Genomic DNA, 72089 nt, shown 5'->3' with positions numbered 1-72089 from the left:
GCCTTTTTATGTGTTCTGTAATTGTCATCAAACATTCAGATGATACTTGATACAGGAGCCATTAGCTTTGTCTACATAAGGCAGGTTACATTACTTAAGATAAAAGCATAATGGAACATGTTTTTAAATTACTGAAAATAAAATTGTTGGTTAATATCAGATTGTGATATGGATTTCTGTAACACAATAAATTACTTTTTTATATGGTCAGAGTATATCAATGGTGTAATTTAAACTTGATTGCTCACCATTGAGTTTACTGTTGTAGTAAGTTGCGTTGGGTTCTAGAAAATATAGCTTTTAAAGTGCAAATATGATCTTTTAACTGGAATTTTTTAAGAAGTTTAATAATATATAATTTTTTGAATAGGACGAGTTCAATTCATTTTTCTAAACGAAAAATGTAAATATAATTTCAACGAAGATTAAAATTTCTGGTAAAGAAAAACCTCGTGGCATTGTTAATATTTGTAAAGATATATGAAGTAGATATCAGTCAGAAACATATTTTACTGCCAAACAGCGAAAACACTCACACCCCATCAACATCTTGACGTTCTCCACATAAGCGGCCTTAATGTGTTTCCGAACCTTAACTTTATATGGATAGAGATGAAGATATAGATGAAACATCTTTATTATTTGGAAATTTGAAATTGCACAAATTTAAAGTGAAAAACACATCTTTCATTTTCTTTGAATCTGCCCACTTCTTGCTGTGACCTATAGGTTCAACATAAAAAAATAACCAAAACCTAACCATATATTTCGCTATGCTCACACTTTCAGTGAGTCATAAATTTGGTTTATTAGCCTAAACTTTCTATTATTCTCCCCTGTATGAAATGTTAAGGGGGGGGGAGCTCGTGTTATGTCTGCTTGTAATAATGGTACTCTGGCCTTTAGTGATAAATCACTTGACACCAAAGACACTAAACAACACATCCTACCCTGAGAACGGGCAAACCAGCCGTCCTATTCGTTTATACTGAGCGTTAAGCAATAGAAGAAACTACCAATTTTAAAGATTGTGGTGTGTCCTTGCCAGGGGACGGAACCTATAGACTACTGCCTTTTTCACAGTAGTCAAAAGGAGACATCAGAAGGAATAATATCCTTAATCTAGTTGCCTTTTACGATCATGCAATGAGGACAAAAGTTACAATTCTAATACCCTTAATGCAGGGCTCGGTAAGTCATAAGCTTGATTCCCGAGGTGATAAGTACCATCGCCCTATGTGATAAAAGTACATAAAACACACGTTCGTAGATTGCCGTCAATATCATTAATTTCACAAATATCATACTATCTTCTCTATGAAATATTTTTATGTTAACATAAGCCATTAGAAGATGATCATGGTATTCATTTTGTATGCGAAACAATTGCAATGTGTGTAATTTTCCTTATTTGATTCATAAACACAGCCACTTGGTACTTTGAATAATTGAAAAATGAACTGCACTCCACAGAGAAGTTAAACGATTGAACCATTCCGGCGCCCATAAACAAACAATAATCATCTACTCGGAAACCTTCGGAAATGAAGGGAGAGCGTTCTGCTAGGGATTAAGCACTTTAAACACTGGCGGTGTTATTTATATTCATTAGAAATGGAGCGTTTCTCTTGGAACAGTGCTTATTGTGAGAGAAATAATTATAATAATTCATTACGCAATTAAAGATTCTTCCATCAATTACATTGCCTGTTTGGCTTCACGTACTATTTTTCAGGAGCTGTCGGAATAGCTAGAATCATCATTCAGATGTTCAGAGCATTCTCAAAGCATCCATTATCGATATTTTCATTTACAATTTAAATATTTATTTGAAACTTGAGCTTAAATCAGTGAAATGAGGTTCATGGGTTCAGAACATCTTGCAGAAATTCGAGATTGACTGAATAATTAATCTTATGCTATTTCACATTGTTTTCAAACTTTAAAAGCGTTTTCATTCGATATACTTAAGCTATCTCAGACAGAATGCTAATACAAAAATCCTTGTATTCTATAAAACTAAGATTAAAAATTTGAAGATATTTTTTACTGTCGTATAATTTCGAATGCTGATATAACTATTGGTGATCTTTTCTGACCATTTTTATTAAAACAATTTAAGTTATGTGTTCATTAGCACTGGCGTACATGTTTGTTGAGTGCTTGTCCTTGTGAGGCTGTGACTACTGATCACTAACTAGTAGCACACTACTTTACAATGATAGTTACCGCCTTCACAACATTTGATGGTATGTATTGTTTCTTATACATCGTTGTTTTGTTGGGTACCCGACAAGTAGCGGTAGTAATCCTTCCAACAATTCGATCGTAAAATCATTGTTATGTTCATCTGTGTCTGGTCTGGCGGTTTCAGGTCACCTTGCATCAGTATCAGTTTCTGTATAATCTGGAAGTCTATGGTAAGTAATACACCAATAAAACCCAATTTATAAATAGAGCTTCCCCAACAAGTGACTGTTGTTTACCATGTTTATCAAACTCGAGTTGGTAAATTTTCAAATTTTGAAAATCCCATCTAAAAATAGTTAAGATTAACATGATTAAGTGATGCGTTAGGGAATTTTTTCCTCATAACTTTAACTCTACTTATACCATAATGACCATTTCTCGTCTTCATTCAGGGAAACGTATCACCATACAATGCGTAAAGATATTCTTTTCAATATAAAATATATTACCCTTAAAATTTGAAAATAAGACGCGGCTTGTTTTCTTTGATACTATATGCAATATATTACAATATATTATTGCATTATTCCAAATTATATAGAAATGTATTGCCATAAGAAAATGTTATTGACTTTTCAGTATCATTACCCATCTCTTCATTGACGTATAGCTGTTGGCAGATTGTCTGACAATTTACATTTCATTTTTGTTGTTGTGGCAAGCTTTTGCTAATTATTAGCTGTGCATCGAAGGATAATTCGCAGTTCAAAAGATTCTATAAAAACAATCCACTATGGAACGCCATAGCTGTCTCGTATGATTCAAATATACTATATGAATTTGTGTTTTCGTTGTATTATATGGTTTTATCATTCATGTTTTCACTATTGTTTTAATTTCATTTGACATGGTATTATTTTCTTTTATCATTATATCAATCGATGTTATCACTATTTGATTTGGTGACACATACATTTGATTTACATCTACCATTGTTTTATTTGGTGTTATTATTGTATTATTTTCATTTATCGTTATATTATTTGATTTTATCTTTATTTGATTTGATCTCATCTTTATTTGATTTGATTTTACCATTGTATGATTCTACTTTACATTATTCCCAAACATCATTATTTTATTCCATAGATACTTTATATGGTTATACTTTTCCATTATATGGTTATACTTTTCCATTATATGGTTGTACTATTCCATTTTATGGTTAAACTTTTCCATTGTATGGTGATACTTTTCCATTATATGGTTATACTTTTCCATTATATGGTTATACTTCAAATAAAGATGAAATCAAAGATGAAATTAAATCAAATAAAGATGAATCAAATAATATAACGATAAGTGAAAATAATACAATAATAACACCAAATAAAACAATGGTAGATGTAAATCAAATATATATATGAGTCACCAAATCAAATAGTGATAACATCGATTGATATAATGATAAAAGACAATAATACCATGACAAATGAAAATAAAATAGTGATAGAAGCAAATGATATATTGGTCAAATCAAATCAAATATAGATAAAATGATACCATATATTGATAAGATCAAATCATATAATGATAAAACCATACAATATAATGAGAACACAAATTCATATAGTATATTTGAATCATATGAGACAGCTATGGCGTTCCATAATACCCAGATATATGTATATGTTTATTATGGTTGGTTGGTTTGAATAGTGTTATTACAAAAAGCTAAGGTAAAGATATCACCATAGGCAACATGTCGCATGTGTGTTTTTGGAGACTGCGGTATGTTTAGGATACTGTGGTATGTTTGGGAGACTATGGTATGTTTAGGAAACTGTTGAATGTTGTGGAGGCTGTGGTATGTTTTGGAGGCTGTGGTAGCTTTAGGAGACTGTGGTATGTTTAGGAAGCTGTTGTATGTTTGGGATACTGTGGCATTTTTAGGAGGCTGTTGTATGTTTGGAGGCTGTGGTATGTTTAGGAGATTGTTGAATGTTTTGGAGGCTGTGGTATGTTTTGGAGGCTGTGGTAGCTTTAGGAGACTGTGGTGTGTTTAGAAGGTTGTTGAATGTTTTGGATGATTTGGTATGTTTAGGAGACTGCGGTATGTTTAGAAGACTGTGGTATGTTTCTTATCGTGAGCGCTTGTGAATTTTGGGAGGCTATGGTATGCTCATATTGTGCCTCCTTGTATCAGTAGAACTCTGAGTTTGCAGAGCTAACGCAGTTAGCATACCGTCAAGAACCCGGTTACATTATACTGATAACAGACAACCCCAGATATACAATTGTACCACTCTTTGTACGTAGTATGTTGACGCTTTTGATAAACGTCGGCATATTTCCTCCAGCGTCTTCCTTAAAAATGGCGAATGGTCAACTCAAGCCGATTTTAGATGATGTCTAGGAATAAAAAAAAGTTAGCTAGGGAAAAAAAGAGAAACGAAACGATCCCAAATCGAATTGCCTTTTACGATATTCTGTAATCGGGGAAGTGCCACATTTAACGCCCTATATGTTTATACTCAACACGTACATTGTGAAATGATTTTGAAACTGGATTGAGAAGCAGTCAATGCTATCGGAGATAAGTGATGATAATTCCTACAGCCACTCGATATTTTACATAAGAGAAGCCACGTTAATAAAAATTCGCAGCAATCGATCATTCCAATGTTGTTGATAGGGAATTTTCCTAAGGAGCTGGCTGTTCGCCTCGGAAAACTTGCACAAGCGCATCCCCATGTCCTCGTAAAGAAATTGTATCCGATAATTATTTTGATATGCAAAGAAAATTTGATAACAATAAATAGGTATACGATCGGAATACCGCACTTCATAGTTAGGATCTTACATCGACGCCTTTCTGTTGGTGTAACTATAGGTTAATCTGGTTTGAATTAAAATAAACTCATTATTCTTATGTAAAGTTATAAACAGACAGAATTTCTAATTCTGTAAAATGCGCGATTATTTTATTAAATTGTTTATTGCTTGTGCTGCATATTTATTTTTTAGAACTTAATATGTCAATGAATTCTAATCTTTGTTAATGACAATGGTGTTTTACTCTGTCAGGTTATTTTACTACTAAAGTGTCTGTAGACGCTTGACTTAAGTCATGCCCTTGTTACTGAGCTCGCTCCTGAATCAAACAATGGCTCGCATAGACTAATATTCGAACAAGGTTGTCATGTACCTTCGTTATAGAGGATTTTATCCGGATGAAGAAATGTAACCATGGCACGGAGCTCGCGTTACGTCAATTACGCACACGTCATCGATTCCTGAAGTTCCGTATGGAATCGGCTCCGATTTTACAATCTCCTTCCAAGGTTACAACAACGATATTATAGACCCCCGTCTATGGCTTGTTATGGTTTTCTCGTGTAAAATATATTTCTCTCAGATCGAGAACAATCCATGAAATCAATACTTATAAATTGGGAAAACGCACTGACTCAGCGCTTTGTTACTTTATACCACTATAAAGTATGTTTAAACTAAACTATGAATCAAAAGCAGCCTGATCGATCCGATTCTGAATGTCAAGATTTCATGAAACAACGAACGCAATGGAAATCGTAGTAATTTTCTGCAATTTATTTTCCGCATTTATTTCATTTTTTTTTTTTTTTAAATCCGTTTTCCTTAAAACGATCTGTAACTGACATTTCTATGAATTATCTGAGTTATTAATTTTATTTTACGGCAAAAACCTAAATCAATCCCGTTTCCTGTTTTGACATTGATGGATAACATTTGTTAAACAAATCGTATGAGATATGGTGATATATGAAGATAAATCACAGAAAATCAGTCTAAAAATCACGAATCCCACGGAATTAGATATATTGATGAATTCTCTGCAGTTGTTTGAAAACAGCCATCCCGTCTAGTTTCGGCGTCGAGCCAACATAACTCGGTATAATATACGAGATCCAGCGAAAGAACTCACTGGAATTGGACTCGATGGAAGACAATTAAAGAGTCCGAGGAATCTATTATATGCTTGCATTGTCGTTCTTAGAGCCATAAAGGCCGACGATCGATCTGAGAAAGTTACAACAGCAGCTAGAACGCTTGACCTTGCGCCACTGAGCGCACGTGATGTGTGATATCGCTGACCAGTTAACGTCTCAAAGAACGGCATGCCAATGTATTTGTTTACACTTCGGTCAAAAAGTCGTTATAGTAACCGACAGCCATGTTTAGACAGCCTGCAACTTTAATCAACTGGAGTCTTTTTGTTTGCACTTGCGATGGTATTGAATTGTTTTGTTTGTTAGTTTGTTTGTTTTTCTTCTCCAGTATGCTAATGCTTATATTAAGTGGCCAAAGTTACTAACAATCCACAGAAATCAATAGATACTAAATAAAAAAAGAATAAAAGAAATCTGCAGCGAAAATAAACAATGCATTACAAACGGCAGTTGGTAATGTCGAATTATGTCATATCCATAGGTATGTGTCTCAAATCCATGATATTTCATGTTTAACGTATTGGACGGAATACTCCGTAAGATATAGCATACACCCTTAACTTGAAATATTTGTTTTGTAGTAGACGTGGCGTATAATTTCTGATATTGAGCTTATCCTTAAGACCAGCCGTGCGGACACTGGGCACTTATCCAAATGAGAGCGGCGATGGTGTTAGCGTGGTCAATGGTCTAGTGTACATAAAGACTATACCCCTGATAGTCCCAGCTATAAACCATCTATAACCCCGTGACAGATGAAATACGGAAACTATCAGCGAGAAAAAACTAATTTTGTCAGACGTCTGGGCGCAAATCTTAGAAGCGCCTATCTTCTGACCAAGAAACGCCATTACATACTAGCGGTGTAGGGAGGAAGGATGCTATATTCTACAATCCAGGGATTACTTTGAAATACAACTACGAATATTTCACATTATTATCACAGAATTATCAATTTGTTGATGTTTACTATCTCAGAATTGTGTAAACAATTCACCTTAACTGAAGCGTTGACACAACTTTAACAATTCGAGGGTATAACCAAATCCCAAAACGCCGGGTACAGGTCTAGACTAAATACCAACAATCCAGAGGCTATAGACTTATATTCAGGACTACAACATACCACCAACAACTTAATCTCAACGTGCTATTACATCAGCAGGGGGTTGTACTCTTGAATAATCGCACTCGCATGAAATGGGTCGGATCATTTGATTATTGCCCATGAAATGAACACTTTCGCTGTAATAAAACAAAAGCCCATTTGCTGTTTCATTTGTTTTGGAAATCGAAAGAAGACATTTCCTCTTCTGACATCCGAAAACATGATGGAATGCTGCTATTAATTCCGTGGTTTGGATTGTTTTGAACACGCGCGTCATGACCAAATTATGTACAACAACAGTACACTTCTTTGTGGTCACTAAATCACCCCGTCATCGACGGAGCTAACCGAACATCAACGGTAGATCCATATGGCCTCAGGCAGGTTATAAACAGCTGACAAGAAAGAACAAAGAACTCTATTATTTTTTGTAACCAAATGTATTTTGAATTCCACGCACGTGCACGAAAATGCAGTTATAACCAGCCAGCTGACACTTCCCCTCGTGTACGATGATCGATATAGCCATTTCTAATTAATTGTGAAGTATCCGAGCAAATCAAACTTGACAGTTAGCATGCGTCTATGGAGTACAAATAAATGCTTTTTAAATCACTGGAGAAATACTGTTTTGTGAATAAGAAATCCTCACATTGCAGTTAAAGAGAGTTATTTGGAAGTCTTTGTCCTTGAGAAAATTATCAGGAGTTTTATTCTTCCAGAAATGACAGATAAAAACTCTAAATTCTAAACTCTCTGAATACCTACTCTCAGAGGAATTCTGCTGAAATGTTGCGTAACTTCCTTGCTTCAAGCGACAATATTTTTAAAGGCAATTTCTGTTTGTTTTGAAGACGTTTAAAGCATCACTTTCGGCAAGAATTATTGATTGAAGAATTTTCCGAACAATTTACACAAATTATTATACATCTAGTCACCCTTTTCGGAACACTTAAAATTGACATTATGAAACGGCTTTGCTTGAAAGCAGGAACAAGCACACAGCTCACTATAATCTAACTAGTGTTCAATTTTTTTAAAAATAACACATGTTTCATAATGTTTAATACACGAATCAAACCCAAATTTAAGTTTTCTTCAAATGTTTCCTTTTCCATTTCACTGAATATTACCTATAGTATTATATTATATGATTAACAAGCTTTGCATGTATTTGTTCTGTTTAAAAATAAATTGTAAATCAAATCAAACCAAATGAACAGTACTCGCATGAAGGTGGCTGAAGAAAAGCAAACCAAACTTACGATATTCACAAATTATAGTGGGTTTGGTAATCGTTTTTGACTGCTTTAAAATAATAATAAAAAGGAATTACAGCAAATCTGAATGGTTGCAATTTAAATAAGGATCAGACGACATTATTAAGTACGCCGACGTAGTGTGATTTCGTTGGGGTAATTATATTGAAAATTCATGTTTCTTTCACTTCCATCAAATGAGCACAAAAAAGTTCTATCCAACAAGAACGAATTAAAAGCATCTCATTTCCATCTTGCAAGTCTACATTTTAGAATAATCAACTAAATTGCATTTATCAAGATAGTTAGCATTATTGGAACGCTTTAAAATGTCATTTATGTAAATTTAATTATGCATTAGCGATTCCCAAACAGGAACGAGTAGACTATAGGTTCTTAAGATATTGAATGAAAATCTGGTTAACTCTTGGCGCGATGTGCGAAGATCGAACCTTTCTGTACATGATTTTCAGGAGACAAATCATTATTGGTCAAGGATACTCTGGCAAGCTACCGCTTGTCTTCATAGGAAGGAGTGAAATGAAGGTAAGCCAATAATTGTAAAAAATAAGAATGGGAAAACAATGGAGTCCAATCCGATTTTGTCATGTTCCCTAGAAAAAATAATGTATCATTTCATCAATTTTATCGATTCATTGAATATGGGTACAATATGATGAGTGCAAGCCAGTGTAAACTAAAACAAAACTGCAATATCTCTTCTTTAGAAACATTTGAAGGTCACAAGAAAAATTTAATTACCAATCGTTCAAGTTAAAATCACCTGAGGGAAAATAAATTTTCTAAACAGCTTCAATTACGGAAACAATGTGATTCATCTAATCAAACGAGGTTTCTACTTCGAACATTCTTTTGTCCCCTTGCTACCCACATCTGACGCTTCGTAGGCACAGGAAGCCGATCAGGTAATTGAAGGTAAACCTGATTCGTAGTATCCAAAGAATCAAAATGTTTATACTTGATCGCTATTGTTGGAGTCTGCTTTAATCTTTACATTCGGGGAAAGGATGCAATTGGTCTAAACAACAGCCATTATACGGGCTGTTTTACCTTGATATGTACATGGTCTGTTGGACTTCACGAAATATCCAGGAAAACAATTCGATTTTGGTGTATATATAAGGCTTAAAGGTGATAAAAACAGATTTTAAATATGCTATTTTTGTGTTGATATTTGTTTATTGTGGTGCACTTTATGATTTCCAACAAAAAATACAGGTTGTATTTGACGTAATTTCCATAAAATGTGCTTGAAACGAAGTCCACAACGACCCTTGTCTAGAACAATCGCATCGCTTATCGCCCCTGATATCACCAGGTGGCCGTAGATTCGTGACGTCATCTGAGACCAACAGCTGTGACAAGAGCCGGGGAACTCAATGGGGCAGTGTTGCGGTATTGGCGAGTATAGATATTTAAAACAGTCGCGCTACGTGTAGTTGCTATATTTTCTTTTGTATACCATAACCGGTTACAATAAAAAGTACACTAACAAATATATTTCTTGTCAAAGCTTTTAAAGGCCATATATTTGTCTGTTGGGTTTAAGAAAAAAAATCATGTAATAAGTACCCCGAAAAAATTAAATGTGTTGTGCTTTTTGAAGGTGAATTAATATGGTACACACTCGGAGATTTCTCTCGCTTTATCAGATGCTATTTGTGTACAGTATGGTTAATTATATATAATCTTACTCTATCTAGACCTTTATGGCTTTAGGCTTTTATGAAATAAGACTACAGACTTTCTAGAGCATGTATTTTGACTTCTACTAAAAGCTGGATGGCTTTAAGTAGAAGTCCAAATACATGTCTGTGGTCTTAGTTCATTTATTTTTGTAATATTTATAACTACAGGGATTCATATTTTCTGGTTAAAAACTTACAGATGGTAACTAACTAAACATAATAGCAATAGTGTATCTTTGTAATGTGTTTATATATGTAGCTGCGGCATTTCCATTTGAAAGGCTGACATCGTGTTTTCTGCAAGGTAAGAAAAGTAACAAGAGGCCCATGGGCTCTAGCGGTCGCCTGAGTTCGGATTCAGAAGACATATAAACACTATTTTGCCTATCAGGCCCTTGAAGTCAGTCAGTGATTTTATAGATTTGACTTTGTAATCTATGAAGAGTATTTGGTTCCATCAAATCTGCAGTTTCAGCAAAAAAAATATTTTTAAAATGTTAGTCATCTTTACACCTCCCTGGGGGTCGGCCAGGACTTATTTTAAAATACTATCTCAGGCTAATAAGTTTGACTCATACTCATAAATGTGTTTGTTCTTATATAAACTATAGTAAACTTGACCCCCTCCCAAGGGGGAAACCAGAGTCAATCGTGGAAGAAAAAATGTTAATAGGATTCAATGGCCATACTGATAATGTTGACAACATTTGACTTATTTCCTAATACAAATGACCAAATAATGCTCAAAAATGTGTTTTCCCTATATAACTATAGTAAACTTGACCTCCTCCCAAGGGTGAAACGTGAGACCTCAGGGCCATATAATTCACAATTTTTTTGAAAAAAGGAGGACCTTAAGACCCTTCCATCTATGAAGAGTATTTGATTCTACCATTTCCAGAATTTGAGAAGACGATTTTTTGGCTAAGACCATATAATTCACAATTTTGGTTGAACTTTGCATTGGCCATGGAAGGTTTCTTCAATATTTCAACAAATTTGGTTCAGCAGTTTTGAAGAAGAAGTCAAAAGTATAAATTGCGTATCACTATACGACGCACGACGCACGATGGACAAAAGGCAATTAGAATAGGTTACTTGAGACTTCGTCTTAGGCGACCTAAAATTAAAAATGAACGTACTTACTACCGATGAATGATATGCAGTGATTACAATATATTACAGAGTATAAGTAGTCATATATCTATATAATATCGTCACGACTGTCGTCGTCTCACAGCCAGAGTCTCCATATGACTTAAAGCGAGACATAACGAGATTTGGTAGAAACCCCGGATGTTGCTTGTTAGAGCCAGACGTTCAATTTCCGGACCAAAACTGTGTGCGAGTCGGTGTTTATATACAATTTTGATTACCGCGAATGTCAGTCTAGATTTGCAATTTGTCAAAAACCAATAACACGTGATGTCCAGCTTTCCATTAAAACCCTAACGGGACATGACAACATGCTACGTCTGGCTCTCATCTAGTATAGTTCTGTGGTCGGAACCGCAGCAGGAACTACCTTTGTCTGTTTCAATTGACCGGATAAAATAGCTTTGAGATGCTTGCAAAAATGACGGTAGTCCCACAAGGCCTTTTTAATGAGGATTTATGCAGAAATAGAAAATGGCTTTCATTTCTAGAATAGTTGTTCTGTGACTAATATCACCAGTTCCTCTATATCAGACAGTTTGTAACAAATAAACAAGGTCTACCATATTATTTACCATATCAATACTAAATAAATGTCTTAGACACTCTTCTTTGTTAATTTTGTCCCTACAGGTAGGGCTATAAAATTGTACCTGTTCCCTCATTGCGCGATCGTAAATGGTGACTAATTTAGGGATCTTATCAAATGTCTAATCAATGTCTCCCTTGATACCGCCTCATTGTTTGGCCTTGAAATGAACGTTCAGTCCCCAGGCCGAGACACGCTATATTATGTAAAAGTGATAGTTTCTGATCCTGCTTAACATCCATCATCAGGGGCGCAGGCAACTGGTTCGCCACCTATTGTCAGTGTAATGTGACCGGGTGGAGTGTTCAGTGAGATCGCACTTTAATATGGACAAAACAATTCATTTGTGCAGCCTCCTAAAACATACAGACATTCACACACACTGAATTATTAGGATTAAAATCCGGTACGATGTAAGTTATACTGACACCATAACAAAATGTTAATCCCGGCCAAAGATCGATTACGCAAGACAAAATATAGATAAGTGTCATCGACGTCATCTTGCATTAAACTTCCGATTCATATTTATCTGTACCACATATGACTGAATACAAAACACTGTATAGTCCACAACAGATAGGCACGATTCCCATCTTCTTATCGTTACTCTATGTTACAGTCACCACTTACTTTTTGTATTCAGGTCCGAGGAATGCTTGAATTGTCTTTGGACTTCCGTGACCACATCCTGTCATGGAACAGTTTTCGAAAACTGACACGATCGCCCCCATGAAGTAAACGCAGTGGTAAAACATTGCATGTAAACATCTCGCCAGACTTGCTTACATCACCACAAACCTCTTTACAATACTTCATCTGAATTCCTAAACCGACTTTAAATAGATATAAATGTACTGTTGGGATACACGGAATAGACACATATGTATACATGTGTATATTTGCAATGACTATTGACCTTATTTAAGACATTCTGCAGGTCTTTCCGTGAAAAATAATATCTATAAAGATAAAAAAGTTAATTCATCTTTGCCACTCAGTGATAAACAAATGAGGGGTACAGCCACTCAGTGATAAACAAAGGAGGGGTACAGCCACTCAGTGATAAACAAAGGAGGGGTACAGCCACTCAGTGATAAACAAAGGAGGGGTACAGCCACTCAGTGATAAACAAAGGAGGGGCACAGCCACTCAGTGATAAACAAAGGAGGGGTACAGCCACTCAGTGATAACAAAGGAGGGGTACAGTCACTCAGTGATAAACAAAGGAGGGGCACAGCCACTCAGTGATAACAAAGGAGGGGCACAGTCACTCAGTGATAACAAAGGAGGGGCACAGCCACTCAGTGATAAACAAAGGAGGGGCACAGCCACTCAGTGATAAACAAAGGAGGGGTACAGCCACTCAGTGATAACAAAGGAGGGGCACAGCCACTCAGTGATAACAAAGGAGGGGCACAGCCACTCAGTGATAAACAAAGGAGGGGCACAGCCACTCAGTGATAACAAAGGAGGGGCACAGTCACTGATAACAAAGGAGGGGCACAGCCACTCAGTGATAACAAAGGAGGGGCACAGCCACTCAGTGATAAACAAAGGAGGGGCACAGCCACTCAGTGATAACAAAGGAGGGGCACAGCCACTCAGTGATAACAAAGGAGGGGCACAGTCACTCAGTGATAAACAAAGGAGGGGTACAGCCACTCAGTGATAAACAAAGGAGGGTACAGCCACTCAGTGATAAACAAAGGAGGGGTACAGTCACTCAGTGATAAACAAAGGAGGGGCACAGCCACTCAGTGATAAACAAAGGAGGGGTACAGCCACTCAGTGATAACAAAGGAGGGGCACAGCCACTCAGTGATAAACAAAGGAGGGGCACAGCCACACAGCCACTGAGTGATAACAAAGGAGGGGTACAGTCACTCAGTGATAACAATGGAGGGGCACAGCCACACACCCACTCAGTGATAAACAAAGGAGGGGTACAGCCACTCAGTGATAAACAAAGGAGGGGCACAGCCACTCAGTGATAAACAAAGGAGGGGTACAGCCACTCAGTGATAACAAAGGAGGGGTACAGCCACTCAGTGATAACAAAGGAGGGGTACAGCCACTCAGTGATAAACAAAGGAGGGGTACAGCCACTCAGTGATAAACAAAGGAGGGGTACAGCCACTCAGTGATAACAAAAGGAGGGGCACAGCCACTCAGTGATAAACAAAGGAGGGGTACAGCCACTCAGTGATAACAAAGGAGGGGACACAGCCACTCAGTGATAAACAAAGGAGGGGGTACAGCCACTCAGTGATAACAAAGGAGGGGTACAGCCACTCAGTGAATAAACAAAGGAGGGGCACAGCCACTCAGTGATAAACAAAGGAGGGGTACAGCCACTCAGTGATAACAAAGGAGGGGTACAGCCACTCAGTGATAAACAAAGGAGGGGCACAGCCACTCAGTGATAACAAAGGAGGGGTACAGCCACTCAGTGATAAACAAAGGAGGGGTACAGCCACTCAGTGATAAACAAAGGAGGGGTACAGCCACTCAGTGATAACAAAGGAGGGGCACAGCCACTCAGTGATAACAAAGGAGGGGCACAGCCACTCAGTGATAAACAGGAGGGGTACAGCCACTCAGTGATAAACAAAGGAGGGGCACAGCCACTCAGTGATAAACAAAGGAGGGGCACAGCCACTCAGTGATAAACAAAGGAGGGGCACAGCCACTCAGTGATAAACAAAGGAGGGGCACAGCCACTCAGTGATAACAAAGGAGGGGCACAGCCACTCAGTGATAAACAAAGGAGGGGCACAGCCACTCAGTGATAACAAAGGAGGGGTACAGTCACTCAGTGATAACAAAGGAGGGGCACAGCCACTCAGTGATAAACAAAGGAGGGGTACAGCCACTCAGTGATAAACAAAGGAGGGGCACAGCCACTCAGTGATAAACAAAGGAGGGGTACAGCCACACAGCCACTCAGTGATAACAAAGGAGGGGTACAGCCACACACTCAGTGATAACAAAGGAGGGGTACAGCCACTCAGTGATAAACAAAGGAGGGGCACAGCCACTCAGTGATAACAAAGGAGGGGCACAGCCACTCAGTGATAAACAAAGGAGGGGCACAGCCACTCAGTGATAACAAAGGAGGGGCACAGCCACTCAGTGATAACAAAGGAGGGGCACAGCCACTCAGTGATAAACAAAGGAGGGGCACAGCCACTCAGTGATAAACAAAGGAGGGGTACAGCCACTCGGTGATAAACAAAGGAGGGACACAGCCACTCAGTGATAACAAAGGAGGGGCACAGCCACTCAGTGATAAACAAAGGAGGGGCACAGCCACTCAGTGATAAACAAAGGAGGGGTACAGCCACTCGGTGATAAACAAAGGAGGGGTACAGCCACTCAGTGATAAACAAAGGAGGGGCACAGCCACTCAGTGATAAACAAAGGAGGGGCACAGCCACTCAGTGATAAACAAAGGAGGGGCACAGCCACTCAGTGATAAACAAAGGAGGGGCACAGCCACTCAGTGATAAACAAAGGAGGGGCACAGCCACTCAGTGATAACAAAGGAGGGGCACAGCCACTCAGTGATAAACAAAGGAGGGGTACAGCCACTCAGTGATAAACAAAGGAGGGGTACAGCCACTCAGTGATAACAAAGGAGGGGCACAGCCACTCAGTGATAACAAAGGAGGGGCACAGCCACTCAGTGATAAACAAAGGAGGGGTACAGCCACTCAGTGATAACAAAGGAGGGGTACAGCCACTCAGTGATAACAAAGGAGGGGCACAGCCACTCAGTGATAACAAAGGAGGGGGGTACAGCCACTCAGTGATAAACAAAGGAGGGGTACAGCCACTCAGTGATAACAAAGGAGGGGCACAGCCACTCAGTGATAAACAAAGGAGGGGTACAGCCACTCGGTGATAAACAAAGGAGGGGTACAGCCACTCAGTGATAACAAAGGAGGGGCACAGCCACTCAGTGATAACAAAGGAGGGGCACAGCCACTCAGTGATAAACAAAGGAGGGGTACAGCCACTCAGTGATAACAAAGGAGGGGCACAGCCACTCAGTGATAAACAAAGGAGGGGTACAGCCACTCAGTGATAAACAAAGGAGGGGCACAGCCACTCAGTGATAACAAAGGAGGGGCACAGCCACTCAGTGATAACAAAGGAGGGGCACAGCCACTCAGTGATAACAAAGGAGGGGCACAGCCACTCAGTGATAACAAAGGAGGGGCACAGCCACTCAGTGATAAACAAAGGAGGGGCACAGCCACTCAGTGAATAAACAAAGGAGGGGTACACAGCCACTCAGTGATAAAAAGGAGGGACAGCCACTCAGTGATAACAAAGGAGGGGCACAGCCACTCAGTGATAAACAAAGGAGGGGCACAGCCACTCAGTGATAACAAAGGAGGGGCACAGCCACTCAGTGATAACAAAGGAGGGTGATAACAAAGGAGGGGCACAGCCACTCAGTGATAACAAAGGAGGGGCACAGCCACTCAGTGATAAACAAAGGAGGGGCACAGCCACTCAGTGATAAACAAAGGAGGGGTACAGCCACTCAGTGATAAACAAAGGAGGGGCACAGCCACTCAGTGATAAACAAAGGAGGGGTACAGCCACTCAGTGATAACAAAGGAGGGGCACAGCCACTCAGTGATAACAAAGGAGGGGCACAGCCACTCAGTGATAAACAAAGGAGGGCACAGCCACTCAGTGATAAACAAAGGAGGGGCACAGCCACTCAGTGATAACAAAGGAGGGGCACAGCCACTCAGTGATAACAAAGGAGGGGCACAGCCACTCAGTGATAAACAAAGGAGGGGCACAGCCACTCAGTGATAAACAAAGGAGGGGACAGCCACTCAGTGATAACAAAGGAGGGGACAGCCACTCAGTGATAAACAAAGGAGGGGTACAGCCACTCAGTGATAAACAAAGGAGGGGCACAGCAGCACTCAGTGATAACACAGGAGGGTACACGCCACTCAGTGATAAACAAAGGAGGGGTACAGCCACTCAGTGATAAACAAAGGAGGGGCACAGCCACTCAGTGATAACAAAGGAGGGGCACAGCCACTCAGTGATAACAAAGGAGGGGTACAGTAACTCAGTGATAAACAAAGGAGGGGTACAGCCACTCAGTGATAACAAAGGAGGGGTACAGTCACTCAGTGATAAACAAAGGAGGGGCACAGCCACACAGCCACTCAGTGATAACAAAGGAGGGGCACAGCCACTCAGTGATAAACAAAGGAGGGGCACAGCCACTCAGTGATAAACAAAGGAGGGGCACAGCCACTCAGTGATAACAAAGGAGGGGCACAGCCACTCAGTGATAACAAAGGAGGGGTACAGCCACTCAGTGATAACAAAGGAGGGACAGCCACTCAGTGATAACAAAGGAGGGGCACAGCCACTCAGTGATAAACAAAGGAGGGGACAGCCACTCAGTGATAAACAAAGGAGGGGTACAGCCACTCGGTGATAAACAAAGGAGGGGTACAGCCACTCAGTGATAACAAAGGAGGGGTACAGCCACTCAGTGATAACAAAGGAGGGGTACAGCCACTCAGTGATAAACAAAGGAGGGGGATACAGTCACTCAGTGATAACAAAGGAGGGGCACAGCCACTCAGTGATAAACAAAGGAGGGGCACAGCCACTCAGTGATAACAAAGGAGGGGCACAGCCACTCAGTGATAACAAAGGAGGGGCACAGCCACTCAGTGATAAACAAAGGAGGGGTACAGCCACTCAGTGATAAACAAAGGAGGGGCACAGCCACTCAGTGATAAACAAAGGAGGGGCACAGCCACTCAGTGATAAACAAAGGAGGGGTACAGCCACTCAGTGATAAACAAAGGAGGGGTACAGCCACTCAGTGATAACAAAGGAGGGGCACAGCACTCAGTGATAAACAAAGGAGGGGCACAGCCACTCAGTGATAAAAAAGGAGGGGTACACCACTCAGTGATAAACAAAGGAGGGGTACAGCCACTCAGTGATAAACAAAGGAGGGGCACAGCCACTCAGTGATAAACAAAGGAGGGGCACAGCCACTCAGTGATAACAAAGGAGGGGCACAGCCACTCAGTGATAACAAAGGAGGGGCACAGCCACTCAGTGATAAACAAAGGAGGGGCACAGCCACTCAGTGATAACAAAGGAGGGGCACAGCCACTCAGTGATAAACAAAGGAGGGGCACAGCCACTCAGTGATAAACAAAGGAGGGGTACAGCCACTCGGTGATAAACACAGGAGGGGTACCGCCACTCGGTGATAAACAAAGGAGGGGTACAGCCACTCAGTGATACAGCCACTCAGTGATAAACAAAGGAGGGGTACAGCCACTCAGTGATAAACAAAGGAGGGGCACAGCCACTCAGTGATAACAAAGGAGGGGTACAGTCACTCAGTGATAACAAAGGAGGGGCACAGCCACTCAGTGATAAACAAAGGAGGGGCACAGCCACTCAGTGATAAACAAAGGAGGGGCACAGCCACTCAGCCACTCAGTGATAAACAAAGGAGGGGTACAGCCACTCAGTGATAAACAAAGGAGGGGCACAGCCACTCAGTGATAAACAAAGGAGGGGCACAGCCACTCAGTGATAAACAAAGGAGGGGTACAGCCACTCAGTGATAAACAAAGGAGGGGTACAGCCACTCAGTGATAAACAAAGGAGGGGCACAGCCACTCAGTGATAACAAAGGAGGGGTACAGCCACTCAGTGATAACAAAGGAGGGGCACAGCCACTCAGTGATAACAAAGGAGGGGCACAGCCACTCAGTGATAAACAAAGGAGGGGCACAGCCACTCAGTGATAAACAAAGGAGGGGTACAGCCACTCGGTGATAAACAAAGGAGGGGCACAGCCACTCAGTGATAACAAAGGAGGGGCACAGCCACTCAGTGATAACAAAGGAGGGGCACAGCCACTCAGTGATAAACAAAGGAGGGGCACAGCCACTCAGTGATAAACAAAGGAGGGGTACAGCCACTCAGTGATAAACAAAGGAGGGGTACAGCCACTCGGTGATAAACAAAGGAGGGGTACAGCCACTCAGTGATAAACAAAGGAGGGGCACAGCCACTCAGTGATAACAAAGGAGGGGCACAGCCACTCAGTGATAAACAAAGGAGGGGTACAGCCACTCGGTGATAAACAAAGGAGGGGTACAGCCACTCGGTGATAAACAAAGGAGGGGTACAGCCACTCAGTGATAACAAAGGAGGGGCACAGCCACTCAGTGATAAACAAAGGAGGGGTACAGCCACTCAGTGATAACAAAGGAGGGGCACAGCCACTCAGTGATAAACAAAGGAGGGGTACAGCCACTCAGTGATAAACAAAGGAGGGGTACAGCCACTCAGTGATAAACAAAGGAGGGGCACAGCCACTCAGTGATAACAAAGGAGGGGTACAGCCACTCAGTGATAAACAAAGGAGGGGTACAGCCACTCAGTGATAAACAAAGGAGGGGCACAGTCACTCAGTGATAACAAAGGAGGGGTACAGCCACTCAGTGATAACAAAGGAGGGGTACAGCCACTCAGTGATAAACAAAGGAGGGGCACAGCCACTCAGTGATAAACAAAGGAGGGGTACAGCCACTCAGTGATAAACAAAGGAGGGGTACAGCCACTCAGTGATAACAAAGGAGGGGCACAGCCACTCAGTGATAACAAAGGAGGGGCACAGCCACTCAGTGATAAACAAAGGAGGGGCACAGCCACTCAGTGATAAACAAAGGAGGGGTACAGCCACTCGGTGATAAACAAAGGAGGGGGGTACAGCCACTCAGTGATAAAAAACACAGGAGGGGTACAGCCACTCAGTGATAAACAAAGGAGGGGCACAGCCACTCAGTGATAAACAAAGGAGGGGTACAGCCACTCAGTGATAACAAAGGAGGGGTACAGCCACTCAGTGATAAACAAAGGAGGGGTACAGCCACTCAGTGATAAACAAAGGAGGGGCACAGCCACTCAGTGATAAACAAAGGAGGGGTACAGCCACTCAGTGATAACAAAGGAGGGGTACAGCCACTCAGTGATAAACAAAGGAGGGGTACAGCCACTCAGTGATAAACAAAGGAGGGGTACAGCCACTCAGTGATAACAAAGGAGGGGTACAGCCACTCAGTGATAAACAAAGGAGGGGCACAGCCACTCAGTGATAACAAAGGAGGGGTACAGCCACTCAGTGATAAACAAAGGAGGGGTACAGCCACTCAGTGATAACAAAGGAGGGGCACAGTCACTCAGTGATAACAAAGGAGGGGCACAGCCACACAGCCACTCAGTGATAACAAAGGAGGGGTACAGTCACTCAGTGATAACAAAGGAGGGGCACAGCCACTCAGTGATAACAAAGGAGGGGCACAGTCACTCAGTGATAAACAAAGGAGGGGTACAGCCACTCAGTGATAACAAAGGAGGGGCACAGCCACTCAGTGATAACAAAGGAGGGGCACAGTCACTCAGTGATAAACAAAGGAGGGGCACAGCCACACAGCCACTCAGTGATAACAAAGGAGGGGTACAGCCACTCAGTGATAAACAAAGGAGGGGTACAGCCACTCAGTGATAAACAAAGGAGGGGCACAGCCACTCAGTGATAACAAAGGAGGGGCACAGCCACTCAGTGATAACAAAGGAGGGGCACAGCCACTCAGTGATAAACAAAGGAGGGGCACAGCCACTCAGTGATAACAAAGGAGGGGCACAGCCACTCAGTGATAACAAAGGAGGGGTACAGCCACTCAGTGATAAACAAAGGAGGGGTACAGCCACTCAGTGATAAACAAAGGAGGGGTACAGCCACTCAGTGATAAACAAAGGAGGGGCACAGCCACTCAGTGATAACAAAGGAGGGGCACAGCCACTCAGTGATAACAAAGGAGGGGCACAGCCACTCAGTGATAACAAAGGAGGGGCACAGCCACTCAGTGATAAACAAAGGAGGGGCACAGCCACTCAGTGATAAACAAAGGAGGGGTACAGCCACTCAGTGATAAACAAAGGAGGGGTACAGCCACTCAGTGATAAACAAAGGAGGGGCACAGCCACTCAGTGATAAACAAAGGAGGGGCACAGCCACTCAGTGATAACAAAGGAGGGGCACAGCCACTCAGTGATAACAAAGGAGGGGCACAGCCACTCAGTGATAACAAAGGAGGGGCACAGCCACTCAGTGATAAACAAAGGAGGGGTACAGCCACTCAGTGATAAACAAAGGAGGGGTACAGCCACTCGGTGATAAACAAAGGAGGGGTACAGCCACTCAGTGATAACAAAGGAGGGGCACAGCCACTCAGTGATAAACAAAGGAGGGGTACAGCCACTCAGTGATAACAAAGGAGGGGTACAGCCACTCAGTGATAACAAAGGAGGGGTACAGCCACTCAGTGATAAACAAAGGAGGGGCACAGCCACTCAGTGATAACAAAGGAGGGGTACAGCCACTCAGTGATAAACAAAGGAGGGGTACAGCCACTCAGTGATAAACAAAGGAGGGGCACAGCCACTCAGTGATAAACAAAGGAGGGGCACAGCCACTCAGTGATAAACAAAGGAGGGGCACAGCCACTCAGTGATAAACAAAGGAGGGGTACACAGCCACTCAGTGATAAACAAAGGAGGGGCACAGCCACTCAGTGATAAACAAAGGAGGGGTACAGCCACTCAGTGATAAACAAAGGAGGGGTACAGCCACTCAGTGATAAACAAAGGAGGGGTACAGCCACTCAGTGATAACAAAGGAGGGGCACAGCCACTCAGTGATAAACAAAGGAGGGGCACAGCCACTCAGTGATAAACAAAGGAGGGGTACAGCCACTCGGTGATAAACAAAGGAGGGGTACAGCCACTCAGTGATAACAAAGGAGGGGTACAGCCACTCAGTGATAAACAAAGGAGGGGCACAGCCACTCAGTGATAAACAAAGGAGGGGCACAGCCACTCAGTGATAAACAAAGGAGGGGTACAGCCACTCAGTGATAAACAAAGGAGGGGTACAGCCACTCAGTGATAAACAAAGGAGGGGTACAGCCACTCAGTGATAACAAAGGAGGGGTACAGCCACTCAGTGATAAACAAAGGAGGGGCACAGCCACTCAGTGATAAACAAAGGAGGGGTACAGCCACTCAGTGATAAACAAAGGAGGGGGCACAGCCACTCAGTGATAAACAAAGGAGGGGTACAGCCACTCAGTGATAAACAAAGGAGGGGTACAGCCACTCAGTGATAAACAAAGGAGGGGCACAGCCACTCAGTGATAACAAAGGAGGGGTACAGCCACTCAGTGATAAACAAAGGAGGGGTACAGCCACTCAGTGATAAACAAAGGAGGGACAGCCACTCAGTGATAAACAAAGGAGGGGCACAGCCACTCAGTGATAAACAAAGGAGGGCACAGCCACTCAGTGATAAACAAAGGAGGGGCACAGCCACTCAGTGATAAACAAAGGAGGGGTACAGCCACTCAGTGATAAACAAAGGAGGGGTACAGCCACTCAGTGATAAACAAAGGAGGGGTACAGCCACTCAGTGATAAACAAAGGAGGGGTACAGCCACTCAGTGATAAACAAAGGAGGGGTACAGCCACTCAGTGATAAACAAAGGAGGGGCACAGCCACTCAGTGATAAACAAAGGCGGGGCACAGTCACTCAGTGATAAACAAAGGAGGGGTACAGCCACTCAGTGATAAACAAAGGAGGGGCACAGCCACTCAGTGATAAACAAAGGAGGGGTACAGCCACTCAGTGATAAAAAAGGAGGGGTACAGCCACTCAGTGATAAACAAAGGAGGGGTACAGCCACTCAGTGATAAACAAAGGAGGGGTACAGCCACTCAGTGATAAACAAAGGAGGGGTACAGCCACTCAGTGATAAACAAAGGAGGGGTACAGCCACTCAGTGATAAACAAAGGAGGGGTACAGCCACTCAGTGATAACAAAGGAGGGGCACAGCCACTCAGTGATAACAAAGGAGGGGCACAGCCACTCAGTGATAAACAAAGGAGGGGCACAGCCACTCAGTGATAAACAAAGGAGGGGTACAGCCACTCGGTGATAAACACAGGAGGGGTACCGCCACTCAGTGATAAACAAAGGAGGGGTACAGCCACTCAGTGATAAACAAAGGAGGGGCACAGCCACTCAGTGATAAACAAAGGAGGGGCACAGCCACTCAGTGATAAACAAAGGAGGGGCACAGCCACTCAGTGATAACAAAGGAGGGGTACAGCCACTCAGTGATAAACAAAGGAGGGGTACAGCCACTCAGTGATAAACAAAGGAGGGGTACAGCCACTCAGTGATAAACAAAGGAGGGGTACAGCCACTCGGTGATAAACAAAGGAGGGGTACAGCCACTCGGTGATAAACAAAGGAGGGGTACAGCCACTCAGTGATAACAAAGGAGGGGCACAGCCACTCAGTGATAACAAAGGAGGGGCACAGCCACTCAGTGATAAACAAAGGAGGGGTACAGCCACTCGGTGATAAACAAAGGAGGGGTACAGCCACTCAGTGATAAACAAAGGAGGGGCACAGCCACTCAGTGATAAACAAAGGAGGGGTACAGCCACTCAGTGATAAACAAAGGAGGGGTACAGCCACTCAGTGATAAACAAAGGAGGGGTACAGCCACTCAGTGATAACAAAGGAGGGGCACAGCCACTCAGTGATAACAAAGGAGGGGCACAGCCACTCAGTGATAACAAAGGAGGGGTACAGCCACTCAGTGATAAACAAAGGAGGGGTACAGCCACTCAGTGATAAACAAAGGAGGGGTACAGCCACTCAGTGATAAACAAAGGAGGGGTACAGTAACTCAGTGATAACAAAGGAGGGGTACAGCCACTCAGTGATAACAAAGGAGGGGTACAGTCACTCAGTGATAAACAAAGGAGGGGTACAGCCACTCAGTGATAAACAAAGGAGGGGTACAGCCACTCAGTGATAAACAAAGGAGGGGTACAGCCACTCAGTGATAAACAAAGGAGGGGTACAGTCACTCAGTGATAACAAAGGAGGGGTACAGCCACTCAGTGATAAACAAAGGAGGGGTACAGCCACTCAGTGATAAACAAAGGAGGGGTACAGCCACTCAGTGATAAACAAAGGAGGGGCACAGCCACTCAGTGATAAACAAAGGAGGGGTAAAGCCACTCAGTGATAAACAAAGGAGGGGCACAGTCACTCAGTGATAACAAAGGAGGGTACAGTAACTCAGTTATAAACAAAGGCTGGGTACAGCCACTCAGTGATAACAAAGGAGGGGCACAGCCACTCAGTGATAACAAAGGAGGGGCACAGCCACTCAGTGATAAACAAAGGAGGGGCACAGCCACTCAGTGATAAACAAAGGAGGGGCACAGCCACTCAGTGATAAACAAAGGAGGGGCACAGCAGCACTCAGTGATAAACAAAGGAGGGGTACAGCCACTCAGTGATAACAAAGGAGGGGCACAGCCACTCAGTGATAACAAAGGAGGGGTACAGCCACTCAGTGATAAACAAAGGAGGGGTACAGCCACTCAGTGATAAACAAAGGAGGGGTACAGCCACTCAGTGATAAACAAAGGAGGGGTACAGCCACTCAGTGATAAACAAAGGAGGGGTACAGCCACTCAGTGATAAACAAAGGAGGGGTACAGCCACTCAGTGATAAACAAAGGAGGGGTAAAGCCACTCAGTGATAAACAAAGGAGGGGCACAGTCACTCAGTGATAACAAAGGAGGGGTACAGTAACTCAGTGATAAACAAAGGAGGGGTACAGCCACTCAGTGATAAACAAAGGAGGGGTACAGCCACTCAGTGATAAACAAAGGAGGGGCACAGCCACTCAGTGATAAACAAAGGAGGGGTACAGCCACTCAGTGAAAAACAAAGGAGGGGTACAGCCACTCAGTGATAAACAAAGGAGGGGTACAGCCACTCAGTGATAACAAAGGAGGGGTACAGCCACTCAGTGATAAACAAAGGAGGGGCACAGCCACTCAGTGATAACAAAGGAGGGGCACAGCCACTCAGTGATAAACAAAGGAGGGGCACAGCCACTCAGTGATAAACAAAGGAGGGGTACAGCCACTCGGTGATAAACAAAGGAGGGGTACCGCCACTCAGTGATAAACAAAGGAGGGGTAAAGCCACTCAGTGATAAACAAAGGAGGGGCACAGTCACTCAGTGATAACAAAGGAGGGTACAGTAACTCAGTTATAAACAAAGGCTGGGTACAGCCACTCAGTGATAAACAAAGGAGGGGTACACAGCCACTCAGTGATAAACAAAGGAGGGGTACAGCCACTCAGTGATAAACAAAGGAGGGGTACAGCCACTCAGTGATAAACAAAGGAGGGGTACAGCCACTCAGTGATAACAAAGGAGGGGTACAGCCACTCAGTGATAAACAAAGGAGGGGTACAGCCACTCAGTGATAAACAAAGGAGGGGACAGCCACTCAGTGATAACAAAGGAGGGGCACAGCCACTCAGTGATAAACAAAGGAGGGGCACAGCCACTCAGTGATAAACAAAGGAGGGGTACAGCCACTCAGTGATAACAAAGGAGGGGTACAGCCACTCAGTGATAAACAAAGGAGGGGCACAGCCACTCAGTGATAAACAAAGGAGGGGTACAGCCACTCAGTGATAAACAAAGGAGGGGTACAGCCACTCAGTGATAAACAAAGGAGGGGTACAGCCACTCAGTGATAAACAAAGGAGGGGTACAGCCACTCAGTGATAAACAAAGGAGGGGTACAGCCACTCAGTGATAAACAAAGGAGGGGTACAGCCACTCAGTGATAAACAAAGGAGGGGTACAGCCACTCAGTGATAAACAAAGGAGGGGTACAGCCACTCAGTGATAAACAAAGGAGGGGTACAGCCACTCAGTGATAAACAAAGGAGGGGTACAGCCACTCAGTGATAACAAAGGAGGGGCACAGCCACTCAGTGATAAACAAAGGAGGGGTACAGTCACTCAGTGATAACAAAGGAGGGGCACAGCCACTCAGTGATAACAAAGGAGGGGTACAGCCACTCAGTGATAACAAAGGAGGGGTACAGCCACTCAGTGATAACAAAGGAGGGGTACAGTCACTCAGTGATAAACAAAGGAGGGGCACAGCCACTCAGTGATAACAAAGGAGGGGTACAGCCACTCAGTGATAACAAAGGAGGGGTACAGCCACTCAGTGATAAACAAAGGAGGGGTACAGCCACTCAGTGATAAACAAAGGAGGGGTACAGCCACTCAGTGATAACAAAGGAGGGGCACAGCCACTCAGTGATAACAAAGGAGGGGCACAGCCACTCAGTGATAAACAAAGGAGGGGTACAGCACTCAGTGATAACAAAGGAGGGGTACAGCCACTCAGTGATAACAAAGGAGGGGTACAGCCACTCAGTGATAAACAAAGGAGGGGTACAGCCACTCAGTGATAACAAAGGAGGGGTACAGCCACTCAGTGATAACAAAGGAGGGGTACACAGCCACTCAGTGATAAAAAGGAGGGGTACAGCCACTCAGTGATAAACAAAGGAGGGGTACAGCCACTCAGTGATAAACAAAGGAGGGGACAGCCACTCAGTGATAAACAAAGGAGGGGCCACTCAGTGATAACAAGGAGGGACAGCCACTCAGTGATAAACAAAAGGGGTACAGCCACTCAGTGATAAACAAAGGAGGGGTACAGCCACTCAGTGATAACAAAGGAGGGGTACAACCACTCAGTGATAACAAAGGAGGGGTACAGCCACTCAGTGATAAACAAAGGAGGGGCACAGCCACTCAGTGATAAACAAAGGAGGGGTACAGCCACTCGGTGATAAACACAGGAGGGTACAGCCACTCGGTGATAAACAAAGGAGGGGCACAGTCACTCAGTGATAAACAAAGGAGGGGCACAGCCACTCAGTGATAAACAAAGGAGGGGTACAGCCACTCAGTGATAACAAAGGAGGGGTACAGCCACTCAGTGATAAACAAAGGAGGGGTACAGCCACTCAGTGATAAACAAAGGAGGGGCACAGTCACTCAGTGATAAACAAAGGAGGGGTACAGCCACTCAGTGATAACAAAGGAGGGGTACAGCCACTCAGTGATAACAAAGGAGGGGTACAGTCACTCAGTGATAACAAAGGAGGGGTACAGCCACTCAGTGATAACAAAGGAGGGGTACAGCCACTCAGTGATAAACAAAGGAGGGGTACAGCCACTCAGTGATAAACAAAGGAGGGGTACAGCCACTCAGTGATAACAAAGGAGGGGTACAGCCACTCAGTGATAACAAAGGAGGGGCACAGGGGCACAGTCACTCAGTGATAAACAAAGGAGGGGTACAGCCACTCAGTGATAACAAAGGAGGGGTACAGCCACTCAGTGATAACAAAGGAGGGGTACAGCCACTCAGTGATAAACAAAGGAGGGGTACAGCCACTCAGTGATAAAACAAAGGAGGGGTACAGCCACTCAGTGATAAACAAAGGAGGGGTACAGCCACTCAGTGATAAACAAAGGAGGGGTACAGCCACTCAGTGATAAACAAAGGAGGGGCACAGCCACTCAGTGATAAACAAAGGAGGGGTACAGCCACTCAGTGATAAACAAAGGAGGGGTACAGCCACTCAGTGATAAACAAAGGAGGGGTACAGCCACTCAGTGATAACAAAGGAGGGGTACAGCCACTCAGTGATAAACAAAGGAGGGGTACAGCCACTCAGTGATAAACAAAGGAGGGGTACAGCCACTCAGTGATAAACAAAGGAGGGGTACAGCCACTCAGTGATAAACAAAGGAGGGGTACAGCCACTCAGTGATAAACAAAGGAGGGGTACAGCCACTCAGTGATAACAAAGGAGGGGCACAGCCACTCAGTGATAAACAAAGGAGGGGCACAGCCACTCAGTGATAAACAAAGGAGGGGTACAGCCACTCAGTGATAACAAAGGAGGGGTACAGCCACTCAGTGATAAACAAAGGAGGGGTACAGCCACTCAGTGATAAACAAAGGAGGGGTACAGCCACTCAGTGATAACAAAGGAGGGGTACAGCCACTCAGTGATAACAAAGGAGGGGTACAGCCACTCAGTGATAACAAAGGAGGGGTACAGTCACTCAGTGATAAACAAAGGTTGGGTACAGCCACTCAGTGATAAACAAAGGAGGGGTACAGCCACTCAGTGATAAACAAAGGAGGGGCACAGCCACTCAGTGATAACAAAGGAGGGGCACAGCCACTCAGTGATAACAAAGGAGGGGCACAGCCACTCAGTGATAAACAAAGGAGGGGTACAGCCACTCAGTGATAAACAAAGGAGGGGTACAGCCACTCAGTGATAAACAAAGGAGGGGCACAGCCACTCAGTGATAAACAAAGGAGGGGCACAGCCACTCAGTGATAACAAAGGAGGGGCACAGCCACTCAGTGATAAACAAAGGAGGGGTACAGCCACTCAGTGATAAACAAAGGAGGGGTACAGCCACTCAGTGATAAACAAAGGAGGGGCACAGCCACTCAGTGATAAACAAAGGAGGGGTACAGCCACTCAGTGATAACAAAGGAGGGGCACAGCCACTCAGTGATAACAAAGGAGGGGTACAGCCACTCAGTGATAAACAAAGGAGGGGTACAGCCACTCAGTGATAAACAAAGGAGGGGTACAGCCACTCAGTGATAAACAAAGGAGGGGTACAGCCACTCAGTGATAAACAAAGGAGGGGTACAGCCACTCAGTGATAAACAAAGGAGGGGTACAGCCACTCAGTGATAAACAAAGGAGGGGTACAGCCACTCAGTGATAACAAAGGAGGGGCACAGCCACTCAGTGATAAACAAAGGAGGGGTACAGCCACTCAGTGATAACAAAGGAGGGGTACAGCCACTCAGTGATAACAAAGGAGGGGTACAGCCACTCAGTGATAAACAAAGGAGGGGTACAGCCACTCAGTGATAAACAAAGGAGGGGTACAGCCACTCAGTGATAACAAAGGAGGGGTACAGCCACTCAGTGATAAACAAAGGAGGGGCACAGCCACTCAGTGATAAACAAAGGAGGGGTACAGCCACTCAGTGATAAACAAAGGAGGGGTACAGCCACTCAGTGATAACAAAGGAGGGGTACAGCCACTCAGTGATAAACAAAGGAGGGGTACAGCCACTCAGTGATAAACAAAGGAGGGGTACAGCCACTCAGTGATAAACAAAGGAGGGGTACAGCCACTCAGTGATAAACAAAGGAGGGGTACAGCCACTCAGTGATAACAAAGGAGGGGTACAGCCACTCAGTGATAACAAAGGAGGGGCACAGCCACTCAGTGATAAACAAAGGAGGGGTACAGCCACTCAGTGATAAACAAAGGAGGGGTACAGCCACTCAGTGATAAACAAAGGAGGGGTACAGCCACTCAGTGATAACAAAGGAGGGGCACAGCCACTCAGTGATAAACAAAGGAGGGGTACAGCCACTCAGTGATAAACAAAGGAGGGGTACAGCCACTCAGTGATAAAAAAAAGGAGGGGCACAGCCACTCAGTGATAACAAAGGAGGGGTACAGCCACTCAGTGATAAACAAAGGAGGGGTACAGCCACTCAGTGATAACAAAGGAGGGGTACAGCCACTCAGTGATAAACAAAGGAGGGGTACAGCCACTCAGTGATAACAAAGGAGAGGTACAGCCACTCAGTGATAAACAAAGGAGGGGTACAGCCACTCAGTGATAAACAAAGGAGGGGTACAGCCACTCAGTGATAAACAAAGGAGGGGTACAGCCACTCAGTGATAAACAAAGGAGGGGTACAGCCACTCAGTGATAAACAAAGGAGGGGTACAGCCACTCAGTGATAACAAAGGAGGGGTACAGCCACTCAGTGATAAACAAAGGAGGGGTACAGCCACTCAGTGATAAACAAAGGAGGGGCACAGCCACTCAGTGATAAACAAAGGAGGGGCACAGCCACTCAGTGATAAACAAAGGAGGGGCACAGCCACTCAGTGATAAACAAAGGAGGGGTACAGTCACTCAGTGATAAACAAAGGAGGGGTACAGCCACTCAGTGATAACAAAGGAGGGGCACAGCCACTCAGTGATAAACAAAGGAGGGGTACAGCCACTCAGTGATAACAAAGGAGGGGTACAGCCACTCAGTGATAAACAAAGGAGGGGTACAGCCACTCAGTGATAAACAAAGGAGGGGTACAGTTACTCAGTGATAAACAAAGGAGGGGTACAGCCACTCAGTGATAAACAAAGGAGGGGTACAGCCACTCAGTGATAAACAAAGGAGGGGTACAGCCACTCAGTGATAAACAAAGGAGGGGTACAGCCACTCAGTGATAAACAAAGGAGGGGTACAGCCACTCAGTGATAAACAAAGGAGGGGTACAGCCACTCAGTGATAAACAAAGGAGGGGCACAGCCACTCAGTGATAACAAAGGTGGGGTACAGCACTCAGTGATAACAAAGGAGGGGTACAGCCACTCAGTGATAAACAAAGGAGGGGTACAGCCACTCAGTGATAACAAAGGAGGGGTACAGCCACTCAGTGATAAACAAAGGAGGGGTACAGCCACTCAGTGATAAACAAAGGAGGGGCACAGCCACTCAGTGATAAACAAAGGTTGGGTACAGCCACTCAGTGATAAACAATGGAGGGGTACAGTCACTCAGTGAAAAACAAAGGAGGGGCACAGCAGGTTTTTTTTCAAATTATGGGTCTGTGAATTTCATTTCAGAAAACAGATGGAATATTAAAGAAGTAATCACAGTGACCTAGTTAAGCATTTGTTCTATTTTCATATAAAAAAACTCTAATTATTTTGCTGAAAAAATCATTGAATATAATATTTGATAGCTTTATGTTGATGTTTAGTTCTGCATGTTGATCTATACATGACCTGGTTATGTTGATTCCGTCCTATGGTCAGATGAACGAGGGATAAATTAATATCATAATTTATAAATAACATCATTTGGCAACTAAGCATTTCCTGTTTTATCATTCTTTAAAGCAGTTGTTTCAGTTTTTACATTCTGTTGTAGGAGATAATCCAAAGCAACACCTACACTGAAGGTAGATTTTTAGAATTGGTGCCTCACTGCATGATCATGACGACTTAATTTGGTATGCGAATATTGTGGCTACCTAAATCCTGTTTTAATTATCCAACCATATGATAGCTTGATTTTGATTTTTAGAATTGCCTGTGGATCTATACATGATAACGTCCTAAGGTCATATGGGCACACATAAGGTTATAGACAATAAACGGTATGGTTTGTCGTTTATTTTTTGTCTGGTTTTCCATGTTTAAGCAGGTTTTTAATGTTATTTATGTTTATATTTATGTGAAAATTTCAACAGCTAAACTGCAAATAGGATATTAGAATCGCGAGTGCTGCCCATTGATTGTTTACATGTAAAGCGTATGAAATATATGGCCTCTGAGGTTTTTAAAATTTTAAATGATATTTCTCCTCATATTTTTTAAAATCTTGTTGAGAGGAAAGAAGTTTTTCATAATCTTAGACAGGACAACCTGGTAAAGATTCTAAGGGTACACACCTCCACTTATGGTAAGAGATCTCTTCGTTTCGCTGCTTCTCAGGTGTGGAACAGTCTGCCAAATGAATGTCAGCTAGATGAAAACTACAATTCGTTTCGCAGAATGCTTCACACCTGGGATACACAGATCTGCTCCTTTACCATCTTTACACACCATATAGGATGAGTTGTTCCCCTTTGGAATCTATCTGCTTGAAATTATACCATGCAACCTGTGATATTTCAAACCTTTTCAAAGATCATTACTTTTATAAACCTTATTTTAGCTTATTGTTTTCTACCTATGACTTCTATTTTTTAATTCACACTATGTTAGTGTATATCCTGTAATTTTTTACACTTTGCTATGTTAGCATTTATGTACATTACACTTCAGTGTCTTAACCTATATTTGTGTAACATTTGTGTGACATACAAGTGTAATTATTAAGTTATTACCTTTAAAATAAATTTTCTTATTTCTGCTAAACTGTGATAGCTGTTTCCAACTAAATATCATGTATCTATTGCATGCTTGTTATAGTTAAATTGTTGTCTGTCTATATATATATATATATTACCTGTTTGTACTGTGATATGTTTACATATGTTTGTCGTAAGAATAGCACTACAGTGCTAATGTTATTATGTTCCTCATGTATGCGACTCTAAATAAAACTTCTTGACTCTTGACTGTGATCTTTATTTCTAACACCAGCAAAAAATATCATGTATTCAGTGGTTACAGTGTGAAAGTGCAATTCTTAAAAAAAAAAGGTTTACAGTGACAGGTACGAAGGTCGAAAGCGGCCGGACACATTTGAGTGATATTTTAGTCGTTTGTGTACCATGGTACACTTTTGCATGGTACACAAACAAAGTATTTTTTATTCGTTTGTGTAACGTGGTACACTTTTATATGGTACACAATTAATGTATCTTTTAGTCAAATCAGTACCGCGATCCACTTTTAAAACGGTACAAAAAATATCACTCAAACGTGTTCGGCCGCTGTCGGCCATCGTAGAAAAAAAGTGTTCCTAATAGAAAGGAAAATAAAATGCCTGTTTGACATGAAACAAAAAATCCTATCTATTTTGATCTAGATAGCCGTAAGATTTAGTTGGCTTTTTCGATCATACAATGGCAGCAGTCACATTTCTAACATCCTACTTGCATTACAGGTGTTGCCTGGCATTTTCTCATGAAACAAACTTAAATAGCTGATCAACTTGATTTAAACACATAGACCCAGAAGATGTTTAGTCACTGAATGTAAAATGTATTCATAAATCATATCAAGATCTACATACAGTGCTAAACATCGATCTCAGCTATAATAGCAGTTTTTGATCTAGATAGTCACGATAATAAGGTACCAAATGTAGTTGCCTTTTACGATATCATGCAGTAGGGTAGCAGGCGCAATTTTAACAGCCTAACTTCAGTATGTAGGTGTTGCTTGAGATCATTTCATTAAACAAACTTAACAAAAATAAAAACATGTTTGAAACATTGAAAAGCCAGAAGATGCTCAGTTGTCAGATGACACTAATAATTGAATATGTCCTAGTTTATGCCCGTAACCATGAGACCCTAGGATATAATCGTGATAAGCAGGTCAATATCAACATGTAGTACTACACATCAATGTCAAGCTACCAAATCTTTGTAGAATGAAATGTTTAGCAAAATAATTAAAGTTGTTTATGTTAAAATAGAACAAATGATTAATTAGGTCACTGTGACCCACAACTTCAATTTCACAAATTCATGATTTGCAAGCAAACAATGCAGAACAAAATCATTTTTATATTTAGTATTAATTAATTAGACCTTTTAATAATAAAACATCAATTTTCACCCTTTGACCTTTGACCCCAAAAATTGTCATGAGAGCCCAGAAACAATTGAATGTACTGAATAGCATATGACCCTTCGCTATTTTCATGCATTATATAACGGACCAAAGTGATACCCCTGCTTTAGTTACGTGTATTTACTCGATTCCCCGATATACAATGCATTTCCATTATGACAAAAAACAGTTATATTAAAAAAAATCACTTTTATTGATATTATTTCCTTCTATGACAGACATATCAGAGGTAAAAGTATCTGCAAAGAAAAATATCAATAAAAACAAAAACGAGAAAACCTCGCTTTCCTAGTGTCCAGAGAAACCTTATGATTCGTGGGCCTTCATCGTTCATTGTCAGGCTCGATATACTGTTTTAACTAATAAAAGGAACTTGGAACGGTTACAGCAAGTACGTCTGGGCTCAAATCGACCACAGGTCGGAAGAACAAAGCAACTGCTTGTTTCTGAAAATGTTTCTTAGGGGGGGGGGGGGGGGTCACCAGGGCAGCGTTCCGTCAAATATTGTGAGAAATAAAATTCGCGTGAAATGATGAGTGTGACTAACCCAATGAACCAAGGTAGACGTTGTGGCGACAGTATTCATACAAACTGAATAAACGATTGTCTTAACCTGACAGTTAATGACCTGGACGGGATTACGCATGTCCGACATTGGGTCTCCGCGCGTGACTCCCAGGGCACTTGTAGTCTCAGAAACGGACTGTGGAACACAATTAATCGTATAAAAACGCAGATCGCAGGTTCGGTCGAAGAATTTGCCTCGGGAATTGGGATAAGAGGTAGTGCAATTTAAATCTGTTTGATATACACGTATTTTTTATACTTAAAAGTAAATAGTATGACGATATTAGAAAAATAAACTTTTTAAATTAAAGGCATTACAATTTCTAAGTTAAGATTCCCAACGCAATCTTAGAATCGAAAAAGTATATACCATCTATGTATTATCCAAGAAATCATTTAGAGCGCGAGACCGAGATTTTTGAATGAACAGAAAAGAATAGAAAGAATGTTGACCAGTTTTAAATAAAACTAATGACTAATGTAGCGTTAGAACGCATTATAACAACCTTAAGTATACTAAACGCAGGCTTTAGTTACCTGGTTATGTTGAACCCTCGGACCTTCATATCTCTTCGGCATCGGGCAACCTTGATCAACTCACACACTGACTTAATGCTAAGCAAACAAATGTCTATTAAAAAAAATAATTTAGTTAGTAGCCTTAAAAGAAAGTGGTGTATAGATGAAGATTTGGCGGGAATCCAGCTTCCAGCATGTTCTCAACATTCTTCATGATTTATATAACGGATATATATTACAAGTTCGCTTCGCAAATCTAAACAAATTCCCTGCACGTCAACAAGTCATTCTAAAACCTTCCAGGAACAATCAGGCGTTTTCAAATAATACAAAATACATCTGCTGTGTCTGTTGAAACGTGTCACTGGAGGAAAGAAGGTATAATGAGAACTGAATTTAACCAAAAGTGTACAGGAATTTTAAGACATGGTGAAGGAAGAAATCCCCTGCACGAAATCGTCCAATCAAATGGAAATAATGTAGACATTGAGCGGAGAAGCAAGGTGACAAATTCAAATGACGATAAAAATATGGATCATCTACTGAAGTAGCAAAAACAATCCGTAAAAATTCGAGATGAGACATTAAATTCTGTTTCCCGATTCGTTATAGGTTACATGACTTGTATATGAGATAGCCACTCCGTATCTGAGACAAGAAGCAGCTGGTGATATTATACAAACAGACAGAGAGATTTTACACATAAAAATACCGCATATTTCCAATTCCTGGACGTGTTAAGTGGCCATCGGTATCCACGACTCCTGTCTTGGTTTGTGAGTAAGCTGGGTTGTTTACATGCAAAGATTGAAGATACGGAACGGACCTGGAAAAATACAGATATACCGCTTTTATCCGAGATTTGAAATAAGCAAGCGATATAAAAATCTAAGTTTATGTTGTAAAGTAGTATATTTACTTTATTTAAAGGAAAATATAAACTAAACGAGAACGCCAAAGGCTCACGACTACACGAAATGCAAATTATAAATAAGATAGAAAAGATATATCTAAAAAAAATAACAATCGACAGACTACATGCGCCATAAATATCTTTTTGCTCTGATAACTTGGTCACATAACATAACATTGTTGGCATACTGCCATTCTTTAGTATGAGAAGAGGTATGCAGTCGTTTGTATATCTGTCAGTATAAAAGACGTCATTATTTACTATAAAATTTCATTCTTCCTTTATCAGTACCCAATTCACCCTCCCACTTTGGATCGTGGTATTATTCACACTCTAGCCCTCTCATAATTATAGGACTAGTTTCTTAGAAACTAAAAATTCAACCAAAAAAGTCGCATTATAACTAGAAGTTAGGGATATTATGGTTCTGGATGCTAAAAATATATCATTTTATTTAACGAAAAGTAGTCAATTCATCGTAAATGAGGCCATTTTATCTTTTAGTCTTGATTTTAGTCATATAACATAACATTTCGTCATTCTTATTTTAAATGACACATTTAAGAGATATGCAGCCGATTGCAGTTTTTTGCTGTTCTTTTTTTCTGAAAAGTAACTAATTCATCGTAAATGTGAACATTTTTGACCGAAATATTGAGAAACGTTTCATATGATTATGTCGAAAACACAGTACCTTAACTATAAAATTGCATCCCTTTAGCACACACAGTTCGAGCATGATTCAACAACCTATCTTCAAATGATAGTGATTGTCGACTAAATTAAAAAGCAATGTAGCCTCTCTTTCAATCGCAAAGAGGATGCAGACGACAGTGCGCGAGCTTCAGCGCGTGTCGAATAACCTCTAAACCGGAAATAATTGACAGGCCAGCCCACAGTTTGTGATAGATAACACGGAGATGACACGACCATCTAAGTAACACTACTTTTTATGAAACAATATACACGTGGTGCCGAGAATTCTGACAATGACACCTGATGAATTGGTTGATAACGTGCTTTATTGTAACATGGTTTGAAATATATTGGAATATACAAGACAGAAAACAGCAAGTAAGGTATCATACAAAACCGGAATACAGGGATCCATTACTGTGGTATAAATGACATTTGAATGGAAACGTCTGTCTTTCCTAAACTCCGACCCTGTGCTTCGTTACCACCCACAAAGCTGCTATCGATCTCCATTCCAAGTAACAAATACTTATTTTTGTATCAATAGTATCAATTACTGCTTTAGTTTAAAAAAATAAAGGAATAATTAAATTTGCTTTATCGAAGCATGCTTTTTTAATACATTGTATAGCACAATAAATAATATAACTAACAACCATTTCCGAATGAAACTATAAAACAAAAATGATAAGACGCAATTGTATGTGTCGCCTGCTCTACTGTCAATGAATTTTACATATGACAACATGCATTAAAAATTCCGATCTACGTTTCACAAAGGAGATTATGTGTATTTCACAATACACTGTATTTCCATTGAAAATATGAAAACGAAATACCAAACATGAAAACAAAACGTTACAAGATAAAATGTGCAATGCTTTCAACATTGCATGTCACAATAAAACATTAAGCTAAATTTTGTCAATGTAGATTTGCAGTTTGTCCAGAATTTACCAAATGTAAAACCTTAGCGTTGATTTCATTTTATGTCGGCCCTGAGTTAAGGGCGTTAGATTTGTACCTGCTGTACCTATTCCATAATCGTAAAAGGCGACTAAATTTATGAAATTTTCTCTTCTTCCTAACTAATTTTCTTTTTCCTAACGTGTCCCCGCCTTACTTTTGACCTTCTGTTGCGAGTTCGCCTTTGTGATGTAGGCTCTGGATTCTGTCCACTGGCCGACACACACCAAAGCCTATAAAATGCTCCTGCTTAAAGGAACATTAAGCTCAGCATATAGAGAGTATATAGACTGGTTCGACGGTTGTTAGTATGGCGTGGCCGGGTGGGGTGTGTTGCTGGGTGACTTCGGCGGCATCCTTCAGTGATATAACACTATAAAAAAGACAAGAGTTCCACTATACAAGATGACAAAACACGAATGCACCACAGTCTTCTAAAGCACACACCCGCACTTCATACACGCAACACATCGCATACATGGAAGGCCGTCCTCATATGACCCCGGCTGTTAATAGGACGTTCATAAAAAGCTCCTTCTTTAATCTAAATTCGCTTTTTTCTACCAAGAGTCGCGTGCTGCTGTTTACCAATTTGTGAGAAATCAGCACGTCTAGGCTTTATGATCCGTTTCAACATTGAAACAAAATGTGCCATGTTTTTTGGGGTTTTATATATATATATATTATATCTTAATAGTTGAAAACATTGCCAAATAGTGAGAATACGTTTTGTAGTCTATGAAGATATATATCGAACGGATAGAGTCGAAGTCTAAGGTAGTTGATTCTCCTGATTACCGGCGTAAGGTTAGGCCAAAGTATCTGTTTCTCTCAGACCGTCATTACATCCAAAGTCTATATTGACCACATGACCACAATTCGTAAGGAATCGCCATCATTAGGACGCGACCACGACAGTATTACTCGTTTGTTCAGATCGTATCCCTTTGCTTTCAATGTCCAGAAAACGTAATCAAATGACTTCAGCAAATGTTACGTTAGCCCGCAGACATTTGCTCATCGATTGCAAGTTAATGAGTAGTAAATCAGCGTCGGTAACCATTCCCCGAGAATTATACAAATTTGTCTTGATTTAGTTAAAGGTGGAGCGATAAAATGTAAAGGTTGTATATCTCTGTTTTTCCGGCAGGTAAACGCAATCGATTCTGGGAACATGGTGAGGCCATTTTTCAAGGCAATTTACTTGTCTATTTCTTTGTACTAACAAACGGCATGCAAGTTTTTGTAAGGAGGTGGATGCTGTCTAAATTGTTGCGAAGAGCTTCCGGGCACATTTAACGCTTCTATCAGAATATTTGCTGTAGTAATATAATTGGTCGGTGTAGCAGCCATTTTGTGGAATTGCCCAGTGGACATGAATTGTCTATTTACTTTGATTAATTCGCTTCATGCGCTACATTCTCACAGGGTTAGGACTGTTTGTCCATGAATGAAGCAAAATGCCTCATAGAATATCCTCGACACGATCATAATATTAATATGTCTGTATACGGGCCCGATTAAACTTCCAAATGGACCTTTTTAGGGGTCTTGTTCTTATTGGCAATTCATATTGCTTCCTAACAATAACACATGACGATGTTCTGTAGAAAGCAAGTTTTTCTACATCTCCTTACTTATTTCCCCCGCACAGCATCAGTTGCGCTAAGAGTTTTTTGTAACTTCAACAAGAAATCTCAGGTAAGACAGGTCTTGAAACGTGGCCCAAACTCGTACCGTCTAGTCACATAGAAAGAGCACTGACAAATCTCGGAAATTACCAATGCAAGTTTATAACTAATCTGCCGATATAGCTGCCAACTATCTCTCTATGTCTCAAAATATGATTGTAAGTGAATTTTGTGAGGATGTGGAATAGTATACGCTATCACATCTTGTTATAAGTGTATACTATTATTAGACTTTAGTAAAAGCACTGCGATTATTCATTTCTATCACTTGTGGAGACAAAAAACAATGATGACATACTCAATATTTGAAGAATGTAAAAACGAAGCACTAGAATGGAAATAAAAAGACAATATATATTTCAGCTTTGCAATGGAAGAAGTAGATTTATTTTCCATGTTTGCGTCTGAAATATGGCACAAAATTTCTTTATCTTATTGTCTTATCGTAATTTACTACAACTCTTACATTATGTAAAATCAAATATTTTGTGTATATCAGTTATATGGCTACAGTATATCTGCACACAAATATATTGTTAAAACACTTATTCAATAATATTTCAGTTCAAATTGATTTTTAACTGCTAGTTGCAGTGCTAATTCGCACATTCGCAATAATACTAACAATAAAAACTAATTGATATTAGCACAGTCACATTTTACAGCAAATTTCTGGAAAGATAAGCGCAAAAATGATACCGCTAAATGTTTGCGTTATCAGTATTAGATATAACAAATGCCGATGTATAGCAAAATTACTACCATACTTCATATTCCATCAAACTAGATCAAAAAATGTTATCAAGGAATATATTCATTGTCTCAGAAGTGTAAGTGTTCTCCTGTATGAAACACAACCGCCATACATACAATTCTACGTCTTAGCGTTGCCATTATCACGTTTTTAAGTAATAAAAGTTTTAAAAATAAAAATTCAAACGAACAAGTCGAAATTAAAATCTCGCAATTTCTTTACGGTATTAAGACAACATTTGAAAACTCGACACGGCATTGTATTATAGCCCTTTCCCCTTTCAAGCACTAGCGAAGTCGGAAGTCCCTCTCTCGGTCCGACTATACCAATAATATCAAGACCATATTGATTGCGCCGTGACATGCAGTGCTCTTTGTTGAAAAGAATCGTTGAAGAGCCAGACCGTATCTTATTGGAACAAGGAGTGATCGCCTAGGGCTAGAGTTTCTTATAGACGCGCCAAACTGAAATCACTTTTTTGATATCGACATTTGCAAATGGAAATATAGCAGAAAATAGTTAATGCTAGATTATCTTTTCCAAACAAAATCTTATCAAATGACAATGCTTCCATGCTTTATATCTTGGTAAATAAAATTATTGTCTGATAAGTTCAAGCTTCAAAGAGAAAATCTAATGTTGTAGACATTGTTCGTAATTCACAAACCAGACAAGCAAATTGCTGTATATATTGTGACTGGAGAGGAAACCGTAAAAGATTTTTTTTCACGCTTGTTTGGTTTGGTTTTATCTTGCCTAACACCCTAACAACACTATAGGTCATTCAGCTGCACGGTCTGTCCTTTAGGCGATGTGATGACTGGTGTTGCTTTTGGACTGCGGTATGTTTGTGTTGTGTCTTCTTGTGATAAGACACTTACACATATTAGAGTGCTACTTAGATTGATGTCAAAGACAACGAACAGTGTTCTCCACTCGGTCAAACAAGTCTGCCAACATCAAAACTGGCCTTCTTAACTATTAAACTGCTGAGCGCTAACAAGGAATAAGTATATCCAGATTAGAGAACTTAGCCCTCAACACAAAAGCTGAAGGTGGGGTAATGGCAATGTATGGCAATGCTGATATTAGCATAAGGAAAAATGAAGTACGGACAAAAGAGAAAAGGTGCACAGTTCTGTCGCATCTATGATCATATATCATAGGGAGTAGCAGATTCCATTCTTACACATGTAGATAATGAGTTTAGATGTCAAGGTTTTAGTCAGGAAAATAAAAACGGATTAACATATATTACAAGTATAGATTGGAGAAGCACACTTTTAATTATTAAAAAAGGACGATAATGCCTATGTCAAATGTAAATCAATTTCGAAGGCAGTATTAGTTTCATAAGATCCCAAATTTACCTCTAGATAAGTGGTATTATTCTATGGGACATGCCGGTTCTTATTGACATCAATGCATAATGGCAAGATTAAGATAATATATATAAAATGCATTTTTTGTCTCTGTTGTCGCCTTCGCGAGATTCGGATTGTTCCTACGCTTTGTGACTTTGCTAAAACCGATTGAGTTTGGTCAATGTTTGTATGTCGATTCCTATCCATATTACGCCAAGGTGTGTCACGGCGATGACACCAACAGTAGACTGTTAAAGACAGCCAAACAGCCAAAGACAAGCACGTATTTGTCTCAGAGCATTGTACATGTGTTTTGTCACGGGAAAAAAAATTTGATTCCTCTTCTCCATCACATTTCTCTAGGACATTATCCGACCTTCAAGTCTTTTTTCGTCAAAAGCTTTTTGAAAATATCAATGACATATGGTTACATTCCCAGCACGACCTTATCAAACACACAAAACAGCTTCTGGATTGACTGCCAACTTTTGAAACTAATGTAGCTCGAACAACAATGGAGAGGAATCCCGAAGGAAGAATTTCATCCCGTCACAATCCATTTAAATGGCTTAAACGGAAATAATTGAAAATTGTTAGTCAAATGAAAAAAGAGACATCATTGATGTTGCGTGGTAGACAGCGTGTCTTGGTCACGAAGTGATCACGTGGTTGCACATGTCGTGCGTGTGTATTCGCCACGTTGCATGCCGATAGACATGCGCGCTATGACATTCATAGTCACTAATATTGATAGCCTAACAGAATGCCTACAGCTAGGTATACAACACCAATTAGACATGCGATAGTATGTGGATGGTAATTGACCTTTAGATTTTGTTTCTTATTTCTATTTGATCGTTATCTATTTTTTTTATTTATTTACATAAACGTGAATCTATTTTATTTTCTTTCATTTTATTTTTTATCTTGTTTAATTACCCATGCATGAAAATTATTATTTTATGACTAATGTCAAGTTAATGATCGTTAGATTATATATTTTTAAATATTATTCACCATCTTCACGTATGCAGAATGAAGCACTTACAAAACGTGTATAACACCACCTCACACGTACATTTGTATACACACCACCTCACTCACGTCGTACTAAGCCTGAATGGGAAAAGATGCAGCATCATAAACTTGAATTTGTATCAGAGATTGGCATTTTAAAGAGGAGAACAAAAAAGAAACAGTATTCAGTCACAATTACAGTCATCTGTTTTTATTTGGTTTTCCCACAGAACTTTTACACTTATCCTACAATTCACTTGCATTGCACTTTATTCAAATCCGACCGCTAGTGAAGACAAAACACAGATACTTTGGGATGCTTAAAGATATATTGTTATTATATTCCAAACGGAACAATTGTGTCAAGTTATGATATTATTTAAAAGACATAGCCATTGGATTTTTTTTATTCTTTTTACATAATATATATCATATACGTTATCAAAAAGTCTGCATAGATTCGACACTGAACAATGTGAAAAAAGGGAAATGCTTATGAACTGAAATATCCTTTCCAAAAATGATTTTTGAATACTCTAGAATGTAAAACACAAATTAAAATAAACCTTTATATCGCTAATGGGCCTACAAAAATGTTCCGTACGGGACAGAAGACGCTTACTTTTAAGTAGCATGATGTTCTATTAAAGATGCTCCACCGCCGACAGAGCATAAATGATATTCATCATTCGAACAATAATTGGTGTTTAATCGTGTATATTTATGCCTAATTAACACAAAAATAATATGAAATAATTTATTTCGCCTTTGGTGCATGCGCAATCAGTACTTCATTTCATATAGAATATAGTGCCACGGAATTTTTTCGGGATGCAATTAATTATTTTTGATATTTTTAACTTGAAGTAAAATTAGAAGCTCAAACTTTTCAATGGTGGTAATGGTGTAAAGTAAGTAACTTTTGTAACAGAAGAAAAATACTAAATCGTCTGCTTCTGTTTTTGATAGTGAAAAAATACCATTTGTCAGCGGTGGAGCAACTTTAAATGGTGTTTTTTTAACTATAGATAATACTCTCACCTGGTCACCCTTATTGAAATTGAACGGTATGTACGTTATACAGATCGTTATGTGTTAGTATATCTTTGTGGATCATTTCTTCTACAGTAAAATGGAATGGTTTCAATATTAGCCGACTCTACAAACCACTGAAAAACTGCGTGCAATACTGAAAGTACGACGCCTCAAATAAATATACAGGGAAAGTGCATCATAAAACTCCAATCAACTGTTTCCTAGAAATGTACTGGTATTTTTACCCTACTGCCTGAAACATGCTATGCTGATAATACATACGTTCCTTTTCCAGTATCGCTACTTTAGGTAATTCAATACTTCAGTTTACATAAGCACGGGAATTAAGTCAGCTGCACGCGTCTAGGTGTGAATGGTTCTATAACCGTTTCCAGAACGGGACGCCATACTGCACCTATAAAGACAACAATTGATTTTACGTAGTGGGATAACGTTAAATCGAGTTTATGAAGAATTATTTTCTGAAAGTACAGTATGAAATTTCCCTCCAGCGCCATGTTGTATTATAGGTGTACCGCAGTTAATATGTCGCTTGCCTCAGAATGGCGAGGTGATGATTTTTGTACGGTATATCTAGATCGAGTTTCAAATAAGAAGGACACTACCCACACTGATTGTACAGTTGTATTATACATTTTATTAACATGGATATTTCCCTCATTGAGACATCTATGCAGGTCAGTTACCATTATTTCTAAGGTATAATGTCTTTACAACAGTAAAACTCATTAATAAGCATACATCAGTGAGTAAAGCTAATAAAGATCCCGACCGCTGTAGTTACCGTTGTTAGGTATAGGTATGATTTCGCCCTCTATTATCTCGAAACTCACAAAAGACAACCCTAAAAAGGATTCCATTTAGTCACCTTTTACGGTAATGTTAAGACAATATTCAAAATGTCATATAAAAAACAGTAAAAGAAACTGTATAAAGCAGAAGTGAAATTAACGAAACGGTATAAATGGAGAAGTTCATTTACATATAAATTAAGTCATAATGATATAAATATTTTATGAATCCCAAATACAAGCTCAATGAGGTGGGATGCTGTTTTACGAATTCTACAACTGTTTTTTTGGGTTTTTTTTTTTTTTTTTTTGCTCTAGCAGTACATATTAAGATAAAGCAGATAAAGAATGCTTTAGGTGAGTAATCATCTACTTGTTTTAAACGAACAAATTTTCAATAATTCGAGATCCAGAGTGCCCATGATTAAACGACAGCATCTACCCCATCTATATTGATCGATCAAGTACATTATTACGTTCCTTCCCTTATAACTAATCTACTTTATTAGTGCAATTCTTGTTAAACATAATTAAGTGAAATTGGAAAACAGTTTTAAATTCTGTATTTATGTCAAGTATTTGAATAGCAGATTCCAATTAGATTAATTCCTCTCGACATGAAGGATATTGCTAGAAGTCCTATTCATTTCCTTGCAATGTGCATTTCATAAGAATTCGAATCAATAGCACTTTATGACATTCACTTAAGAAAAATAATTCTATCAAAGAATGGTAATTTCAACTTTTTGAAATTCATGCATTTATATATTCATAGAAATACAAGATCGATTACATCGATAGCGCCGATAAAATGAAAGAGCCTTTTCTTATTTTGACTTTAATATTCCAAAGACATTGATAACAGTATCGAGGGTAAAGAATTAAAGGAGCCCAGCTTTGTCGTCGGTATGGAGACATCTGGCTATGATAAACCTCAGGCGAGATCTGCATCCTGGGAAATTGAAAATAGTCATCTTAGCGTGAAATTATTCTGCGATGCATGGACCAATACTCGCATAATGAAAACGCTGTGATTCATTTCATTTTTGAAAGAAATATTATTATGCGGGGTTGTACGTTACGGTGAAACAGACATGAAACAGACAGCGCGAGGAGCTCAGCGTCCCAGCGCCTGACACCGATCTCGTCATCCCAGCTTCTGTATCAACAAAGAGCGCGGGAAACTATCACACGGCTGCACTTAGCAAACTCGTGGAGGCTTCGGTCTTCATCTCGCGTCTCTCTGTGATTGATTTTTAGTTATAAAAAAGAAAGGAACAAAGCAGCTACCAAACTGATATTTTTGACATATCTGTTTTGAACCTCGTGGCGTGTATGGAGAAGGACTTGAGCCTAATGGGACTATTGGAGGGGCTGATGGAGGAGGGACATCTTGATCTCCCCACGATATACTGAGTGTATCAGTACATACACATACACACAAGGAGAGGAAGGTTGTACTTACCCCGTAATTCACTGGACTGTGTAGATAGAGTTCGCAGTGCTTTACAATGTGACGACAAATTTGGGAGAATGTTTTAATGTTCTAACAAAAGCGGATTATATTCCACGGGTCAGGTAGGTATCAATTCATATAAAAATCGATTAATTTAAAAGAAAACTCTGCTGCTGGGTTTTTATCATACGTCCACAAATATTTGCTCGTTTTAATAATTGATAGCGCTTGACGGTGATTATGAAGACACAAAGATTTATCAATTCCCCGTCAGGCTAGGATTAGTATTTGAACTTTTTAGATTTAGGTGGTAAAACTCTGCTGATTCGCGATGCTTTATTGCTGGTGGCTTGACACATGAGGCTAGCCTGAACAACTATCACTAATACGATCTAAATAACACCGCTATCTTTTTCTTCATCGGATCAAAAGAGAAACAAGTTTTTAAAAAGCTTAAAAATTAGACCTGCGAGAAAATGGTCTTAAAATCCGCATTATAATTATTTTGAGGCAATGAATTACATTTTGAAGAAAACATCCCTGCTCCATTCTGTGTCTGTCGCATTAAGTCAGATTTACGACGGAGTGAGGGGGTTGAGGCTTTGGTTATTATTTAGGATGTTCGTTTAATTAAAATGGCTCTAAACCCCTGGCTTGATAGAATTAAAACAGCAAGTTCCATTAAAATCCTACCGTGTTCAATGAAAATCAAATACAATAGACGAGCGTGCGATGTAAATTTTATTAAAAATGCACTTTCGGGTTGTTTGTTTTTTCAATGCACTGAGTAACAATAGTTAGTTAATAATCAGGTATTGCACAGTCCTGTATTATAATAAAAGGGTTCATAATTCGCTGGTAGATAAATTGGGGTCTAATCCTATCTATAACTGCAAGTATAACCAAGTGTTTAGAAAATAACATTCATATGAATTATAAATGTCAGCTAATTAGAACATTCACTTGTTATAAGCAATTTACATTCTTTAAGCCTTTAACACATATTTGCTTGCTAAAACAACATTTATGATATATAATTGAATGAGGCGTCAGTTATGCATCTAAAATTGTCAATCTTGAAAAGTTGAAAGATATAATAATATGACATATTAAATGGGCCCTCGCTAACTTTTGATAAGTATTGAAGAAAAAGAATCTCACCCGTGAAAATAAATAAATGTTTATAAAGGTTTGACTTCTCAAAATTTTTTTTTATATATTTCCTGTTGCGAAAAAAGAGTTGAGAAAGAAAACACACTTTTAAATGGATGTGCCTCTTTAATTGTTAATCTTCAAGAGTTTGGGTGCATCTTGATTTTGTTACGCATTGTGACCCCATGGTGTTCAAATTGTTCCTGCACCAACCGTGTGGTACCAGGGGGCTATGTTACATCGTTTATGATGTGAATCTCTCTGCACTGGCCCATCTGTGCCCATTAGGGCTAATTAGACAGGTTCCTATCGTCCTTCGGGACCTGTTAGGAGGGAGCAAAACTAAGCTAATCTAGAGGGAGCTTTCAAAGCCACAACTTCCCCACCCCTGCCCTCCTCCCTTATCACTTATTTTCACACATATTACAGTAGTATTTAACACCAAATATTGCTGCAAGAAAATCGACTCCAACAGGAAATCGTCTAAGGCTTCTATCATTGGGATTTCTATACGACAGAACATGATAACTATATTGGGATGTTTTATCTACACATTTATCGTAGATATAGCACATAAACATGTTTCGTTAGGGAGCAGTGCAGATGGTGCGATGGCCGGATGGGGCCAGCATGGCATGTTAGCTTTACTGGCATGTTCGCCACAACATCAAAATATTTTGATTTCTGACACCGTGAATACCAGATAAGGAGAGGTCATCAGTTCCCCTCATCTTTATATAGGGTGGTAGTTGGCCAGTTCTAGAATTATGAGAATGTGATCAATAATTTAGAAACTTTTTTACTTTAAACATCTTAATTTTAATCTTAGATTTCTTTTTCTTTTTTTATGGAAACTTGGATCATGGTTTATTTACATATGTGTAAACCCCCGATGTGTCGTAACTGGTGAATGCTATCTTCTCGGTTTTAATCTGAATACTGACATCTACGGGAACCCGTACCGAGTTGCTTCCATTCGATAACTTTTCAATGCTGTCAACCAATCCATCACCTTCAGGAGAATATTTCTACTGCGCAAAAATATTTAACGAAAACTATAGTTTAATAAATGTTTTTGAATCGCTGAAGGGTAAATGATTACTCATATAAGTTAATAATTGAAACTAATGTTATATATAATTATGATAGTTTATAACATTTAAGCAAACCCAGTGCTAGTTATTTCATTGCTGTTGCCATTGCTGCAGGATAAAATAACGACTATCATTTGTTAATATCTGTATAAATTATATGGTGGGAAGTTTGTAATCATATCGGCAAATTGTCGGCAAAGATAAACTGGCATTTAATATACTGTCGGAAATGCTCACTGTTTGGCGAATAAATCGTGTTTAGGAACAAGTGCATGAGTGGTAGCCGAGAGATTTTTTCCAACGTAGCCGAGAGATTTTTTCCAACGAAGAAAACCAATTTGAAGGCTTCGGGTGAAAGTTAACGAAAAGATAACCAGACTTTTGCAGGGTGAAGCTGGCCCTAACAGATAAATGTATGCACGTGTGTAACCTTGGAAATATAAGCACGTGGTGGTGTGGTCAATTATGCTCGGTCAGGCATGCCTCTAACACCGTCTGATATGTAGGGGAGGAAATACTGCAGGTTGATCAACTGGGGCAATGGAGTTTTGTCCATAAACACCGAAAAATAAAAGTCTTGCCCTTGGGTCTGAACCTTTCGACGGGTGGATATTTAACTGTAGGGAAGAAAGCTATACAGGTTTAAAGCTAGAAGCTTCACCAGCATTACAAAGACCATTGCAGAACCAAGATAATTGTCAGAATTTCGTGAAAACGTTTGATAATGAAAGATGAGATCGTGTAATCAAAAGTGTAACCGACCGAAAGATAACGTCCATATCTGCCAGCGCTGACGGAAGTAATGTGTTTTTGATTGGTTTTCAAATTAGTTTGATTCCTTTGTGTTTCATGGTTTGCTTTATCTGTGAGTAAGCCAAATAATCAGCAATTGATCAGTCGATAAAAACAAGTGACAGACGCGGGATGGGGAAGGGGAGGGTAAGGTGGTGGGGGAGGGTGGGGCTAGGTGGTGGGGATGGGTGAGGAATGATTCAATTCAATTCAATTCATTTTATTCACTCCAGACACACGATCTGTGTGTAACAGGAGGTCAATCGAAGAAATACATAGAGATGACAGAACAGAGATACATCAATTACATAATAATGTTCTACAAGTTTAGCAATAATACATACATTACATATATACATAACATACATCTTTACATCAATATGTAATATATTTTCGTACATACTTTACATAACTGTGTAAATACATTACATTACATATATTATACACATTACATTCATACATTATTCTTCATAACTACAAAAATGCATTACATTACATACATTATACACATTACATTCATGCATTATTCTACATAACTACATAAATATATTACATTACATACATTATACACATTACATTCATACATTATTCTACATAACTACATAAATACATTACATTACATATATTTTACACATAACATACATATATTATACACATTACATACATACATTATTCTACATAAATGCATTACATTACATATATTATACACATTACATACAAACATTACATTTATTAAAATACCTGAATACATTACATTACGATTCACACTTTTTATAATTAAACACATTACATACATATGTCACATTACATTACCGAACGATACATAGGCCTATATACAATGCATACATACACCCATATACACTACATATCCTACGGCCACGCACACATACATGTATGCAAGTATGAAATAAGTATAAACACGCGTACATATACGTAAAAATACACATACATGTATAAAAGTATGAAATAAGTGGTGGGGCTAGCTGGTGGGGAAGGGATGGGGAGGGTGGGACTGGCTGGTGGGTTAGGAGGGCAACTCACAAAATTAAGTAGCAAAGAAAATATCACCGGATGTATGACGAGTTGTGGATTCTATGGATAACTCTTACCTATCTAATATGATAAGTACAGGTTGTTGCAGACGTTATGAATTTTTTATTAGTTTAAAAGGATTTATTTGCGACATTTATGATAACGCGGTTTTACCCAATTACAAGTATTTCCCAGCTGGTACCAAGAATATTTCACTAAGTGTCTTTGGACATGTTTAATAATTTTCCTAGTCTTTTATCATGATCTATTATACCTACGTGAATATATATGTCATATTGACATTGTAAGCTAATTTTATATATATTAACTTTAAAACCGCAAATATCTTAACGAAATTTCTATATAACGTTATCTCCTAAACCAAATGCCCATTGCCCTGCCGCGAGGTCACTGCTTTCATGATCATATGGTCAAAGTTCAAGTAGCAGCGAATGTTCTGATAAATGATTGCGAACGCAGTGAAGCGTATAGAATGAAAGTAACACTGATTTATTCTGTCAATAAAATTACTTTTCTAGTCACAAAATATAACTTTAATATAGAAAAAAAATCTAAGACAACCATAATTTCCAGCAAAAAATTATTGGTTTTTAAATTTATACGTTTTATAATGTAATTAGAAATGTTGTTTGAAAATTATCCTTCATTTCATAAACAAAAATCATTTCATTAACAAAATAGTTTAACAAACAAACTATGGAGAACAATTAAAAAAATATATCTATCAGCAATAAAAAGACAGTTTAGCATTACATACACCTATACACTCCATAACCTTTTCCCAAAATGTACGTTTATGTTCCCTAAAGTATGGCACAAAAGGCAAAATAAATCTAGAGCTCCATATAAGTCTCTATTTCCAGTGTCCCGGTACGTGGCGTCTAATTTCAGAAAGCACTACGGGGCTTGAAGTGTTGTAGATCGCGATGTGACCTTTGAAAGAACTATTTAGAAAATAAGGATTTGCCTACTAAAGTACCTATCCTAATATTGTTCCGAAAGCGGAAACAAATCAATTGATTAACTTAGATATCTAAATGTGCAGACAGGTCAACTCCGCATCTAAGTACATGCGCATTAGAACAATTCAAAGTTTGTTTTAATTTGCCTCACTCTAAGTACGGAATCCTACACCTAACTCTCTCGATGTTACTTATGTATAGTATTGAGGATGGACTGACATTATACTTTAAATTGATATTGATTTCGCATTAGCTAAAGATGTTTATTTCTTATGAATTAATAACAACCAGTGATTTAATTATTCAACATCTTGAATAACGACGAATTGCTGCTATCTCCTTAGACCTGCAGTGCATCAGTCTCTATTATAATAGTTTCTGTCAAATTTTTGGTAATAAGCCTGACGACTTAACAGCCGCAAAAAAGTAGTGGGATTTGGCAATTATATGTATCAGTTTCTATTATAATGGTTCCTGTCAAACTATGGAAAAAATAGTGGGACTTGGCAATTATATGTATCAGTTTCTATTATAATAGTTCCTGTCAATTTATGGAAAAAAAAGTAGTGGGACTTGGCAATTATATGTATCAGTTTCTATTATAATGGTTCCTGTCAAACTATGGAAAAAATAGTGGGACTTGGCAATTATATGTATCAGTTTCTATTATAATGGTTCCTGTCAAACTATGGAAAAAATAGTGGGACTTGGCAATTATATGTATCAGTTTCTATTATTTTAGTTCCTGTCAATTTATGGGAAAAAAAGTGGTGGGACTTGGCAATTATATGTATCAGTTTCTATTATTTTAGTTCCTGTCAATTTATGGGGAAAAAAAGTAGTGGGACTTGGCAATTATATGTATCAGTTTCTATTATTTTAGTTCCTGTCAATTTATGGGAAAAAAAGTAGTGGGACTTGGCAATTATATGTATCAGTTTCTATTATAATAGTTCCTGTCAATTTATGGGAAAAAAAGTAGTGGGACTTGGGAAATACATGTATCAGTTTCTATTATAATGGTTCCTGTCAAACTATGGAAAAAATAGTGGGACTTGGCAACTATATGTATTGCGTAAAGGATTTTTTTTTGTAATAAAAATAATGACAAGTATGTTAGCTATACGTATCGAGAAATTGGAACTGTCTCTTTACCGAAGGTACAGCGCTGCGCTTGGTCTTTCTATCTTAACGACCGGTTAGTTACATGTTTAGGATAGAAACAGCAGGGAAGTGTTTCTGTCTGCCTGCTACCGAAAAATCTTTAAATTTCCGCCCGATCTTTCTCGTTTGATCGACCTCTTTGTATCCGCTCGGATTGATCTAGCTTGACGTGTCAGACTGTTCTGTTAATGATATAAATAATGTAGTTTACTGGTGTCACGACATGGATGTAGGTAATTCTAGACCTCCCATGTTATCTGGGGTTGGGAAGGACTTGGTGGGCCGGGACGGGTGTGGACAGGAAGGAGAAGAAGGGGTACCTAAGGGTCTGAATACGATATTTTGGGATGAGGGTCTATTGGAAGGATGACGGGTGTCGTTGGCAGGTTCGGAAAGGTTTAGTTTGACGTCCTATCAACAGTCAGGGTCATTTAATGACGTGTCAGGATTGGGGAGAGTCGTAAAGCCAAAGTAGCCAAAGAAAAATTACTGGCTATCAGTCAGCACCTTGAAACTGCCAATATGGGATTTGAACTTATGACCCAAAGATGAAGAGCTTGTGTTAATACTCCCATTTGTTCATCGCGCCAATGGTAGTGGAAGATATGAGGAACAGAGGGGACCTTTGGTGCCTGGATAGGATTTGGAGTTGGAGTGTTGGTTGATCGGAATGAAGAGGTAAATGGGACATAGTAGGTATTAGGTCAGATAGAGAAAGGATATGGGATACGGTACCGTAAGGTGGAGGGGGGAGGATATGAATCATTGGATTGATGTTATACAGAAAAGAAAGGTCGATTCAAAATGGGAAGTACAGATTCGACGGGGCCATCAGAAAGGTATTGAGACAGGGACCTTAGAGGAAGAAAAAGTAAACATATCGAGATCAATAAGAGGCCACAGCATTGGAAGGTCCGGTATGTGTGTTTTGGATCGAGAGGAATAGAGCAAATTGTGCAAGATGTAAGAGCCAAGTCCGAATTTGCATATTACAGAGTTATCTGCACTTGCGGATAGGTATTGATTGTGACGTCATGTGTTTGTGAGCGTAACGTCATATTTTCTGAGAAAATGACGTGAATTGCGCTCACAAAATAATGACGTAACAATCGATACCTACCCGCAAGGGAGCTAACTCTGTAATATGCAAATACGCAAAAGGCAAGGTGTAAGAGTGTAGAGGAAAGGACGGATGTTAAAAATCCATGTCCTCATTTTGTTAATCAGATATCCGAAGGCAAGGGTGGGCTTCAGATGAGTATGTGACATCAATGACTGTTGAATATTACAAAAAAGGTTAAAATGAAAGGTGTTAAAATTTGAAAATAGTTTTATTAATAATTGACAAATTCATAACATAAAGGATATATTACCTATACACATTTACTCCTTTCTGTACCTCGTGTTACTACGTGGTGCAGTATGTGACACCACAGCTGATACACCCGCCATCATCTCATGGCCCCTATTATTTCACTGTTTCTACTTGCAGATGACATACGTGGATGTTGTTACAACTGAACCTTAATTAAATGTAAATATTTTCCATCATACATCTTTTTACTTATCATCCTTGGGCAGTATACGTGTATGAACTTGTAATTTTTACCTGTACTGAACTTTCTTAATATGAACCGTAGCGCACCACACAATACTTTCATACAATTATATATCTATTATGAGATGCTATCAAGCATTTGGACATCTTATTGCAGTTTCGATATGATTATGGTTAATTTGTCATGAAACACGTTTTCATTTTGTTCCAGAAAAACAAAGTACATTCAATATGTAACATATTTTGTTGGGTTTTTTTCGAACAAATACCGAATTTTGATCCTTTTACAATGTCTGTCTATTCTCTCGTTTCATTTAGCATTGTTGACTGACATAGCGACAGAATGAACAATAGGTACCAGTTATCAGCTGGTCTTTAACAACAAGGAGCGATTTAACAGTAGCAAAATTGATATTGGTCCGTTTCATTACTGACATGTCTATATTTTCGTCAAACCTAATATGGTTGCCATATTTGGGATATTTGTCCTGGATATCCCTAGTGTGCCACTAGTGTCCAATGTCAAATCCCTGTTTTTATTTTGTTTCCGGTTTTGTATATTCTTGTTAACCAACTTACACCACATCACTTGGATATCATTTAGGGATATTATCATTACAGGCCAACTATCTACATACCTATCGGTCTGCATTGACGCTCGGAACCATGTTTTATCTGAACCCATTTAAGTGCACTTCTCCACTTAATCCATTTTAATGGACTTGCACTAGACGTAGAACCAGTATACTATATATAAATGTGCGTTAATTGGCATCCAACGACATACGCTAACCATCGTGTACCATGTTGGGTATGGACTCACAAAGATCTCTACTCCACATTTCTTGTTTCTGACAAGTTCAATATGTTCACATTACATATACAGACTTACCGACACGTACCAACACGTTGTTTATTGTTTATCATGATTGATTCCCGTGTCCATTATGTGCCTCCAATAGTAAAAGCACTAATCAATCCCTCTTGATATATTTTTGGGTATATCGTGATATGTTATATGTTGAAAAGTTCAACCTGTAAATGCTACTTTTAATACATTATACAATGGTTTCATTAACACAATCAAACGAGATAATTCTGATTAACTGCCGTCTTCATGTTGCATATACTCAAAATATTAGAAAACGATTAACGGTATCTTTTCTGACACCATGAGTTCATTTGACCTAAATTGATATGATCTGATAACTGATGGACATCGCTGTGGCCTAGATTTGCACGGCGGGAGTCCCGTGACTAGATTGGTATGACGAATGTCGCTGTGACCTAGATTATTTCATGTTGAGTGTATTTTTCAAATAGATTCTATTGACGGGTGTCTCTGTGGAGGGTGACTCCCTGACCTAGATTTGTATGGTGGGTGTTGCTGTGACCTAAATCCGTATGGTGGGTGTGCTGTGACCTAGATTTGTATGATGGGTTTGGTGACCTAGATTTGTATGATGGGTGTTGGTGACTTAAATTTATATGGTGGGTGTTGGTGACCTAGATTTGTATGATGGGTGTTGGTGACCTAGATTTGTATGGTGGGTGTTGGTGACCTAGATTTGTATGATGGGTGTTGGTGACCTAGATTTGTATGGTGGGTGTTGGTGACCTAGATTTGTATGATGGGTGTTTTTAGGGGGCTATATCCTCTGTGTGATAAACTAAAAATAACGACGTACCATAAGTGATCTACATCTACTCGTAACAATGCTAAATAATGATCTGTGTCGCTGAATTCACACTCTCTCCCACTGTATGTACTTGAAACAGGATGTAATTTAAACCCCCCGTTTAACTATCACTTGTGTCATTTACCTCTGGGAGTTTGTACAGAGTGACTGTATCTTACAGATGGACTGGTATCTACCGGGATGTGTTTAAACTACGTGTTTTCTCTGTGACTGTTTACTTTGGAGAATAGTGTTGATATTGGTCTCACCACATCTTGATGCGTGAGTATGTAGATGTTTGAATAGTTTTCATTCCGTCCCTATTCATAGTGATCATCATTTGAGTCCGTTCTATAGGTAAATGAACGAATTGGATAAGGTGATATTGATTTATACGTAAATTATCAAGTGTCGCTTTCAGGTAAATAATCAGGACTATACTAGCTGTATGTTTAGTACCCCACCTCATTTCACCCTAGTAATCTCCTATCAGCCCCTTTGTCCTAAACGTGGTGATTTCTATAGACCTACCCACACGTGCCGTTTTACCTAGACCGTATTACACACAGCTTTCATTTAATTAATCATCATTTTATAAAAACATGTACATGTCTTGTCCTTAATCCGAGAGTCGAACTGGCTATCGATAATATATGGACAGATAATCGGCAAATTAATTAACATCTGAATCATGATCTCATATCATGTCATGACAAAAGTACAATATTATACAAAAGTGTAATATTTTATTAGGTCAAAACTTTTAATATGATAAAATTAATATTTCATCCACTATATTATCCACAAAAAAACCTAATCTACTTGAGTTTATATGCTGACTGCTACGTCGCTTGAGATAGTTATTTTAAAACATCTTAGCGAATACGACGTAAGCCTAACTCTATAACGTTAATTGATGGCGTAAACATTGTAACGTCTGTTCTCAAGCGTTATTTAAAGTTTAAAATTCCAATATTATGTTTTATGAGGCGTGTTGAGATATAGTACCGAGCCTATAAGCCACATACCTTATCAAATAAACACTTACCTGTGCGGTGCAGGTAAAACCAATGTGTCTTAGTTAACTCGTGTTTACAACTACTTCCGAGGAGGGTGCGTCAACAAGATTTCAAACTACTACACGCGTGCTGTCGAATTTCCTATTTATCAGAGATCAGTTCTGACCAACGTCACTGACCCGTTTATTTTAACATATAAACATTATAAATTGAACATTATAATAAATCTGCCAACATATATTATATTTCAGGTAGTTAAATAAATAATTTCTAAATCGTGCAGATTTATATGTAATGACAAATCATGCACATGGGCCTAAATAATTGGTAAAAATGACGTCACGCTGGCGCGTCATGATTCAAACGTTTTTTAAATTCTTTCAAGATGGGGATCGCAGTCTCAATAAATTTGTCTTTAAATGAAAATATCATTCACATGTCTGCCTAATCAATTTTACATTGAGCCTCTTTAAAACCATTAGCGGGGTATTAGGATGTTACCGTAGGATTGAGGGACGGGGAGAGGAGGTAACGGGACTTTATGGCATGCTCTTTGATTTTCTTCCATTAAAGGATGAGAGTTCATCTTGTGAAACCGAGAGTGATAAACAGTGCTAATGGACTAACCTTAAAAATGTGAGCGATTTGTAATCGGGGAAAGGGCATAAATCTCGTATTAAAAATCACAGTCGGTGTTGCATTTGTGATATCGCCTAGAGCTACATGTAGTTTTCAAAGTATCCTTTGAGCCTAACACCCTGATCGGACATATCCATCGATACTATTTTCCTTATTTAAACAATGATACATACCACAGTATATATACGCATAGAGTTACACACAAGTTCCTATTTTCAAAAGATTTTACTACAGAATTATTATAAAATTTACTTAAAATAATATTATGTGAATTGTTTAATCTGTATTAGATATCTAAATCATCATGTATAATATGTTTATTGTGTTACAAAGTTAGGAGACGGCTGTTTAGGTTGGTATAACCTGAGCCTTTTGTGTTTAACAGTAAAATATGTTTAAAGAGAAGTCCTACATTTGTATGTTATGGAATATAGTGGAAACAGTTTCCTCCAATTAATAATATTAAACGTGTCCTTCGTTGCACGCCTAACTTTGGAACCCAACCACCCACAAAAACAATATATACAGAAGTTACTTGATAAGTTATCTCTAAAGATAAGGCATCAATAATATATGGGAGGTTCTTTGAAATTTCTTCCTTATTTCTCGATCTACTTGTGCCAGCTACTTTACTTATGGACTTGACAATAAATCTGCACGCGAGTTTCAACATCTTGCCATGTAAACACGCATGTACTGATGCCACATCTAAATGGGTTTCCCATTTTTGTACTGAAGAAGTACGTAGAAATGTTGTCCCTTTCGTGCCTAAGAAAACAACACGTATACATAAAGCTGAAAATCTACCACACCGAATCGATGTAGACTTATCATGTTGTCTTACCATAACTTACATGGAAGATGGAAGATGAAGTTTGAGTAGAAAATGTTGCGGAAAAAATGGTTTACTGCATTACTGTTAACTCTTTCCAAATATCTAATTAGGGCCATGATAATGCATTCTTTATCACTACATCATGACCATTCTGGTATCATGGTTCAGTTCCCTCGCCTCGCATTGTCACTTCTTATACCATTATAATACTGTCTCATTTTAGAGATGTGGTAACATCTAGCTAAAGGTTTATTTTGGTTTCATCAACTAGCTGAATACTCGATTTCTGTATCCCATTGCGTTCATACCACCTTTAACGGAATCAAAACACTGTTCAATCTCTATGAGGAGTGTGTCAACTGAATAAGCAATGTTTCTACTGAATAAGGAGTGTGTCTACTGAATAAGGAGTGTGTCTACTGAATAAGGAGTGGGTTTACTGAATAAGCAGTATGTCAACTGAATAAGGAGTGTGTCAACTGAAGAAGGAGTGTGTCAATTGAATAAGTAGTATGGCAGCAGAATAAGTTGTGTTTCAACTAAATAAGCAGTGTGTCAATTGAATAAGCAGTTTATCAACTGAATAAGGAGTGTGCCGACTGAATAAGCAGTGTGTCAACTGAATAAGCAGTGTGTCAACTGGATAAGCAGCGTGTCAACTGAATAAGCAATTATCAATTCTTTTATTCCATGCCCCTGTGATATAAAACAATAGATTATAAAAAAAATTACATATTGTTTTGTAACGGAAATGCAAGCACTTTCAACTTTTCATCCGGAATAGAATTACAACTTTCCGCGAATCCTCCAGTTCCGGATAATCCAGGAGGCTACTTCGTGTAATATGCACGTCTGTTATAGTACGCATGAACTTATAAACATCACCAGACAATCCTACACCATTATGTCGGAATGAAACGTAATACATGTCTTTTGATTGCGAATTGATATTTTTGTTCTGGACTATTTGATATTTATTGAAAACATCAAATATCGTGAGCATATCAAATATGTGTTTGCATCGTTCGTAGTGATATCTCCCACTGCGCCGCCGTGAAACATTTAGTGACATTTTAACCGAGATGGCGAAAACGGCGTAGGATGAAGAGTGAACTAATATGATTAAACAAATATATCACTGAAACACTGGGTGTAGCCGGGTGCCACCCTGTCTATTTTACAGTCAGAACAGAGCTTTTCATTCATACACCAGCGATATGTTGGTAGAAACCGACATCTGACTGAAATTGAACGTGACATTTTGATAACATCACACCACTGCAACAAATTGCTTTTCCCATAAAATCCCCGGAGAATCGAACGAAAAAATAAACTTACACCAGAATGATATACGAATGCATTTTTATTGTTTTTATAAAATATGCATTCCATGTTCTTTACAACAGCTGACAGAGTAAGTTTGCTTTGTAACACTTTAAGTATTTGTCATTATAGGTGATCCCTTAGAATTACCTTAGCCTGGTGCTACTCCGACTGTCTAATTCAACATCATCATATAGATTTACATAAGTCATTGGAGTCTTAACACGTCGACTTGAAAACAGACAAATTGGAATTAGTTAGACCTACATTATGCATATATTTGGACATATCCTGACATATAACACACATAGAACTAAGGTTCATCTTATTTTATTCTAGACCACTAAATCGTCAGAGGTTGTTTGGACATTATAGGGTGTGAGGATATGTCAAATATCCACTAATGTCTTATCTCGTTTTATGATACCTTTTCAAACATTGATGCAAGTCGATATTATATCGAACTTCCAGTTATGAAAAACTTCCTAAAATGCGATCACTTCCTTGCATATCTGAATGTTATCAAATCGCGCGAATGACATTATCATTTATCTACGAAATTATTCGTGTTTTCACCATGGCCAATTCTGTTGATCAACACATATTACAAAGCGAAAGACTGTTTCTCCGATCAGTAAATCATGCAATTTCTAAATATATAGGAAATGCTGTACACGTGGCACGGTGACATACATATCATCTACAGCAAACATCAACATATTAACACATCTAATAGCCGGAACGATAAAGCGATCATCAATATCCGGAAAATCACACGCTGGTCGTGTCTCACTTAAAGCAACCTCATCAATATTCATGATATAAAAACAAACAACTTTTATTGAACTGTCATCACCTCCAAATGAATTTTCAGTTAAAAGTGTTTATTCTGATGTCTAATTTGCGTTTTCTATAGAGGGATGTTATTTCGCGTGCGCCACACTTGCACACTTTTATGATTAAATAGTTGAGTGTTAATATGATCAAAATTTGACACCATCCAATACAAAGACGAATGAGTCATTCTAACTTTGATGGTTATTAAATCGTTTTAATTGATTCGCTCGCGTTTCGCTTGATTATTCAGTTTTTTTATGACTGTGAGCATGTTTAATATCGGGGTCAAGGGGCATTACATTGACAGATGCAGAAAATCGATATACGCTTTTCGCGATCATATTTCATACAAAGGGTCGTCGATTAATGTTGTACCAACAAGTTGTGATTCAACTTGCAGAAACACGTAAGGTTTTAAAATAGCAATTAAATGACTAACATACAAATGAAGAATTGTCAATTGTTTATAATGCATCATTGGATAATTTAGATAACGGAAAATAGTACAAAATATTTGACATATTAAGATTGTTTCACTTAAACAGTACTAATATCGCACCACCGTTAACGCTGATGAGGTGGCTTCAGAAACGTAAACATTTTGTTCACGCGTCCCGAACTTATTGGATTAGCACACTTCCGATACAAACCACGCTGTGTCTTCTTCACATTACGATTCTGTAATCAGTTTTAAATCTCTAGTGAGATTCCACGAACAATTTTATCTTATATCACAAATCAGTATCGAAAGTCTACGATTACAGATCTGGTTAGAATTAAAATAACGTTTCATGTAACAAGAGTCAAAAGCGGAAAATTAATCTAAAGAAATCACAAATAAAAAAAGTTTATTTCACGACGATTAATACTTGATAAAGTTTGTCTATGATACATGATAGTGAAAGCTGACATGCCAAATCAATACTCTCCGACCGAAGGAGAAATCATTTGGAACTTCGCGGGATTACCTTCAACTGTTTCTCTTTTATTGATGACTACATGAAACATTCCTAATATAGAACATTACGGTTACATAAGTAATCGAAAAATCGTCCACCAAAATTGTCGTCTAAAATTAATGCTTCGGAGACGTTATTCCTGTTTTGCTAACAGCTTTTCTATATGAAAATAATTTATGTTTTCATTCTTACAGAATGGCGTGGCTGATTCATCTGGTGGTCCAACTGTCCATTTTGGTGACGTCATGCTGGTGTGTAGATTACACGTGCCCGGAGGAATGTACGTGCTCCCGTCGTGATACCCCGGACCTTATCGTTGACGTCTTCTGTTCCCTGTCAACTGTCCATGGCGACAATAACTTCGCTCTCTTCCGAACGTCAGTTAATAGTACGCTATACATTGAATGCGATCCAATACTACACTCCCATCTGAGAAGTCATATGTTCCAAGATCTTCATACATTTTCATCGCTCACTTTTGAAAATTGCAAATTTGATCACATTCCGAAAGATCTTTTTGCTGGCATGACATCACTAAAAATTCTGAATGTGATTAATGCAAGACGTTTGACCTTTGATCCGGAAGCGTTTCTAAGTTGTCCGTCATTAAAACGCTTAACAGTAGTAGCATCTGAAGTTTCAATAATGCCAAGCCTCTGTGAGAATAAGGATCTGGTTTACGTGAACCTCACCAACAACAAAATTCAGTCTTTTACTGATGCTGGCCTTTCATGTGAAAACAACACTCTTCTGAGTCTCTCTAGAATCATCATGCCATTTAATGAGTTTGAATACCTTGGAAACGAACTTTCATCTACCGCTCCAAATTTGTGGGAACTTGGAATTAGTGACAATTACATAAATGTGATTCATCGCGATGCATTTTGGGCTCTGCGTGATCTTGGTTGGTTAGATCTTTCCTCTAACCGTCTTCGACGACTCCCGCCATATCTCCTGCGTAAACAGGAAAATCTACAGATCATAGCACTGAATGAGAACAGTTTAGGTCGAGTTCCGGAAGGCTTCTTTGGATATTCAACAAAGCTCCGTGTAGTTGCGCTAGGAGATTGCAACATGGATGACCGAATATGGACAGAATTATGGCCCCTTCGAGAAATGACCGAGCTACAGCTACAAAATAATAACATCAGCAAACTAAACAGAGAATCTCTCTTAAGATTCGAAAAACTCTTTTATCTCGATTTGTCCGGAAATCGAATTCGACATCTAAGTGAGGGTTTCTTCGAGAAACAATTACAACTTGAAAAGTTGAAACTTGGAAATAACAAAATTGAAAGCATCGATAGATATGCTTTTGAAGGCTTAACATCTCTCCTGGAATTGGACCTTCGGAAAAATAACATCAGCCAAGCTGACAATGAATCCCTACTTCCGCTTAAGTCTGTGTTACAGCTCAACGTTTCGTTTAACTTCCTGTCTGAAATACCGTGTCTTAAAAATTTGGAACACATCAGTCTTCTTGACTTCCGGTTTAACCGGATCGACACGTTGGAACTGAGTACATTTGAAGGATTGTCTACACTGAAAGGTATTAGCCTCGCTTTCAATAACATACGCGTTATACCACGTGGTGTGTTCAACAAGCCGCCATTGCTCCAGATTCTAAACCTAGCATACAATGACATCGACGTTATTGAAGATGACGCATTTCACGGCGCGAGTGAACTTCGATGGATGTTCCTTGAGCACAACAACATAAGTGACGTCACATGGGCTTTTAGTTCTCTTCTTTCCCTCCTCCATCTTGACCTTAGCCATAATTCCATCCACAATTCTATAAACGGAGAACTATTCCCCAAATCTCTACAAGAAATCAACCTGTCGAAGAATCAAATCACTAGTGTTGCTGACTATGCTTTTTACAATTTCAAGAGTTTAAGAAAAGTTGATATCCGCTATAATTTGATACAAACTTTGAAATCGTTGTCTATTTCAGTATCACCCGCTTTACAAGGTACTCCTCCGACATTTTATATCGCCGGCAACCCTTTTGTGTGTGACTGTAAACTTCAGTGGCTTAGAAAGAAAATGGACGACAGTCGACCATCTTACGGACAGCCGATAATCTACGATACTGATGTTATCTTGTGTAGAAAGGGATTCCAAGCTAATGCCAAGTTTCTCTACAAACTAGAGCCAAACAACATGTTATGTGATTACCAGGAAGAATGTCTTATGTCAAAATGTCGATGTTGTGAGTACCAGGGATGTGTTTGTAGGTTCGTTTGTCCGCATCATTGCACGTGCTACCGGAGCCTTGACCATAGTACAACTAATTTTGTTAAATGCTCGCGAGGTAATCTTACAGTCATACCGATGCATATTCCAAGCGTTTCGACACAATTCTGGCTTGACGGCAATAATTTCTCGAGTCTCCATAAATTTGGATTCCTTGGACTGGAGTTCCTTAGAATACTCTATCTCAACAGTAGCGGTATTGACTTTATCCAGAACCGTAGTTTTGTGGGGCTAAAATCAATCAAAGTGTTAAACCTCAATGATAACCTGCTGGAAGAACTACTGTATGGCATGTTTTATGGGTTAGAAAACCTTATAGAACTAAACCTAGAGAACAACAGGATCGCCTTCATCGATTATTCCGTGTTTGAACACACTCCAAATATCCAGAGACTTTACCTAGCGAATAACGAGCTGAAATTTATTGTTGACGCAACCCTTTCAAATCCCACGTGGCAACAGCTGACTTTGGCGGGAAATCCTTGGTCATGTGACTGTAACTTTCTGTCAACAGTATTATATAATTCCATTACGATTGTCGAGAAAATTGTCGACCGGAGGGAATTAGAATGTATAGCAGACAACACTGCTGTTGAAAACACATACGGCTATAATAACAGTCCTGGCAGACTTGTCAGATTCGATGATATTGATATGGAGACAATGTGTCCAAATATGACGTTAGTGATAAGAAACATGACGCGTGAGAGCGTGACTCGCGTCCTTGACCGAACCGACAATCTCCCGCTCATTTTTGCGATCATTGCAATAGTAGTTGTAGTGGTCATTCTTGCGCTGGTGTTTTGGAATAAAAATATCATCCAAGTAATTTGTTTCGCAAAACTTGGATGCCGAATGTCTCACGAAAAATCAGATACAAATCTGATATACGATGCTTTTATCTCATACAGCCACAAAGACGAAGATTTTGTGGTTCGAGAACTTGTTCCAAGACTTGAAGATGTCGATCACCGATTCAAACTTTGTGTCCATTACCGTGACTTCCCTATCGGGGCTTCCATATCGGAAACAATTGTAAGTAGTGTGCAATGTAGCAGAAGAACGATTCTCATCATGTCTGATAATTTCCTGAAGAGTGAATGGTGTCAGTACGAATTCCAAACAGCTCATCACCATGTCTTAAAAGACAAAACAAATAGACTAATAATTATCTTACTTAGCGATATTAATGTGAATGAAATGAGTAGCGACCTGAAACTATACTTACAAACACGGACGTATGTAAAATACAGTGACCCTTGGTTCTGGGAGAAATTGTATTTCGCAATGCCGGATATTAAACATCGTGTCATTCCAGTGGACCGTATTTTAGATATCAGACCGGAAGTAGGTATCGGTAACACTTCTGGTTCTGGTCTCCCGGACGATGAGGGGTACGAAACCCCAATATCACGTGTTTCTAGTGTCCATCGCCACACGTGTGACTTCGGCCACGATGCTGAAGCATTAGCAAACTTTAATATTTATGAAGAAATCCATCCAATCGACAAAACAGAGAAACAAATGGCTTAAGAGCGTATAACATACATGTATATATGTTTAATTGAATTATCATTTCAAATGAGATTGATGGACTGCGGTTCACCAAGACCAATCAAAATTTTATAAATGTTTACACCAATCACATTTGGAATGAATGTCAATAAGCGATTTAATTTATCATGTTACCATCATTTTAAGTATTATCAAGGTTGCAGTTTTCACAGATAGTGTAATACATTTATGGAATGTCTTTTGACGTCATATCCCTGTGTCCATGTAAATATTGTATGACGTCATACACAGTGGCGATAAGCACCGGATGTAAAACTCAAAATTAAAGCAAAAACGAAATCAACGCATAATACTATAATGATGTAATGACTATATTTATCAAACATTTATTTTATACTTATCTGTGATAAACATATATGATATATCTAGTGTCCAGTGCTTCGCCAGTAACTACATTGATGCAGTACGATTTACTCATAGACGTTGTGAGATTATGAAATAATTATTTTTGGTATTTCTACAGAAATGTATCTAATGAAACTCATATACTCAAAAGATCATGCCATTGTGGAAGCAGTAGAATCTCGCTTGTATTGCCACTAGTTTTGGTGGGAATATGATAATAAAAACAGATCCTTTTTGACTGATGAGCTTGCTTCCCAACGGTTAAGCCATTCTCAAGCGTCTGATTGAACGAGACTTTTGCAACGTTCATCTGATTGGCGGGATTGTGTGCTGTTTTTATAACATATGTGTACTATATTTTGAAAACGCTATGATATTTGATAAATTCAAATAGAACATTGTGTGTTAAAGTATTCTCACAGAATCTTGTTAATTAATTCAATTACGAATTTCATGAAAACTTATTTTCATAAAGACTCTTTAGCTGGTATAACAAAATTATTGACTGACAGACGTCAGAAAATTTTATTTTGAAATAGGATTGATTCGATTGATTCTAATTATAATAGTATAAAATGTTATTACCCATATCTCGTGGGTAGTCCTGAGACGTTGTGAAAACTTCCTCTAAATGTCTAGCTTTAAGCACACCAATATCCTCATCTACTTTTCTGCATTTACCTGTAAAAAACATTTCAATGTGATAACCTTCAAACTGCTGAGCATATCTGTGCACACATTTACAATTGACATGTGTAGCGATTTCTGTAAGGGATTCATTTCGTTTTTTTTTTCTTTAACATTAATTCCTGATTTGACAATCAATGGACAAAGCAAACAAAAAATCGAAGTGATTGTCGATATTAGAAACTAAAATCGATTTTTTTTATGTGACGTGATATTTTCTTTTTAAACATATTTCTGTTATTATATTAAATTAAATTGCTAAATTTTATATAAAGAGATTCTTTTTTTATTTGTAATTTGTTGAAAATAATAACATGTTTAACTCGATTAAGATGAATACGAGTGTATCTCCCAACAAGGATATCGACTGTGACGGATGTCGAGGCTCTTGGCTACTAAAATACTCTCTTTGACGAGAATGCAATGTAATAATTTAAATGGATATGAAAAGACACAAGACTGCTCAAGGCTTTATCGATCGAGAGTTTTACAGAGCTCCTAGAAGGAATGGAATTGTCATTATATTAAATGTGTCAAGTGGAAATATTCGTTATATAATTTTTGAATATTCCATATCCAAAATGATTCATGCGAGCATGAATCCCAATTAATTTTTAGATGGGATTAAAAATCTATACAGAACGTCGGTGTTGCGTTTTTGTTTTAATGGTATTATTTCCAGTGAAGCCTATAAAAGGAAATCCTGTCGGATTCCGTTTTATACCCCGAGTTAATAAGATATTGCAGTGAAAATTTGATACAGTGGTAGCCATACCTCACATTGTAGTTTTTAATGTCATGTAAACTGTTTACATCTGTAGCGACACATAACGGTGACGGAACACTTCAACCTTAATTCGAAGTCACATGTTAACAGAATACTTAAAGAGATAAAGGCAAACTATTTACTTGTATGAGAAGTGAGGATAATAAAGCCATTTTGTACTTACCTAATGCTTCCTACACCTGAACCTTCTTCATGAACATTCCTTGATTTAAGAGAAAATCCCTGACCTAAAATTTATTTACAGAAGTTACATAAAGTTCCTATCTTAGATTTTTCCTAAACATAAAGCGATCCTATGGAACATTTTTAAGCGAGGGAGTTACTTAGAGTTAACAAATGTTCGTGATACTGCGACTTATTGGCACTTAGATATTGCCTTCTAGTCTCCATTGCTCCCTGTTAAATAATCCTTTTGCTGAGGTGTGTAACTAGTAATCCCACTTTAACATCTCGAGGTTTCTCTCCGCCGCTTAGACAGTTCCCTGACAATGAAACATAGAAAAAGTAAGTCATATATTGAAGAGCGAAGAATTCTGAAAATTTTAATGTGCTTCTGCCTCGTAGTCTAATGGACAAACATTTATTGTAGATGTTGTCTCTATATAGTTAATGTAATATCTATGACGTGACTTTTCTCTTTGATAGTGGTGTCTGTCCAGTTTCATGCCTTCTATGCCCTTTGACAGTGGTGTCTGTTCAGTTTCATGCCTTCTATGCCCTTTGATAGTGGTGTCATCCAGTTTCATGCCTTCTATGCCCTTTGACAGTGGTGTCTGTCCAGTTCCATGCCTTCTATGCTCTTTGATAGTGGTGTCTGTCCAGTTTCATGCCTTCTATGCCCTTTGACAGTGGTGTCTGCCCAGTTTCATGCCTTCTATGCCCTTTGACAGTGGTGTCTGCCCAGTTTCATGCCTTCTATGCTCTTTGATAGTGGTGTCTGTCCGGTTTCATGCCTTTTATACCCTTTGATAGTGGTGTCTCTCCAGTTATATGCCTTCTGTGCCCTTTGATAGTGGTGTCTGTCCAAAATAATGCCTTCTAAGCTCTTTGATAGTGATGTCTGTCGATATTTATGTCCCCTATACTCTTTGATAGTTGTGTCTGTCCAGCTATTTGCCTCTTATACCCTTTGATAGTGGTGTCTGTTTAGTGTTATGCCTCCTATTCTCTTTGATACTGGTGTCTGCCTAGTTTTATGCCTACTATACACGCTACATTATGTTAACGCCTTTGCTCTCTTGAAAATAAATAATGACCCCAATACATGTGCTATATGTTATCATCTGAATGGAAATACGGAAAATCCAACGGGTTATTTTAAAATATATAGAGAATACATGGTTAGTATCTTACAATACAAGGTTTATTTTGGCGCGAGACTTAGGAAAGCCCAGATGACGAGGCTTTGCCAAGTCATCTCAGCTATCTGTATTGTAAGATAATAACGGTGTTTATTGTTAAATTTTTATTTTCATGCCATAACTTCACCTGTATGATAAATCATTCTAAATGAGTTGCTTCCTTATAACTCTCCAATACCCAGTATATATAGTCCAAGTGGCTAATGTTATAGATAATATGCCAACCACGAACAATGAGCCACATGGTTGTAGTTTATTGTTAATGTAACTAACTATCTCCATAAGTATTACAGAAGTCAATAGAAAATCTCAAAAAGGTACCTAAATTTTACTTTGCAATACTTTACCAGGGAGACTTTTAAGCCAATGAATTCCTGAAAGTAATATGGATACAAATAAAACCTGATGGCATTTGGTAAGCGATGACAACATTGTGAGAAAAAGGTTACTTACATTCCAAGGGAACTTGTGGGTTATTTAAAAGTACATAAGGCAGGAAGTCATTGAATACTTGCGGTCTTTAAGATAGGTTTTACCGTAAACCTCTTGTGAAATAAAGATCGCGCAAAATTTGATAAACAGATCAACCATTGCCCAATGATGAGTTGAGCTGGTCTCAAGTGACATGTTCTTGTAGAATTTTGTCCGTTAAGTATCTATCATCCGCAGTGCACCTTCCATCCGTTCACAATTTACAGTTGTGACCTTTTTATTAAAGGCTATTAAATGAAATTATTACCCATGTATTCTCTGTGTGTCTATGTAGAGAATTGTTTGTATTTTAGCATGTGATACGCAAATTGACAAAGCTAGGATGACGTAAGACACCCAAAATGATTTTATGGAAACTATTTCAAAACGCAGATGACTGGTCAGACGTATGGGCTTCTTTTATCATTTGATCCTTAACCTTCTTCACGGATATCAGTATGTACGACACACCCAGTAATGGTACACTGTTCTCTCTTCCTTTCTTGCATTTTCAAAAAAAACCCTATATATTTCAGATTAAAAGCTAACTCAAATAAAAAATAGGATTTTCGTTTAATATCATACTCGAAGTAATTTAAAATAGCGTGTAATTAGAAATATTAGTAGTCTGATACATGTTCATGATACTCAACATTCTAATTGAGTGCAAGTTTCTAATGAAAAAATGTACACTTATTTAGGAGTGACAATCTGCGTCAAAAATCGTATATCTTTAGTAGGCATTAGTGTTAAAAGACGAAACAAACTGAAGGTCACACAATGTGTGACTGTCCATATCTCACAACATAGTCGTATTTACCTGCGCGATAGTACGACATAATTAACATATCCGGTATTGTGTGTGATACGTAACATGTAACATATGTATGTTTGTCTGGATTCCGTGAACTCAATCTTTCTTTAATATTGTATGCTTACCAGCGACATCATTCATCATGGCGGACTTTCCATCCAAAATACCAACGATTGATGGCGTAATGTGGTACTCCTATTGATGTGGATAGTTTTCGAAAGAGGTGATTATTTAAGACAGATTTATCGTTTATATTTTATTGGCTAAGCAAAGTCTTAAAATTGTTTCATGTATCAGGAGTAATATTAGTCGCATGGCTTTTGTGCATGTTTTGAAATATGACGTGTTGAAATATTTGACAAATGACTGGGGGGAATCGAGACGAGCATAAGAATCAAAGAGCCTTTGGAGAAACTCGGTGTTTGGCAGATACAGAATTGGATTAGTATAGATCGTTTGGATGGCTGATTTACGGCAGCTAATTAATGAAGTTTTATTATCACAACTGAACTGTCGCTCGAACCTGATATAAATCCACGAATGAAACTAAATTAGGTTTGTTTGGTTACTCAAATGTCCTGTAATTATCTTCAGACAGGAATGAAAATAAATGAAAAGACAAACTACCGAATTTAAACATAAAACAGGAAAATTGTATGAGAACCAACAGGTTGAACGACGCCGAACTGAATAATTGATGAAACAGAACATCCGTTATAGGAATTGACGTCTCTGACGTAATTGAAATTGACATACCATGATGAATCACGTGCGAGTTGACAGGCATTCAGAACAAATATAATTATTTTGTTATTTATTAAATATATCTAATGAATAGGTTCGAAATATTTTTAAATTTGATATTTTCATTATTTCAAATAAGTTACGTAAGCCGTTATTATTCCTGACTTGTGATTCTCGATACTAAAGTGAAATCAAAACAGGAATTTCTTATCATGAATAATATCTATCCCCAAAGACATTCCAGCACATAATTCACCTGTTATTCAGTGATTTCGTCCATGTAATATTTTTCATATGACACTATTGTAATGTATCCTGGAGCGCTTTTGATTGGCTAGAAATACATTTTGACGTCATAACCTTACATCAGTGAACAATGACGCGATGTCAGGATTTTAGTTTAAATGAAATGTGAGATTCTTCGAAACGTAGGCTGAAATTAAGAGAGAAAGAAAAAAATGTTGAAGTGTTCATTTCATATGAAATTTTGATTTTTTTCATTTTTAATTTTTGCTCTCCGAGCCACACAAAAAAATAAAATCTTCTTAGACTCGTTTCATAGTATTTCATATGAAATTAACCTTCATTTAAAATATATATGACGTCATCGAAAAAACAGATAATTAAATCTTTAAATTATAGCATAGAAGTTAAACATCTAATGCCACCATAGAAGTTAAACATACATTGCCACCACAGAAGTTAAACATCTGTTGTCACCACAGAAGATAAACATCTAATGCCACCATAGAAGTTAAACATATGTTGTCACCACAGAAGATAAACATCTATTGCCACCACAGAAGTTAAACATATATTGCAACCACAGAAGTTACACATCTATTGTCACCACAGAAGTTAAACATCTAATGCCACCATAGCAGTTAAACATCTGTTGTCACCACAGAAGATAAACATCTATTGCCACCACAGAAGTTAAACATCTAATGCCACCATAGAAGTTAAACATATATTGCCATCACAGAAGCTAAACATATATTGCCACCACAGAAGTTAAACATTTAATGTCACCACAGAAGTTAAACATATATTGCCACCACAGAAGTTAAACATCTATTGCCACCACAGAAGTTAAACATATATTGCCACCACAGAAGTTAAACATCTATTGCCACCACAGAAGTTAAACATCTATTGCCACCACAGAAGTTAAACATATATTGTCCCCATAGAAATTAAACATTTAATGTCACCACAGAAGTTAAACATCTATTGCCACCACAGAAGTTAAACATCTATTGCCACCACAGAAGTTAAACATCTATTGCCACAATCTGATTAAAATACAGATCCTTATAACCACTCCGTTCAATATAGGATCTGACAATATCCCTTATGGGGTCACGTTCGGATGAGCTTTTACCACGTGTACTCCAGATCAAATACATTTTCTACACATTTCTACGTCAATTGATAACGCTATTTCGTCCCAGTAAGCATATACATATAGCATTGTTATGCACTTTTGGCGAGATGACTACGTGCACGAAAATAATTCGGGCAGCTTTTTCAAACTAGTTCGTCCCCAGTCAAGATTCTGGCAGTGCCAATTTGATTGGTCATTTCCAAAGGTCATCCTGACGTGACCCCTAATAGGATGTTGTCAGATCCTCATATCAAACGTAGTGATAATAAGGATCTGTATTTTAATCAGATTGCTATTGCCACCACAGAAGTTAAACATCTATTGCCATCACAGGAGCTAAACATATATTGCCACCACAGAAGTTAAACATCTGTTGCCACCACAGAAGTTAAACATATATTGCCACCACAGAAGTTAAACATCTATTGCCACCACAGAAGTTAAACATCTATTGCCACCACAGAAGTTAAACATATATTGTCCCCATAGAAGTTAAACATTTAATGTCACCACAGAAGATAAACATATATTGCCACCACAGAAGTTAAACATCTATTGCCACCACAGAAGTTAAACATCTATTGTCATCACAGGAGCTAAACATATATTGCCACCACAGAAGTTAAACATCTGTTGCCACCACAGAAGTTAAACATATATTGTCCCCACAGAAGTTAAACATCTATTGCCACCACAGAAGTTAAACATCTATTGCCACCACAGAAGTTAAACATCTATTGCCACCACAGAAGCTAAACATATATTGCCACCACAGAAGTTAAACATATATTGTCCCCACAGAAGTTAAACATCTAATGCCATCACATCTATGCCATCACAGAAGTTAAACATCTATTGCCACCACAGAAGTTAAACATATATTGTCCCCACAGAAGTTAAACATCTACATGTAATGCCATCACAGAAGTTAAACATCTGTTGCCACCACAGAAGTTAAACATATATTGTCACCACAGAAGTTAAACATCTATTGCCACCACAGAAGTTAAACATCTATTGCCACCACAGAAGTTAAACATATATTGTCCCCACAGAAGTTAAACATCTAATGCCACCACATGCTATCAACAGCTTCACATACTTATGTAATCATACGACACATACGGTAATGCCTACTACATAACAGGAAGTCTGTATCAGTTAGATAAAGGACTATTATGTAAGGTTCAACCCCGTCATATAATGATTTTCTGTAGATTTTTCACTTTAAAATGATTTTGGTGTAAAGAAACCAATTTATTGTAAGCTATTAGATTTTTACGATGACCTTATCATCAGCAAATCGCACTACAAAGCGGTAGCATTCCCTTCTAATTGTATAAACCTTGGATATTCGGCA

General features: G+C 39.1%; 1 protein-coding gene and 1 long non-coding RNA gene across 4 annotated transcripts; one reads left to right on the top strand and one right to left on the bottom strand.

Moving 5' to 3' along the window:
* Positions 1-36719: 36719 nt before the first annotated feature.
* On the bottom strand, positions 36720-55891 carry LOC138334987 (uncharacterized). The gene is made up of 3 exons (XR_011210218.1): positions 55736-55891; positions 43248-43380; positions 36720-37477 (listed from the first exon to the last, which is right to left on the bottom strand). It is a non-coding gene; the product is annotated as an uncharacterized lncRNA (long non-coding RNA).
* Positions 44890-65807, top strand: LOC138334968 (toll-like receptor Tollo). 3 transcript variants are annotated; one of them, XM_069283855.1, is made up of 2 exons: positions 44890-45355; positions 60494-65807. In XM_069283855.1, the coding sequence occupies exon 2, from the start codon at positions 60495-60497 to the stop codon at positions 64089-64091; it is 3597 nt and encodes a 1198-aa protein (XP_069139956.1). In that variant the 5' UTR covers positions 44890-45355; position 60494; the 3' UTR covers positions 64092-65807. The 3 variants fall into 3 exon arrangements, with proteins under 3 accessions (XP_069139956.1, XP_069139964.1, XP_069139950.1); XM_069283863.1 differs by lacking the exon at positions 44890-45355 and adding an exon at positions 54835-54969; XM_069283849.1 differs by lacking the exon at positions 44890-45355 and adding an exon at positions 54843-54973.
* The last annotated feature ends 6282 nt before the right edge of the window (positions 65808-72089 follow it).

This window comes from Argopecten irradians, chromosome 1 (genome assembly GCF_041381155.1).
Source record: "Argopecten irradians isolate NY chromosome 1, Ai_NY, whole genome shotgun sequence".
In the NCBI taxonomy this organism is placed as follows: Eukaryota; Metazoa; Mollusca; class Bivalvia; order Pectinida; family Pectinidae; genus Argopecten; species Argopecten irradians.
This window is presented reverse-complemented; position numbering and strand designations above follow the sequence as displayed.